The sequence below is a fragment of the Ascaphus truei genome, chromosome 13 (assembly GCF_040206685.1).
Source record: "Ascaphus truei isolate aAscTru1 chromosome 13, aAscTru1.hap1, whole genome shotgun sequence".
Lineage (NCBI taxonomy): Eukaryota > Metazoa > Chordata > Amphibia > Anura > Ascaphidae > Ascaphus > Ascaphus truei.
Genome location: NC_134495.1, coordinates 19,578,438 through 19,650,526, shown reverse-complemented (window position 1 = coordinate 19,650,526; position 72,089 = coordinate 19,578,438). Strand labels below are relative to the sequence as shown.

At 47.9% G+C, this 72,089-nt stretch overlaps 2 protein-coding genes across 4 annotated transcripts in view; one reads left to right on the top strand and one right to left on the bottom strand.

Annotated features, from left to right (window-relative positions):
- ACACB (acetyl-CoA carboxylase beta) overlaps positions 1-23,629 on the top strand; it is an 83,853-nt gene extending 60,224 nt beyond the window's left edge. For all 3 annotated transcript variants that reach the window (XM_075568783.1, XM_075568781.1, XM_075568784.1), the window contains 20 exons: positions 385-426; positions 1,392-1,607; positions 2,529-2,684; positions 3,149-3,352; positions 4,223-4,378; positions 5,832-5,954; positions 6,158-6,427; positions 7,388-7,485; positions 8,238-8,358; positions 11,018-11,128; positions 11,792-11,935; positions 14,667-14,787; positions 15,243-15,339; positions 15,614-15,710; positions 16,852-16,987; positions 17,746-18,036; positions 18,316-18,470; positions 18,754-18,924; positions 19,998-20,134; positions 22,338-23,629. In XM_075568783.1, the coding sequence (XP_075424898.1) occupies positions 385-426; positions 1,392-1,607; positions 2,529-2,684; positions 3,149-3,352; positions 4,223-4,378; positions 5,832-5,954; positions 6,158-6,427; positions 7,388-7,485; positions 8,238-8,358; positions 11,018-11,128; positions 11,792-11,935; positions 14,667-14,787; positions 15,243-15,339; positions 15,614-15,710; positions 16,852-16,987; positions 17,746-18,036; positions 18,316-18,470; positions 18,754-18,924; positions 19,998-20,134; positions 22,338-22,464 (2,973 nt within the window). In that variant the 3' untranslated portion in view covers positions 22,465-23,629. The remainder of the gene's footprint in view (positions 1-384; positions 427-1,391; positions 1,608-2,528; positions 2,685-3,148; positions 3,353-4,222; positions 4,379-5,831; positions 5,955-6,157; positions 6,428-7,387; positions 7,486-8,237; positions 8,359-11,017; positions 11,129-11,791; positions 11,936-14,666; positions 14,788-15,242; positions 15,340-15,613; positions 15,711-16,851; positions 16,988-17,745; positions 18,037-18,315; positions 18,471-18,753; positions 18,925-19,997; positions 20,135-22,337) is intronic.
- A 21,242-nt stretch (positions 23,630-44,871) lies between these two features.
- On the bottom strand, positions 44,872-70,532 carry FOXN4 (forkhead box N4). Its single transcript, XM_075568780.1, has 10 exons — positions 70,267-70,532; positions 68,469-68,557; positions 57,945-58,108; positions 57,168-57,274; positions 56,898-57,008; positions 56,028-56,155; positions 55,792-55,888; positions 54,642-54,849; positions 50,543-50,926; positions 44,872-46,869 (listed from the first exon to the last, which is right to left on the bottom strand). Exons 2-10 carry the CDS (start codon positions 68,552-68,554, stop codon positions 46,619-46,621), a joined length of 1,536 nt encoding a protein of 511 aa, XP_075424895.1. The 5' UTR covers positions 68,555-68,557; positions 70,267-70,532; the 3' UTR covers positions 44,872-46,618.
- Positions 70,533-72,089: the final 1,557 nt, after the last annotated feature.

Sequence of the window (72,089 nt, the reverse complement as noted above, 5' to 3'; positions counted from 1 at the left end):
CTGCCTTGCTCTGTCTCGCACGCTTCTTTAGACAACAGCCCCTCCCACCCCCCAAAATGGCATCTTTTAAGTGAGCTCCATGTGATGTCCTTAAATCAAATCCCTTTTATTTTAATTCCTTAGCCGTTTCTGATTTTTAAAGGCCCGAAGCCTGTGCTAGAGTGTCTACATGGCAACTCTGGCGGTTTATTCTCACGTGCTCCACCTCACCTCTGAAAGCAGACCCCCCTATTGTACAGCACAGAGAAGGCTTCTTTTAAAAGATAAACATTGAGCGGGAATCACGCCTCTAAATCCGCTTCAGCCTGGCCTGCGACGATGCTGTCGGCGTTCCTAGAGATGTATTTGTCTTCATATCCTGCCCTGTCTTTGCCCCTTTTCCAGAGAGAATTTCCGAAGTTCTTCACGTTCAGAGCGAGAGACGAGGTTTGTCCACCGTGTTCGCTTCCCCCCCACATAACACACACCTGCTGCATGTACATGTTAGATTTAGCTTACATATATCCTACATATATGTTAATAGCAGAGTTATTAACCTTCTCTGGGCTCTCGTGATGTACCTGGCACACCAGAGACACTGTTGATGTACTAGGTACGTCACGGCAAAACGTTCCTGTTCCAGGAGCGGTCGGCCGGATCGAAGCTGGGAGTGCTTATAAAAGTTTGCTTTACCCTTAGCCAACCCTGTCCTTCTCAGAGAGCCAATAAAGATAAGAGGAAGGGGGAGGGGCGTTGCCTGTGCAAACTCTTGTTGAACACAGGTGACGTCAGACTAAACGGATCAGCCAGAGGAGATCACACCCCTCCCAAGTTCCGGCTCACGGGGTTTACATAGTGGCTGATGTTAAAATAATTATAGGTGTCAGATTTAGGTAAAAAAAGGCATCAATCGCCCAGATGTCACCCTTGGGTGCCCCACACGACATATCCATCACGTCGTAGGGTCTGGCCTCCCAGGGCTCCGTGACGTCGTGTCTACATCATGGGCTTTCTGCTCGTTTTGTAGGGGCCTTTGCGAAGGAGCGCTGAAAGCGAACTGTTCGGCTGATCCGTGACACTGCGATCACATGATCGCCCCAAGGAGAGGTCACAGGGTGGCGATGTGCGGGCGGCACCGTGTCCTTCCTGGCACTCATGGGGTTAAACGTGTCGCTCACCATAAATGCACTTGGGCCCTTGGAGGGATTGCCCCTTTAAAGAATACAACAGGGAGGCGATTATCTGAACATCATAGTTTAGTAACACACACACACAGCACATTGGCCTGGAGGTTGCACTAGAAGGCAGTAAGTATGGGGTTGGGCAACCTCTGCCTGGCCTGTAACCAGAGTTGCTCTAAGCTGCGCGTTACAGGAGAGCCGCAGTGGGCAAAGGTTTCTTTATTTGCTCAGTTCGCAGAGGATCGGATCTACAGGCACCTGGAGCCCGCCCTGGCCTTCCAGCTGGAGCTGAACAGGATGCGGAACTTCGACCTGAACGCAGTGCCGTGCGCCAACCAGAAGATGCACCTCTACCGGGGGGCGGCCAAAGTGGCAGCGGGCACAGAAGTGACGGACTACAGGTTTTTCGTCCGGGCCATTATCCGACACTCTGACCTCGTTACAAAGGTAAACTTGCCACATGGTAACAGAGTGACACATCTAGTGTCGGGTGACCTCCCGACTGCAGATTATCAGGGACAGGCTCAGACCGTCCTGTGTTTATATGTAATGTTGGGTGACCTCCCGACTGCAAATTATCAGGGACAGGGACAGGCTCAGACCGTCCTGTGTTTATATGTAATGTTGGGTGACCTCCTGACTGCAGATTATCAGGGACAGGCTCAGACCGTCCTGTGTTTATATGTAATGTTGGGTGACCTCCTGACTGCAGATTATCAGGGACAGGCTCAGACCGTCCTGTGTTTATATGTAATGTTGGGTGACCTCCTGACTGCAGATTATCAGGGACAGGCTCAGACAGTCCTGGGTTTATATGTAATGTTGGGGGACCTCCTGACTTCAGATTATCAGGGACAGGATCAGACAGTCCTGGGTTTATATGTAATGTAGGATGATTTCTTGACGGCAGATTATCAGGGACAGGCTCAGACAGTCCTGTGTTTTATATGTAATGTCAGATGAGCTGCATTACCAGTAACAGGTTCCATCCTACAGCACAATTACCACCTGACTGACGTTAGACTACCACATTGTTTGGTGGTTATATGTGTTATAGCCTCCTCTTTTAGTTTTCTAAGTTTCTTAGAAACCACTTCATTGTGCTAACAATATCACACTATGTAGATTTTGTTTTTATTTTAAGGTGCAACCGCTCCCCTGGTTTTCCTGTGTTAGACTACCAGAGTCAGATTCTTTTCTGTAGGAGTAGTTGAGATGTAGTTGCAATGAGCGCTTCGGAACTGGGACATGTTGATGCCGAGAGCCCTGCAGGTTCCCACCCGCTATGTACCCTCCCGTGTTACCCGTGCCCTGGGCCTTGTTGTACTGATTACTGATACCCACCGACTCCTATCCTTTGCTGTGCAGGAAGCTTCATTCGAATACCTGCAGAATGAAGGCGAGCGGCTTTTGCTGGAGGCCATGGACGAGCTGGAGGTGGCTTTTAACAACACTACTGTCCGCACTGACTGCAACCACATCTTCCTAAACTTCGTCCCCACTGTCATCATGGACCCCTCCAAGGTAACGCCTCTAACTCACGGGCTACCCAATCCACGGGCAGCTACCTTCCTCCGACTCCTCTGTGACCATCCAGGAGCATCTGCTGTCTTCTCCCGGTGTCTGTACCGAGGGCACATTTCTGATATAGCATCCCATTATAATGCATTTCCTATTGCTGTATACTATGAATCTCAAGCTAACATGCTCATGGACCACATGCTTCACTGAGGAAATCCTCCAGTCGTTCCGTCAGTGGAGATATAGTGACATAGAATGGTTATTTTCTGATGCCGTCGTCCGTGTATTGTCTACAGGTAAAATACGACGTGTCCTGGATCCTTGGAACGTGTGCTGTACATTGCATAATGTTTGTTGTGCTGTGCAGTCTTAAGCTGAATGTGACCTTCACCATGTCCTTGAGCATTCCCCAGCGCCATAGACCTCCAGAACCGGCTTAATCCTTCGCCCCTGTCTCTCTCCTGCAGATAGAGGAGTCGGTCCGCTCCATGGTAATGAGATACGGCAGTCGGCTGTGGAAGCTGCGAGTCCTTCAAGCCGAAGTGAAGATCAACATCCGCATAACCCCCACGGGCAAAGCCATCCCCATCCGCCTGTTCCTGACCAACGAGTCGGGCTACTACCTTGATATGAGCCTCTACAAGGAGGTGACGGACCCTATCACCGGATCTGTGAGTAATGGCACCAACCGTAGAGTTACCAGCAAGTTGGGAATGCTGAACACCTTTCTCCCCAGGGAAAAGGCTGGCCCTAAATTTAGGGGACCAAAATGTGAGTTCTTTATAGATAAACTATAGTTTACCGAACTTTCCAAACCTCCTAGGTCTGTCCTCCGAATGTACCACGAAACCTAAGGTTTGTAAAGCCTGGTATACTATAATTTCATCCATGAAGAACTCCTAACCATCTAACCTACAATGGATCCACATTTCTCCAGAATCAATATGGCTATTAGAACTTTGAACTGTATCCCTAGGGACAGCTTTTATGATGCGTATCTGTCACTGTGTGTAGCAAGAACAGATTACGAAGCTATGCTTAATTAAGGTTCTAGGTGAGTTTATATGGCTTTGTGGGTTAGAATATATGCAGCATTTTATGTCCATATGTTTTCCTTTTATTCTGATCTATTGAGAATACATTGATAGTGAAGTGTTTTTTTTTTTTTACTTTTACAGTATATTGTTCTTGCACGTGTGTGTGTATATATAAATATATATATGTCTTTAATATATATACATATATGTATATACATGTGTGTGTGTATGTATATGTGTGTGTGTATATATATATGTGTATATATATATATATATATATATATATATACACACACACACACACACACACACACACACGCCATAACACTCTCTAACATAAAGTAGAACACTGATCGGAGAGATCAGTCCATGCACGGTTAGTGTGCCAATTTTTTCAAATACATATCATATACCTTAATAACATTGTCCCACTGAAACCCAGGTTGGAAACCGCTGCCCTATATGAAGTAAACAAACCCATTCTCTGTCTGTCTTTTCCCCCAGATCATGTTCAACACATACGGCGATAAACATGGCTGCATGCACGGGATGCTCATCAACACCCCCTACGTAACCAAGGACCTGCTGCAGTCCAAGAGGTTCCAGGCCCAGTCTCTGGGGACCACCTATGTGTACGACTTCCCGGAGATGTTCAGGCAGGTGAGGCAGAGTGCTGTGCCTACACGTGGTGAAGGAAGCCGTGGACCTTTCTTCCCTGTATTGTACGATACTGGTTACACCTCCCACGTTTTTCTTCCTGGTTTTTATTTATTCTTCTTAAAACCCGTATATCTTATTCGTAAAAAATGAGCCTAAAACTCGTAATTAAAATGCCCGCTAAGCCCCTCACCGTTAGGGACCTTATTGCAAGCAATTGGTGACGTTGTGGGATTTCCAAAGTATCCCAGCAGAGAAGCTCAGGATAAGCCGGCTTCACTGATAATACAGTTTGTAGTCAACATGGAAAACAGCTCTGTGCTCCCGAGTGGAGCCACAAAGAGTAAACAGTAGGAGTAGCCATGTGGAGACTCTACTGCAGGCTTCAGGCCTTTATAAATACAAATGAAAAATAAATCTAAAGCCGCTAGGAAAATACAATCAAAATAAGGTAGGTAATTTGCTTTAAAGAGGCAGCTCCGGGGACCCCCTGTTTCTGAAGATACAGACCTTCATAGGGGGTGCCAGTAGCCGCTCCGCTAGCAGGGATCACGTAATGGCGCCAATTCATAGCTCCCGCGCCCTGTGGGCCAATAGGAAGCCGTGATGTCATCTGGGTCGGCTTCTTATTGCCCCGCGTGACGCGGGAGCTTTTAATCTTTGCCTCGATACGGCGCCCCCTTCCGAGCTTTGTATCTCAGGGAGCAGGGGGTCCCCGGAGCTGAAATTAACGGGGTTCAGGTCCAGAGACCCCATGCAAAAAAAACAATAATAAAAAAAACCCGCTCCCATAATAGGCATCACATTGAGGTCCCTTCTTTAGTTATTTTTAAGTGAAAGGAGTTCCTGGAAGGTAGTTGTGACAGGGTGAATAGACGTCACCAGCCCTATGCCTGGAAGACCTATGTTTAGGTCTGCAGTGCAGCAGTGACCAGGTTAACATTCAGCTGGGAAGCTCTTGTCAATTAGTCTGGTCCCAGCTGCCTCATCAAAGAGCTTTAAAACCCCCAGGCTGCACACACATGCAGCCTGTCTGATCCAGTGAGAGGTACTGAATTGCTGAGGGAGAACTACTGCTAAGGTCTGTCTTCAATATACTATTTTGATGAACTGTTTGCTGTACTGTTACGCTGGAATCTAAACAGCCCTTGTTGGGAAAATGGCCAAGCCCCGCTCAGGACTTATTTTCTGTTTTATATGCTGAAAAGAAGCTGTTTTGCTTTTGTGTGCCATATTTTTAAGGCTCAATAAATAAGCCTTTGCAAGAAACCCACGTGTGGTTGCACGTACCCTGCAACAGTAGTGCATAGAGGTACTCCGGATTATTGTATAATGCACTTTTGTTCATGGTGTGCACTAGTCCGTTCAACCTAGAGTCTTCCATCAACAACCGCTACGACCTTGACCGACCTATGAAGCTGGACGTTTCTGAGTTTCCCGTATTGTCCTTTCGCAGGCGCTGTTTAAACAGTGGGGCTCGGAAGCCGTTTACCCCACAGATATCCTCACCTACACAGAGCTGGTTCTGGACACCCAGGGTCAGCTCCTCCAGTTGAACCGGCTACCTGGAGGAAATGAGGTAGGGAATTAATTAAACCGTTTCAAACTCCGCGAGCGCTTTTTTCGCGTTCCCAAAACGCCAAGAAAATCAATGCGCTCATTAAAAACATTCGGCAAAAAATGATTTATTCCTATGGCAAAAAGTAGCGGACATTTTTTTTTTTAACCCTTGGATCGGCTTGCGTTTCCCCCTCCTTCAGCTGTGTGTTTGTTTTTGGTCAGGTTGGTATGGTGGCTTTCAAGATGAGGCTGAAAACGCCCGAGTATACTGAAGGCCGTGACCTAATCGTCATCAGCAATGACATCACGTACAAGATCGGCTCCTTTGGGCCGCAGGAAGATCTGCTCTTCCTACGAGCTTCTGAGCTGGCGAGGAAGGAGGGGATCCCCCGAATTTACATCGCAGCGAACAGCGGGGCCCGGATTGGGCTAGCGGAGGAGCTCCGGCACATGTTTCAAGTGGCTTGGAATGACCCTTCAGACCCTTACAAGGTAAGCTCTTCCTGTAATTGGGTGATGGAAGGAGGACCAGGCCGGCCAAACAAGCATACAGTAGCTCTGTATCTCCCTATATGTTAGACTAGAACCCATGGTTCCCAACCCCAGTCCTCACGAATCCCCCAACTGGTCAGGTTTTAAGGATATCCCTATCGGCACAGGTGATCCAGTTAAAATGACCGAGCCACCTGTGCTGAAGCCGGGATATCCTTAAGACCTCTCCCGTCTGGATTACTGTAAACTACGGCTAACCGGCCTCACAACTTTGTCCTTTGCAATCTATCCAAAATTCTGCTACTAGAATAATTCCACTTTCTCCCAAAACAGCCTCTGCTCATCTCCTCCTTAAATGCCTCCCCTGGCTTCCCGTCAAGATTCCGATCACCTCCAAAGTTCTCCTCCAAAGTTCTCCTCCTTCAATGCTCTCCACTCGTCTGCTCCTCCTTACATATCAGCGTTGACCTCTCGCTATGCCCCTGCTCGTCTCCTGCGCTCTACCCATAACTGTCTCCTGTCCCCCCCTTTCACCTCTACTGCTCTCTCACCTTAAACCCTTTCCCCTCACTGCCCCTTACCTGTGCACCTCCCTCACACTCGGTGTACGCCAAGCACCTTTAAGACAAACCTTGCAAATGAATCATCCCAATAGCCCGGACGCATGGCTACTGTCCCACACCCACAGTCACTGCTACCATCCACTGTGGCCAAGCCCTGCCATCTACTGCACTTATTCCTTCACCTGCTGTCTCTGTAACTCTCCCAACATGCCACTTAGGCCACGTCCACGCTGAGTGAACGCGCTCGAGCGCCGTGACGTCAGGCGCTGAATAAGCAGGGCCGATTACTGTCCAGTTGAAAATGTGTCGTTGCGCACGTGGGGGGGCGGCGTGACCCTGAGATAGGAACCATGTTCACTGAGATATAACAATACTGTGTCTTCTTTCTCTCTCTTAGGGTTTCAAGTACCTGTACCTGACCCCACAAGACTACACCAGGATTAGCTCCATGAACTCTGTGCACTGTGAGCATGTGGAGGACGGAGGAGAGTCCAGGTAACGCACACCTTGGGGTTACTGGTTGATCCTCGATACAGGCGGTGAAAGAAAATGACACAGCTCCTTAAACCTCACCTCCCCCTGTAACATGTAACATTTATTTTGTGTTGGTTAGTTTTGCCCACTCTACGTGTGTGTCACACACATACATACATACATACATACATACATGCACACACATAGATATATAGATAGCGGTCCAGAATACCAGGTGTGCAGATAAGGTGGTAGTAGGGTGCAGACCGACCAGGTGTCAGCAAGGCAGCACATCTGATACAAGAAAACAGGACAGGCACTCCAAGATCCAAAGGTAACATTTATTCCTCAGAATAAATGTCACCTTTGGATCTTGGAGTGCCTGTCCTGTTTGCATGTATGTATGTATATAGCTATGTATAGATATAAATATGTATGTGTATATACACACACACACACACACACACACACACACACACACACACACACATACATACATACATACATACATACATACACACACACACACTCATATATAATAATAATAATAAATAACACACACAAAGACAGAGAGAGAGAGGGACTCGCTGGAAATGGTTGTAAGTGCAGGGCACAGACTCCTGGTAGAGAAGGTGGGGCAGATAAAAGCGGGGTTATTTGAACTTTAGGAAAGGAGGAGAGGGTTAAAGCAGCAGTTCCCCGCGGTACAGGCACGACAGGAATATACTTGCCCGGTGAACACACAATGCCTGAGCTAGTTCTGCTTTTACTAGGTATGTCCTGACTGATATTATCGGGAAGGAGGAAGGAATTGGCGTCGAGAATCTGAGAGGGTCGGGCACAATCGCTGGAGAGTCATCACTGGCATATGACGAAATAATTACCATTAGCATGGTATGTCTTATACCCAGTATGTGGGGTAATGATCTGTACCTGTAACTAGCATGGTATGTCTTATACACAGCATGTGGGGTAATGATCTGTACCTGTAACTAGCATGGTATGTCTTATACACAGCATGTGGGGTAATGATCTGTACCTGTAACTAGCATGGTATGTCTTATACCCAGTATGTGGGGTAATGATCTGTACCTGTAACTAGCATGGTATGTCGTATACCCAGTGTGACGATAGCTTATGACAGGTTGTAATTTACACCAAATACTGGGTCTGAACTGAACGAGGCTTAGATATAATAAAGTATATTTATTCCTTTGGATAGGTGAACACACAAAATAATACAGTAACAGACAAGAAGTACACTTACTTTGGGGATGGGGGAGGAGAAGTATGTTGCATAGCAATTCTCTCGCAATCAGGTTACAATTCAGATGATATCAGAAAACAAAGGATAAAGGGTGGACAACAGTTTATAAATCTTTTGTACCCTATCCTTAACATTGAGTACAGGTGATTGGTCTTCAATTACCTCTAGCCACTCTTTAACGTGGGAACACATTTTGATACATGACCCCCTGCTAGCTGGTACATGCGCATTAGAACTCTGGGGTCTCATTTCTGTAGCCCCTCATCTGCATCAGGAATGCCAGCTAGTCTACCACACGGAATTCCTGGCAGGATATTCTTTGTTGTGAGGTGTGAAATGGGACACTTAAAGACTGCTCTGGTTTGAGCCGTCTCCGCCCTCAGGTAAACAGTAAGGGTGACAAAATCCTTTGAACAATACTTAAGTCCTAGACATTGGGTCGCCTCTCTGGCCATATGTTACCCTGGTATGCAAAGGAATTTCCTCTGGGTTTTATCCCTGCTTTGGGACACAGTATGAAAGATAAAACACAAACATATTAAAATATCCGGTTCCGTTGGGTCCAGCCAGTCCAAACTTCCCAGTTCTTAATGCCGGAACTGGGACACCCTATGTTCCAATTTGAAACTTGCTACGACCCTCGGAACCGGAGTTACACAAATACACATTAAACCGTTTCCTATTTTAATACAAAAAACTTAGCTGTAAATTAAATCACGGTTTTTCACTAAATCCCCATTGAAAACAACGGGCTCCGCCGCCATAGACTTTCAATGGCAAACCGCCGCCGTTGGCGGCTATGGGAATCCGCCGCCATAGACTTTCAACGGGGCTGCGCCGCCGTTGAAGTCAATGGGGGTTTTCCGCCATAGCCGGTCAATGGAGATTGGCCGCCATTGGAGTCTATGGGAAAAGTCCCGAACTTTCAAGGGGGTCCATACTCCGTCGGGTTGGTCCAAGAGGGTCAAGGATGGTTCTGCAGCGATGCCGGAGCAGTGACTACAGGTACCCCAAACCCTGATCCTCTGGACCCTCCGGAACCGGAGCTATGGATTCCTAAATTCCAGCTTTTCACACTTAGCCGTTTTCTTGAGCTGTTTCTGCCGCCGCCATTGGAACCTATGGCGCGACCCGCTCTAATCGGTTCGACCCTTATCGGGGGTCCAGGATTCGGGGACCCGGTGGTGGTCGAGTGGGGGGAGGCCTAGGAACTAGGGGCAAAAATAATTTTATTTCTATGTGCTCTAGAACTGTTTATTCCCACGCCACTTGTCGTTGAACTTGACTGCTAAGTGATCAAAGCTCTCTTATTGAAAATGTATCCGCTTTGCGGTTTTGCGATTTGGACGGCAGCCAACTCGTTCCTGGAAAGCTCCTTCGAGGATTCTCCATTGAAGTCAATGGGCCCATTGACTTACAATGGGAAACCGGCGCTCCTCCTCTCGGACGCCATCTGCTGGTCTTCACAGGAAACAGGACCCAAACAGCAAGATTCGCCATTGAAACACATGGAGCCCCAATGGCGGCCTATGGGACGCTGCAAAATGGTGCCTGAAAAGGCGGGAAAATTACACAAAGGGCTATAATCATTAAAGAACTATTAACCCTTGTACTCCCGGATGGATTCTAGTGTGTGTGTGATGCAGACACTGATTAAACCAGATATTACAATGAAACATGGGAACAGGGGAATACACATTTTCATGTCATAACAAGGGTTAAATCACATTTCTGGACCTCAGCCCAGTTAACCCCTTGTCTCCCTGGTGAGGTCAGGGGGTGGCCAAATGGGGTGCAACCCCTTTAATCCCGGGACACCCCCTTTCTCCCTCTACACCCAGTATGTGGGGTAATGATCTGGTCCCTCTCCCACATGTACAAAGCTTCCAACCCTCATAGGTCTCTTCTTCATGCGTATCGAGCTTTCCAAACCTCACAGGTCTCTTTCTAACATGCACAGAGCTTTCCAAACCTCACAGGTCTCTTACATCTACAGAGCTTTCCAAACCTCACAGGTCTCTTCTGTGAGGTTTGGAAAGCTCTGTACTGGTGAAGAAGAGACCTGTGAGGTTTGGAAAGCTCTGTATATGTGAAGAGGAGTCCTGCAGGGCTTGGCAACTCTGTACACGTGAAGAGGAGACCTGTGGGGCGTGGAAGGTTTCCTCTTCACGTGTGCCGAGCTTTCCAAACCTCACAGGTCTCTTTCTCACATGCACAGAGGTTTCCAAACCATGTATCTGTCGTCTCCAGCAAGTATATTTATAGATTCCCATCCTTGCTTTGCAGGTAACGTGCCGCTCCATTGGGATCGGAGCCTACTTGGTAAGGCTGGGACAGCGTGTTATACAAGTGGAGAATTCCCACATCATCCTCACTGGAGCCAGCGCTCTGAACAAGGTGAGAACGTGTCTTCTGCATACTGTACCCTGCCAGAGATGTATGGGGCTCACCACAAAACAAGAAGCTGGAACAAGGTGCAAAACTGTGACTAATGCACATTGACCCCATAACAAGGAACATGGCAAAGATCTTCCCATTTCCAATACTTGCTGAAGAACCTTTGTGAGGAGGGGTGTTCAACTCCAGTTTTCAGGATATATCTGCTTCAGCACAGCTGGCTAAATCAGTCCCTGCTTCAGCACAGGTGGCTCAATCAGAGGCTCAGTCTTCGACTGAGCCTCTGATTGAGCCACCTGTGTTGAAGCTGGGATATCCTGAAAACCTGACCTGTTGGGGCGCCTTGAGGACTGGCGTTGAGCCCCCCCTGGCTGAGGTTTCTTCTGTGTCAGCTGAAGCGGGCGATTGGGCCACTTCCCTTCAATGGGAAATTTCGGCTGAAAATGGTCCGCTTTGGCCGATACAGAATAAGCGCCTTCATCTTTAACGTTTATTAAAACCCCCCACTCATTACGGGACTAGAACGGGTATTTTTATAGCTGTTTCAATAGAGATGTCAACATGAAAACCAACCCACAGAAGAAGACTTCTTGGATAACCTTGGGGGGACTTTCCACCCAACAGTGTAACACAAACGGGATATATTTGACGCTGTTGTTTCAGGTTCTGGGCCGTGAAGTGTACGCATCGAATAACCAGCTGGGGGGCGTACAGATCATGTGCAATAACGGGGTTTCACACACGACCGTGCCCGACGATTTTGAAGGGGTGTACACCATTCTGGAGTGGCTCTCCTACATGCCCAAGGTATGGTCCAACCGCAGGCTCCTCGTCTTACATTACACCGTCTCTGAGTAGGGTTACTGGCTCTGCGCTTCCTGAACCCAGGCAGCGCTGAAAAGCTGTGTCGTGCGGCAGGCATATCCTTATTGGGTTCCACAGTGGCGTACGCCTTAAGGAGCCCCCTGGGTGACGTTGCTGCGTCACGGCAGCGTGTGGCCATGACGACACTGCGTCACGTGACATCGCAACGTCATGGAGGAGGGCTGATGTGTTGCAGAGGCCCTGCTCTCTCCCCGGCAATCAGTTTCATTGCGGGGGTCATCGATAGTCCAGAGGGAGGTTCCCGACTTCCCTGGGTCCCCTCCCCCCACGAGCTGGGACCCCCGGGACGTGCCCAGGTATTCCTGGCAATCAGTTACGCCACTGGGGTTCCATGTTAAAATGAACAAGAAGCAAAAGGTGACACTGAGTGCTCATTTGTATGTCATTACCCAGAATCCCTGGCTGCAGTGGAAACACTGTACGATGAATGACTATGGGAAAAGGCAGGGTTTGGGGACCAGTCAGACATGTGAATAAGAGTGTCTGCATTCTTACATTAGTTGTACCAAAGAGATACCCAGGGAGAGAGATCCTACACGTGGGGCATTTACACACGTATAATCACACGTGGGGCATTTACACACGTATAATCACACGTGGGGCACACCACTGATTAGTACATGTTTGACTTTAGATAGATCAGTAGAAAGTAAAAATTGGGCTCTCTTGTATCAGAATAGCAAGGCAAGCGTGTACCATAAAATAGAGGAGGTTTTCAAACAACCCGTTACGTTTGCAACAAAAAATAAATTGTACATTTAAAAACACATGAGGTATAATTTTAGCTCATGGACATGCGTGGGCCAACATTTTCTGGGCCCCATTAATATTAATAATGACTGCAATTTTTTTTCTCCCTCCCCCATCCTCTCCGTGATCTTCTCTCCCCCTCCTCCTCATCTCTACCCCTCCTCATCCTCGTGTCTCCCCCTGCTCCTCATATCTACCCCTCCTCCCACACATCTTTGTCTCCTCCCCCCCCCCCAGCATGTCTCTCTTCCCCACCTTCCCCCCCCCCCCCCGGCATCTCTCTCCCTTCCCCCCCCCCCCCTAGTATGTCTCTCTCCTCTACCCCCAGCATGTCTCTCCTCTCCACCCAGCATCTTTCTCTCCTCCCCCCACATAATGTTTCTCTATCTCTCATCTCCCTCTCCCCCCACCCCCCACCAGCATGTCCCTCCCCCCCCCGGCATCTCTCCCCCCCTCCCCCCCCCGGCATATCTCTCCCTTCCCCCCCCCCCCCTAGTATGTCTCTCTCCTCTACCCCCAGCATGTCTCTCCTCTCCACCCAGCATCTTTCTCTCCTCCCCCCACATACGGTTTCTCTATCTCTCATCTCCCTCTCCTCCCCCCCCCCACCAGCATCTCTCTCTCCCGCCCTCCGAGCATGTCTCTCCACCCCCAAGGATTGCTTTCTCTCACCTGCCCGCCACCAACTCTCTTTTTACACTGCTCATCTCATTCTCTCTGTTCTCCCCTCCTGTATTTATCTGATTTCCCCCTCATGTCTTTCTCCCCCCCCCCCTCTTCTCTCACACATGCCATTCTCTTTATTTAATCCCCCATATATTTTCCCCAGTCATCCTCTCTCTAACAATCTGAGGTTTCTTTTCCCAGCATCTTTTTCTCTTTTCCTTCCCCTTTCCCCCCTCATGTCTCTCTCTCTGTCTCTCTCTCTTCTCCCCTCATGTCTCTCTCTCTTCTCCCCTCATGTCTCTGTCTCTCTCTCTTCTCCCCTCATGTCTCTCTCTCTGTCTCTCTCTCTTCTCCCCTCATGTCTCTCTCTCTGTCTCTCTCTCTTCTCCTCTCATGTCTCTCTCTCTGTCTCTTTCTTTTCTCCCACTCATGACTCTCTTTTCTCCCTATATCTGTCTCTCTTTTCTCCCCCTCATGTCTCACGCTCTCTTCTTCCCCTCATGCGTCTCTTTCTTTGCTCCCCCTCATGTCTTTGTTTCCCTCTTATATATTTCTCTCTTGAACGTCATTTTCTCTTTGTCTCTTCCTACCTGTATCCTTTCCTTTTCATGTCTGTTTCTACCCCTGTGATTTAACCCTTCCCCTCCCTCTCACCTTTCCCAGCCTGTCTCTCAGGCTGCAGTCCCAGCCCCGCCCACTGACCAACGCCCCGCCCCTTCCCCTCCCCTTCCCCTCCCTCTCACCTTTCCCAGCCTGTCTCTCAGGCTGCAGTCCCAGCCCCACCCACTGATCGAGGCCCCGCTCCTCCCCTACCTTTCACAGCTCCAGCCTCGCCCACTTAGGCCCCTGCCCCTTTCTCTCACCTTTCCCAGCCTGACTCTCAGCTGCAGCCCCGCCCCCTGCCCCAGGCCCTGCCCCCTGCAGAGGCATGGATATCCCTCTGTGCTTCCTTCCTGCATCTCAGGCTGCAGGGGCCAGGCCCCCTAAACACACTGGGTGGGCCCGGGACAGCAGACCTGGCTGTCCCACCCCCCTAGTCAGGCTTCCACCGCATACCATCTCCCTCGCCCCCCCCCCCCCCCCCCCCCCACACCGCCTGTCTCTATCTAAAGAGAGAGATGGGCCGCCGACAGGGGGGTTGGGTCTTGAGAACAGGTGTTTCCCTGCCCTAAGTTAATTGTGTTCAACGATCTGCTGGTTAATGCTTTAACCCTCTCCCCCCCCCCCGCCCCCATAGGATAAGAAAAGCCCAGTGCCAGTCATTTCACCAAAGGACCCCATTGACCGGCAGATTGAGTTTATGCCGTCGAAGGCTCCCTATGACCCCCGTTGGATGCTGGCTGGAAGACCCCATCCCAGTAAGTCATCCAACAGCCCTGTCAAGGGGGGGTGGGCGGGGGAGGGGGAGAGGGGTCTTCCAGAGATGAACCACACTATTTTCAGCTCCCAGGGACCCACCAGTTTCAGAGATTCTAACTGGTGAAGTTACTCGTATTACTTCCCTGTTTTTAAAGGGGATTTAAATGGCCATCCAATAGGAAGCCACAACTAATGGTGCTTCCTATTGGTCTAAAATTTGGTAGCCATTTTGTTTCCCCTGAGGGAGATTTAAACTCGGAGTTTCAGGGCCCGGGGCTGTAAATAGTGGCGTTCGGCTCAGGTAGCCCTCCGGTTCCCCCACCCTGTAATAACAATGAGGGATGCAAATTGTTAAGTTGGAGGAGCTGCTTCCTTAACCACCAGAAGCTCCAGCGAAAACTGCCAAGCTACTACAGTTTGGAACAAACCCCTGTCCTGTTTCTTCCCTCCACAGCCATCAAAGGGTCATGGCAAAGCGGATTCTTCGACCACGGCAGCTTCATGGAGATCATGTCCCGTTGGGCACAGACCGTCATCGTGGGCAGAGCCCGGTAATGCCACAGAGAACCAGAAAGGGTGCTCCTTTTAAATTATTTTCTCTCAGAGGGACAATGCTTAGCTGGCTCCCCTGGCAGCGAGCGGGTTAATAATGAGTATATAAGGAGGCACTGCAGTATATGTAGCTCTGTATATAGAATATTTCCGTATTTTGCCCACATTTTCCTGGCGCTGGGATTGGAACCAGCTTCTGCTAACGCAATCCTCACGCAGTGACTCCTAGGCACGGCTGTGCGATAGTAACAGGCGATGTGTGCCCTGTTGCAGGCTGGGAGGAATACCAGTGGGTGTAATCGCCGTGGAAACCCGGACTGTGGAAATGGCTGTTCCCGCCGACCCGGCCAACCTGGATTCTGAAGCCAAGGTGCGTTTTCCCCCCGAGGTGTGTGTGTGTCATCCATTATGACATTAAGCAACGGTTCAACGATTTAATCTCTGTGTTAAGATGGTGTCTGCAAATGGGAATTTACCATGAAAGTCGTGTGTGTGTGTGTATATACAGTATATCTATCTATCATCTTAAGCCCCGGTCTCCCCTCTTTATGGCCTTTACCCCACTGCTGGATAACGCCTCCCCAAGGATCTCCCAGGTACTGCGGTTGCAGTCTCTTCTCCACGTCGCTCCATCACATTTTCTGATTTCATCCTCCCATCTAACTTTTGCTCGTCATCTTGGTCTTTTTATCTCTCTTGGAATCAAGTCGAGTGCCATCTTTGTCCAACGATTGTCAGTTCTTCTTGTGATATGTCTGGCCCAACCGCCATTTTCCTTTCTTAACCCTTGGGATGATGTCACAGACTTTTTTGTTTGGTTTCAAACCCATTCATTCTTTTTCCATTCTTTTACTCAGCATGCATCTCTCTGAACTTGTTTGTGTTTTCTGAAGCTTCTGAATTATCTTCACATTTAGGGTCCAAGTGTCACATCCATACGTGAGCGCAGCTAGGATACACAGAAAACTTTCTTCTTGAGGCACCGTGGACGGTGCCCTTGAAATATTGTCTTGTTTCTTCCAAATGCGCTCCATCCCATCCTTATTCACCATTCAAACGGTTCCCACCCGTTGTTACTGGTCAGCCAAGGTAGACCTAGTCTTCCACTACTAGTTCTATCCCATTTATACCACTGTTTGCAGAGTTGACGCATTTGTCGAACATCACTTTGTTCTTGTTGATATTCATACGAAGGCCACATCCTTACTTGCTTGGGCGAGTTCTCCAATTTGATGTGTGTGTGTGTGTGTGTGTGTGTGTGTGTTCCTGTTTGTGACTAGAGTATACTTTCCTTTTTGCAACATCTCTGGTGTGCTGCATCCATTCTTCTGAACCGTTGCTTTGGGTGATGTATGGTGTTTTGATGATTTGGTTATATGTGCGCACGCCAGTATACCTGCTGCTTCTGTGGCAGTACCTGTTGTTTCTGATATCATCGTGTTTTATATAAATATGTATATGTACGGCCCTTTTACTTAACAGATCCTAATATCAGGTAATGTCTCTCTCAGATCATTCAGCAGGCCGGGCAGGTCTGGTTCCCAGACTCCGCTTTTAAAACGTCCCAAGTGATGAAGGACTTTAACCGGGAACGGCTGCCCCTGATTATCTTTGCAAACTGGAGAGGATTCTCCGGCGGTATGAAAGGTGAGACTCAGAATCCGGGGGGGGGCAACCTTATCACTGCACCCGGGCTGACGGCAGCTGGGGTACTGACCAATTTATAGTACAAGAGGCCGAACCAGTGGGACAGATGAGATTCGGTCACCCTGTGGCAGAAGGGACAGTCAAAGGGGACGTAGGTTTCTTCCCTCGGTGTCACTTTGTCACCCTGCAGTGGGATGGGCTATGAGTACATTCTGTGAATGTACTCCCCATGCTGCATGAGTGATGGACTCTTAAGGGCTGATGGTGCTTTGTAACGTTCACCCTCCATGCAGTCTGAGGGACAGGCTCAAATAACCCTAAATTCATGTTTCTGTGTTATCCTGGGATGGGAGGGACAGACTGGGTATTCCTTCGTCATGGTGGCACTGGGTGACCTAGAGGTAGGAGAGACAGACTGGATATTCCTTCGTCATGGTGGCACTGGGTGACCTAGAGGTAGGAGAGACAGACTGGATATTCCTTCGTCATGGTGGCACTGGGTGACCTAGAGGTAGGAGAGACAGACTGGGTATTCCTTCGTCATGGTGGCACTGGGTGACCTAGAGGTAGGATGAAAAGACTTGATGGGTAGTAAGTCCGATCTCTTCCACCCACCATTATGTGACAGTCACAATAAGTGGACCATAGTACGAGGAACAATGCATTGTTGGCCCTTCTGGCAGTTGAGAGGACTTGAACCCTGCACCCTTGAGACACAGTACGGTCCAGGCATGATGGGTCTCCCTGCTCTGTTGCAGACATGTACGACCAGGTGCTGAAGTTCGGGGCCTACATTGTGGACAGCATGAGAGTGTTCAAGCAGCCGGTCCTGGTGTACATCCCACCCCATGCCGAGCTGAGAGGAGGATCGTGGGTCGTAATTGATGCCTCAATTAACCCCCTCTACATGGAGCTCTACGCAGACAAGGATAGCAGGGGAGGAGTCCTGGAAGCCGAGGGCACGGTGGAGATCCGCTTCCGCAGGAAAGACCTGATCAAGACGATGCGGCGAATCGACGCCGTGTACGCTCAGCTCGCGGAACAGCTGGGTGAGTGTGGAGACCACCAGACTCCAGAGCTGTGAGGGGGAGGGAGCAATTTGCGTGCATCAGAGAGGCTGCAGCGTGGTGAGATTCCTCACTGAAGCTTCAAATTGGGCTCTCCCACGTCAAAGACCAGCATGTTGACACACACTGTACGAACACAGGCACTGAAAGAGCTTTACCACCTGCTAGCAGGACCCAGCTTCTAGGCCTCAAGCCAGGGACTCCCACTTCAAAGGTTTACCGCAAAGACTCCGACAGATTAGCTTCTTCTCGCCCTCCCAGGTACACCGGAGCTGCCAGAGTCGGAACGTAAGGTGCTGGAGAAGAAGCTGAAAGCCAGAGAGGAGCTGCTGTTTCCAATCTATCACCAAGTGGCTGTGTGCTTCGCTGACCTGCACGATACCCCGGGGAGGATGCAGGAGAAAGGCGTCATTACAGTTACGTGACCCCGATACCCTTCACTTTATCTCTTTCTTTCCTTTGAAAAGTCTTAAAAAAAAATAAAGTCAATACAAAGAAATGTTATGTTGCTAATAAACTATTTTACTTAAAATATTAGGTAAGACATCCATAAAATAATCAATAAAATTAGTATAATTTGACGTGGGAACTGGTTGATTTAATTAAAATAATTTTGCATTGGAAATAATTCAAACGTAGTTGATGGATCGTTAGTTTCTGTGTATATATTTGAAATATGTATTCCCACTGTAACCTCAGGATATCCTGGAGTGGAAGGACTCACGGACCATCCTGTACTGGAGACTCCGACGCCTCCTCCTGGAAGAAGGTGTGAAAAGAGAGATCCTTCACGCCAACCGGGAACTCAGCGACATCCACATCCAGTCCATGCTTCGCCGCTGGTTTATGGAGACAGAGGGGGCAGTCAAGGTGCGAAAATACTATATTGCTACACCCTGTTCTGTTTATTTCACGTCTGTAAACCCTTTGCCGCGTCGCCTCTGGCGCCGGAGCTGCTTGTTTCAGATTAACCTGCCGTCTCGAGTCCTTTTTAGGACGGGTAATCCCTCCCTCTCTGTGTTCTCGTTTTGACTCTGCTCGTTTTATCCTGGTTCTAAATCGCTGGATGCTAACGCAGCGTGTATGATTTCATGCTATAGTAAATAAATATAGTTGGCGAGATCTCCAGGCACGCCAAATTGAATTCATAATCCGCAAAGAACGTATTGGATTGCATAACAAGGGCAGCGTTTCGACCTTGAAGGGCCTTCATCAGGGTTACCCAACAACTGCTATTAAGTGACCGGTGGCTTCTTGTCTTCTCTGGAACACCTGAGAACCTCTCTATTTTTATTCGTCTTTATAACAACCTTGGTGTGCAGTACCTGATACTACTTTTATAGTATTAATAAATATATACATAGATTTGAATACGGTTGATCCGGCAACTTGTCCTCCAGCCAGAGGGCTCGCTATTTTAGCATAGAACTGCTACAAGTTCCACCCGTGGCGAGCGATCTTCAGGGAAATCCCACTGGGATGGAAGCAGAAATTCACACTGCTTGGTGAATATTTTATTTATTTTGGCCTGAACCGGGGAGACCCCGGAGGTCGGGGGGACCACGGATGAGTTTAGAGGGACCCCCCCGGATCAGGTAAAATAATAATAATTTTCAATGGTTCCGTTGAATAATTGCTATGAAAATGTGGAATGTAGTCCTTTTTGGACAGATGCAGTGTAATTAGTCGTTGGAAGGTTTTTACATTTCGGATAACTAACTTGAACGTTGCTAATGACGTCAGATTGCAAGAACAGGATATAATTATAGGTATCGGAGTCATACAGTGGTGACGGTCACATGGCGCTGGCATTGATTCTCCATTTTTAGGAGCCTGTGTTATCCACAAAAGGCTGCTCCTGCTCCCCGTTCCATCACCCATCTGGGGCCGAGCCAGATGGTACCACAAGGGCTGGATCCACCTCTTGTCTTCTCCTCTTGCAGGCCTACCTGTGGGACAATAACCAGGTGGTGGTGGAGTGGCTGGAGAAGCACTTGCAGGAGGAGGACGGAGCTCGATCTGCCATCCGGGAGAACATCAAATATCTGAAGAAAGACTATGCCCTGAAACACATCCGGGGGTGAGTGATCAGTCGGCAACACTGGGCCCTCTCGGCGACTATTCAGGAGTACAAGAGCAGGACCAAAGATGCGAGAGAGACCGTTTGCAAAATGCAATAGAGGAAGTGACTTAAAAAAAAGTACTGCTACTGTGTCGGACTTCAAGAGATTCTGTGTATTTAACATTGAGAGGAAACTATTGTGACCATATTTTAGGCTGTATTTATATATGCCTAGAAAAGCAGAGAAGCTCCCTAAAATATACGTGGCACCGTTAATCTCTCATTAAAATAAATGGTAAGGGTACTCCGTAAATGAAAAAGTAGTGGTTATCTGCACCCATCGCCATTATACGTCCAACTCTGGTAATTTGGGTTCGAAGGATATGTTGTAAAGACTGTCCACACCATGATTATTCTATTTTGGAAGAGGTTGGGGGATGATAACGAATTACAAATATATCTTGGGTTAACACAGAGCTATATATTACTAGGGAAATTTAACATTGTAGAGATGATCGGGGACCAGGTTTCACTAGCGACAAACTGAAGACAGATGACCAGAAATAAATTGTAGCTATAGAAACTCTGTGTGTGTGTTTAGAATTACATTGGCTGTCTTCTTAGTAGGGTATGAGAGGAGATAATGAACAGATTCAAATCTATTCCTGGTACAGGGAGAAACCCGATTTTACTGGAGTCCAGAAGGAATGTGTTTGGAAAATCTGACACTGTTCTCCTTTTCAAACTTAAAATAGCTACTCACTCCACCTATCAACACAAACGGGGACACCTAAGGGAATGCACCACAAGTGGGGCTTTTTTGAGACCCTTTCCTGGGTTGCGCCTGGTTCTCGCACTGTTACACTTCTATTTATATGTTATTGATTCAGAGTGAGTAACTCATTAAAATATATATTTTAGATCTTTTCCCTGGAACATGAAATGAAAAGCCCAGTGCCATTATAAACTTTGAAGCCACTCAACGTACACACTACATTGAGGGTCTTACTTACGGCCCCTATTCTATATGCTGTGAAGATGTCTTTCCCGTGCTGGAGGAGAGTTCAGCGCCGTTCCTTTAAATTGGACTCCAATCTCAGACACATGGTGGACGGCACATATAATAGTAAAAGAAGAGATATTTCACCCAGAACTTAGAGCAGGGGTTGCGCAAACTTTTCCACCTGCCTGCTCGCGCCGCCCTCCTTACCTCGTCTCCAGCGTCAAATGACGCTGTGGGGTCATGGCAACATGACATCACGTGACCCAGCAGCGTCAGTTGCCGCTGCAGACCAGGGAAGTTGCAGAGGCCTCTCGCGATCCCTCAGCATTTCATTTAAATGCCATGGGGAAGTGCGCAAGTCCTCTGTAACCACCGCGCCCCCCTTCCGGGAAAATCTTGTGCCTTCCCACCCCCCTGAGGGGCGTGTCCCCCAGTTTGCGTACCCCTGAGTAGGGTATCAAGACCAAAATGAATGGTCTACCATCAGCAGTGCTGATAAATGAAACTATTACTTGTGTCTTTGGGATCCCTTTGTACTTTTTGGCTGTGGTTCCAATATATCCAGCGCATGGAGTTTCTACTAAACTTTTGTTATAAGCATCAGAACTAAATGAATGTTTGATTTGGACACTTGTAGCATTCTGTAGCTGCAATTTGTGGAGCTTCTTTTTGATGCCAAAAAAAAACATTATTTGTGTAGCATAAACCCGCATACTTTATACCAGTGTTTCTCAACCAGTCTCTGCTAAGTATGCTGCGGCCCCAGATAGAAACACTCCGCTGCCTGCTCAGCGGGCGTGTCTCGCGCTGCCTGGAGACGTAGAGGCTGTGGCTCGCCTCTCCCCTCTCAGCCCGGCACAGAGGAGAGAGAGAGGCGCCTCTCCATCTCTAGACAGCGCAAGACTCCCCCACTGAGCAGCTGACATGTTTTAGGTGTATCGGAAGGTGGGTGAGAGGTGAGGGCTGGGGAAGTTGTGTTGGGGGGGTGGGTTACAATGTGGTGTGAATGACACGGGGATAAATGTGCAGTGTGTGTTGAGTAAAAGGGTGTGAATGTACGAGTGTGTAAGAAGTGGATAAGCTATAGTGCCCTTCAGGGGTGCTCAAAAAAGGTTGAGAATTACTGCTTAGTACGTTGGAACTTTTGTCGCATTCTTATGACCTGGGAAGTTTGTGAACGCCTCATTAACAATCCCTCCCTCCTGACTCCTTCCACAGATTGGTTCAAGCCAACCCTGAAGTGGCCATGGACTGCATTGTCCACATGACCCAGCAGATCACCCCAGTACAGAGAGCCCAACTCGCCAAGATGTTAACAACCATGGACAACCCCCCTTCCAGCTGACGACAAGAGGGACAGAACCAGGGACAGAACCAAGCACTCCCCCCCCCCGGGGCTTCTAGTGACAGACTTTGATTAGCACAAACCACTCTGTTCCTGCCACCCACCCAGGTGCCTCCACAACCACTGTCCAGCTAGGAAACCAAGCCAATACGTGCCTTGCAATAAAGAAACCAACCAAAAACAATACTCGTGTCTCATTCTCAGGCCGCATCCTACGTTGGTGGCAACATACCGGTGTTTGTTTCCGTAGTTATAGAGCCTCGCTTTTTTTACGGAATAAACAGATCTTTTTCACAGGATTTCCTCCCGTTTTGTTTGCCGTCATCACCCGCTTTTTACCTATTGGCAACGAGTAGCCTACTAGGAGCATGCTGTCCTGCATTCAATCACAGTACCACTACTTTTTTTTTATGTGCTTTGATCTAATGGTTGTCTTTGGGGTGCCGACATGTCATCCGCACTTGATTTTCTTTTACTGTTTGCCCGTTGTCGACGAGTTAAGAGGACCTTCTACACACGCACGTGTTGGTCTTTACCTTCTGATCCTAGGGCTTTTTAACTCGTTAACCCTTTTTGGCAGCATAAGGGTTAAGGGCGCGTTGTGTGTTTAGCAGATGAAGCTATTGGCAGAAAATGTGAGAGAAAAGCTGCCCCAGTTACAGCTCTGTGCTCTATCCTACAATCCAGCCTGCAGTGCGCCATATTATACATGGACTGTGGACACGTCTGAATTCGGTGTAGCTGTCGGGAAACACGCTTCAGGTTAGCCGTGTGCACTGCTACAGCCCTTTATTCTGGGAATCTATAAAGAGCCTTCAATTGCTTGCTGATAATAACTGTCTTTGTGTTTCAATGGATATAGCAGTATTCACCGTTCATGTGTTATGTTCACGAGCCGTACCAATTCGGCATCAGAGCTAACACTTTGTATGCACCAGAATCTCAGGGTCCTTAGAGCCAAAACAGAGTTTCTACCTGTGTGCGTAGATTTAACGAAATTCTTACCTGCTTTCCCGCGAGTACTTTTCATCGAAAAAGGAATTGCAGTTGAAAAAAAAAATAAACACACTTTTTAACACAGCCTATTTTTACAGAAATGTGCCTAAATGCATAATTTTGTCTTGATCTGCTGCATAACTGCTGATAAATTCATTACTGACAAACACCAGAGTTTGTGGAGTGTCTGATTTCTTAAGATTAAAAGAAAACCGCCGAAGGGTTGATGTGAACTTTTGCATTTTTACTTCCATTTTTTTATTTTAAATAGAAAACGGCTGTATACAGGTCAGCATATATCTTCTTGTAAAAGGAAAGTTGCAGTAACTTTCTTAGATTAGTAATCTATATACAAGTTACATTTGAGGACATTTGTAAAGGACAGAATGTAGCGCTATGTGGCAATAATGTATTCTGTGTGATACAATAGATTTGTTCAAAAAAAGGTTGGACATCTTTTTAGATGGGAAAGGTATACAGGGATATACCAAATAAGTATACACGGAAAGGATGTTGATCCAGGAATTCATCCGATTGCCAATTCTTGGAGTCAGGAAGGAATTAATTTTTCCCCTTAATGGATCAATAAGTAAGTATAGATATAGGATAAAGTATCTGTTGTCTAAATTTAGCATAGGTTGAACTTGATGGACGGAAGTCTTTTTTCAACCTCATTTACTATGTAACTATATTCCAACCCCTACACTTGCCAAAGCGCCAGCAAAAATCATTTGCTTAATCAATGCAATTTAGCTCCCTTACCCGTCGCGAAAGTTGTAATTTATATTTTGGATATAGCAATGGGGAAGGCAGAGGGGCGGAGAAGCTCCCTGGTTGTCTCCACATGTGACTGGCTACAAGCCAGTCTCTCCAAAAATTCCACTGACTACCAGAATTTTGGTAGCGGTGTCGCTCCGTCCATTATAAGCGACGACGATGCATTTGTTTTGACGCAACGTCGCTGTCGCCGGCATTATAAGCGCAGCCGTACAGTCAAATCACCTTTAAAGTCAAATGTAAACTCATTTGAATGTAGCAGTCGATGCATGTCATCCTTTCCCTCCTACGACCTTCCTGCGCCCCTCTCCTGTTACACATCCATGGAAAGCGCTTTGGCTGAGATTTCAGAAGCCGGATGTGGGGTATTCTCGCCTCTCCCCGATCTGCCGTTGGCTGCAGTTGAATGGCAGTCCACGGCCGGGTCGTGGTGTAGACACTGCATTGCGGCTTAGTGAATCCTGGCCTCGGTGGGGACTTTCTAGGAATGTTGTTGGATTTTGGGATTTTAGAAACTTTCGCCCCTAAAATGTCACCCAACCCTTTTTTTAGTCTCCAGTCTCAAATTACCAGGATGTTTTCCATTGCCGCCTCCAGAAGTCTTCTAAGTGAGTTAAGTGTACAATTTAACAGGTACTTAATCCCAATCATTTCTACAATCATTGTAACGCAGAATGTGACGGCAGATAAGAAGCGCTTGGCCCCTGTGTCTGCCCATTCTCCTATCCGCTGTGAAACCTCAGAACCAATCTGATCTTTGGCTTCCTTTCATATTTATGATTCAGCCTTATGTCTGTCCCAAGCATATTTCAATTATCTTGCTGTATTAGCCCCGACCACCTCTGCTGGGAGCTATCCACGATCCACCCCCCTTCTAGTGGTGGGATTCAACATTTTTAGCAACAGGTTCTCTCTCATGGGGGGGGGGGGGAGAAATCCAGGGGGGAGGGGGAGAGACCACACCGCCCTTTTATAGTGAAAAATGAAAAACAATATTAATTAAAATTCTTTATTTGCCTTTCGTGAAATATTTACATATTGCTACTTGAATGTCATTATACTGTTTCTTTTGTCCATGGCAGAGACCGACCAGGGAGGGCAGAGACAGACCAGGGAGGGCAGAGAGAATCCCTCTCACACCACCCCCAGTCCCTCTCACACCACCCCCTGTCCCTCTCACACCTCCCTCAGATCTCTCCCTACCCACCTCCTGGCTAGGGTAACCATATTTGTCCCGGCAAAAACTGGGACAAAATGTCACGCCTGCAAAGTCGTTTACTGGTTACTCATGTGCGATCGAAGCTTGCCGGTCACGTATGCGCACGAGCAGCCGTCAATTGCTGATCACGCATGCGCAGTTGGCGTTCGCCAGGGATCCAGAAAACCAGGACAGCAGCCGAAAAAGTCAGGACAGAGTCCTAAAAATTGTGACTGTCCAGGCTAAACTGGGACATCAGGTCATCCCACCTGTCTTCTTCTATCTCCCGGTTTTGCCGGATGCAGAGAGAAACGCAGGGTCTGACAATTTCTCCTCCAGCCATTAGGTGGTGCTCCGCTGCGCTGATAAATGGCGGTGTACCTGCGGCGAGGTCGTGGTAAATCACCAGCGGAGTCGAATGTCCCAGACTACCATCAGATTGCTATTTTCCAACTGCAGAGTCTGATCAGAGAAGATCAGAGAAAAGGTCCCCAAATGCTGCACTCAAACTATTAAAAGACTTAAACAAACCTGGTATTGGTGTCTTATTCAGAAGGTAAATATCTACCATGGGCTATATTAGGACCAATAAGAGACCGGTCATGATAACTACCTCTATGGGGGGGGGTAATAAAAAAAGAATCAAATTTGATTAACATATATACGTGACTCATAATGTGTACATTATTTACAGTGTGAGAATATTAAACCGCGGTGGTGAGGACCGGACAAACTCGTATAGAAAAATAATAAAACAGCTAGCTGGGTGCGCTGTTGTACCACACAGGTAGTATGTATATGGTAACCTCAATCTTAGAGTGCTGGTTCAATGTTACCTTTTAGAAAAGTGTATGTATACTCATACCTAGCAGCAGTATATTGATTAAATTGTAGATATCGCTATAGAGTGAATAGCAAACAGTCAGAAAACGAAGCCTTGGTATTGGCTTAAAATATCTCACAGCTACAGATACTATAAGGGAGACTTCTCCAGAAATGTAGCAGCGATATAAATTGAAACAAAATGACCTGCAAATGTGTTACAGATGCACACCACTCAATGAGTGTGCATCAACATGGTCTGATCACTTTAGCTTAAATGTAGCCATATACTTCTCCATAATTCATGAATATATATATATATATATATGTGTGAAGAAATGATTCTGTATGTTTGTGCCCCCTGTGATTGGCCTGTGGGTTTGTGTGCGCTCATTGGCTGCCGGCCGGCCACACCTCTCGCTGTCATTGGCCAGTTAATGTAAAAAAAAATGCTGCCCAGTGTGAAAGGGAGGCACGGGAGCAGCATGGTGAGAAAGGTGCCTGCAGCGGGGCCGGTGGCAACTGCTGAGCATCGGAGCACGGCCCCTCCCCCCCCGCAGCCACCGGCCCAGCACCGCCACCCCCCCCCCCGCATCAGACCACCGCCACCCAACCCCCCCCCCCCACGCATCAGACCACCGCCACCCAACCCCCCCCCCAGCCACCGGCCTGTCCCACCCCTCCCATCGGAGCACACACCCCCACCCCCCTGTAGCAACTTGCCCAGCACCGCCACCCCCCTTACAGCATCAGGGCACCGCCACCCCCCCACCGCAGCCTCAGGGGTGTATTTTATATGTGTTGGGGCATTTTATATATGTATTGGGGGGATTTGGGGTATTTTATATATGTATTGGGGGGGTGGTTGGGGTATTTTATATATGTATTGGGGGGGACGGGATGGGGTATTTGATATATGTACTGAGGGACCTCAGTGGGACCGGAGCCGTCAACTGGGGGGAATCTGAGCTGGTAACGGGGGAGGGGGGAGGAGAAAGGGAGGAGGGGGAGGGGGGGAAATCGGAGCTGTGGAGGGGAGGGGGGGAAATCGGAGCTGGGGAGGGGGGGGAAATCGGAGCTGTGGAGGGGGGGAAATCGGAGCTGTGGAGGGGGGGAAATCGGAGCTGTGGAGGGGAGGGGGGGAAATCGGAGCTGGGGAGGGGGGGGAAATCGGAGCTGTGGAGGGGAGGGGGGGAAATCAGAGCTGTGGAGGGGAGGGGGGAAATCGGAGCTGTGGAGGGGAGGGGGGGAAATCTGAGCTGTGGAGGGGAGGGGGGGGAATCGGAGCTGCGGGGGGAAATCGGAGCTGGGGGGGGGAAATCGGAGCTGGGGGGGGGAAATCGGAGCTGGGGGGTGGAAATCGGAGCTGGGGGGGGGAAATCGGAGCTGGGGTGGGGAAATCGGAGCTGGGGGGGGAATCGGAGCTGGGGAGGGGGGGAATCAGAGCTGGGGAGGGGGGGAAATCGGAGCTGGGGAGGGGGGGGAAATCGGAGCTGGGGAGAGGGGGGGGAAATCGGAGCTGGGGAGAGGGGGGGGAAATCGGAGCTGGGGAGAGGGGGGGGAAATCGGAGCTGGGGAGAGGGGGGGAAATCGGAGCTTGGGAGAGGGGGGGGAAATCGGAGCTGGAGAGAGGGGGGGGAAATCAGAGCTGGGGAAAGGGGGGGGAAATCGGAGCTGGGGAGAGGGGGGGGAAATCGGAGCTGGGGAGGGGGGGGGAAATCGGAGCTGGGGAGGGGGGGGGAAATCGGAGCTGGGGAGGGGGGGGGGAAATCGGAGCTGGGGAGGGGGGGGGGAAATCGGAGCTGGGGAGGGGGGGGGAAATCGGAGCTGGGGAGGGGGGGGGGAAATCAGAGCTGGGGAGGGGGGGGGGAAATCGGAGCTGGGGAGGGGGGGGGGGAAATCGGAGCTGGGGAGGGGGGGGGGAAATCGGAGCTGGGGAGGGGGGGGGAAATCGGAGCTGGGGAGGGGGGGGGGAAATCGGAGCTGGGGAGGGGGGGGGAAATCGGAGCTGGGGAGGGGGGGGAAATCGGAGCTGGGGAGGGGGGGGGAAATCGGATCTGGGGAGGGGGGGGGGGAAATCGGATCTGGGGAGGGGGGGGGGGAAATCGGATCTGGGGAGGGGGGGGGGGAAATCGGATCTGGGGAGGGGGGGGGGGAAATCGGATCTGGGGAGGGGGGGGGGGAAATCGGAGCTGGGGAGGGGGGGGGAAATCGGAGCTGGGGAGGGGGGGGGAAATCGGAGCTGGGGAGGGGGGGGGAAATCGGAGCTGGGGAGGGGGGGGGAAATCGGAGCTGGGGAGGGGGGGGAAATCAGAGCTGGGGAGGGGGGGGGAAATCGGAGCTGGGGGGGGGGAAATTGGAGCTGGGGGGGGGAAATTGGAGCTGGGGAGGGGGGCGGGGAAATCGGAGCTGGGGAGGGGGGGGGAAATCGGAGCTGGGGAGGGGGGGGGAAATCGGAGCTGGGGAGGGGGGGGGAAATCGGAGCTGGGGAGGGGGGGGGAAATCGGAGCTGGGGAGGGGGGGGGAAATCGGAGCTGGGGAGGGGGGGGGAAATCGGAGCTGGGGAGGGGGGGGGAAATCGGAGCTGGGGAGGGGGGGGGGAAATCGGAGCTGGGGAGGGGGGGGGAAATCGGAGCTGGGGAGGGGGGGGGGAAATCGGAGCTGGGGAGGGGGGGGGGGGAATCGGAGCTGGGGAGGGGGGGGGAAATCGGAGCTGGGGAGGGGGGGGGAAATCGGAGCTGGGGAGGGGGGGGGAAATCGGAGCTGGGGAGGGGGGGGAAATCAGAGCTGGGGAGGGGGGGAAATCGGAGCTGGGGAGGGGGGGGGGAAATCGGAGCTGGGGAGGGGGGGGGGAAATCGGAGCTGGGGAGGAGGGGGGGAAATCGGAGCTGGGGAGGGGGGGGAAATCGGAGCTGGGGAGGGGGGGGAAATCGGAGCTGGGGAGGGGGGGGAAATCGGAGCTGGGGAGGAGGGGGGGAAATCGGAGCTGGGGAGGAGGGGGGGAAATCGGAGCTGGGGAGGAGGGGGGGAAATCGGAGCTGGGGAGGAGGGGGGGAAATCGGAGCTGGGGAGGAGGGGGGGAAATCGGAGCTGGGGAGGGGGGGGAAATCGGAGCTGGGGAGGGGGGGGGAAATCGGAGCTGGGAAGGGGGGGGGGGAAATCGGAGCTGGGGAGGGGGGGGGGGGAATCGGAGCTGGGGAGGGGGGGGGGAATCGGAGCTGGGGAGGGGGGGGGGAATCGGAGCTGGGGAGGGGGGGGGGAAATCGGAGCTGGGGAGGGGGGGGGGAAATCGGAGCTGGGGAGGGGGGGGGAAATCGGAGCTGGGGAGGGGGGGGGAAATCGGAGCTGGGGAGGGGGGGGGAAATCGGAGCTGGGGAGGGGGGGGAAATCGGAGCTGGGGAGGGGGGGGGAAATCGGAGCTGGGGGGGGGAAATTGGAGCTGGGGGGGGGAAATTGGAGCTGGGGAGGGGGGCGGGGAAATCGGAGCTGGGGAGGGGGGGGGAAATCGGAGCTGGGGAGGGGGGGGGAAATCGGAGCTGGGGAGGGGGGGGGGAAATCGGAGCTGGGGAGGGGGGGGGGAAATCGGAGCTGGGGAGGGGGGGGGAAATCGGAGCTGGGGAGGGGGGGGGGAAATCGGAGCTGGGGAGGGGGGGGGAAATCGGAGCTGGGGAGGAGGGGGGGAAATCGGAGCTGGGGAGGGGGGGGGGAAATCGGAGCTGGGGAGGGGGGGGGGAAATCGGAGCTGGGGAGGGGGGGGGAAATCGGAGATTGGGAGGGGGGGGGGAAATCGGAGCTGGGGAGGGGGGGGGAAATCGGAGCTGGGGAGGGGGGGGGGAAATCGGAGCTGGGGAGGGGGGGGGAAATCGGAGCTGGGGAGGAGGGGGGGAAATCGGAGCTGGGGAGGAGGGGGGGAAATCGGAGCTGGGGAGGGGGGGGGAAATCGGAGCTGGGGAGGGGGGGGGAAATCAGAGCTGGGGAGGGGGGGGGAAATCGGAGCTGGGGAGGGGGGGAAATCGGAGCTGGGGAGGGGGGGGGAAATTGGAGCTGGGGAGGAGGGGGGGAAATCGGAGCTGGGGAGGGGGGGGGAAATCGGAGCTGGGGAGGGGGGGGGAAATCGGAGCTGGGGAGGGGGGGGAAATCGGAGCTGGGGAGGGGGGGGGAAATCGGAGCTGGGGAGGGGGGGGAAATCAGAGCTGGGGAGGGGGGGGAAATCAGAGCTGGGGAGGGGGGGGGGAAATCGGAGCTGGGGGGGGGAAATCGGAGCTGGGGGGGGGAAATCGGAGCTGGGGAGGGGGGCGGGGAAATCGGAGCTGGGGAGGGGGGGGGGAAATCGGAGCTGGGGAGGGGGGGGGGAAATCGGAAATCGGAGCTGGGGAGGGGGGGGGAAATCGGAGCTGGGGAGGGGGGGGGAAATCGGAGCTGGGGAGGGGGGGGAAATCGGAGCTGGGGAGGGGGGGGGAAATCGGAGCTGGGGGGGGGAAATCGGAGCTGGGGAGGGGGGCGGGGAAATCGGAGCTGGGGAGGGGGGCGGGGAAATCGGAGCTGGGGAGGGGGGGGGGAAATCGGAGCTGGGGAGGGGGGGGGGAAATCGGAGCTGGGGAGGGGGGGGAAATCGGAGCTGGGGAGGGGGGGGGAAATCGGAGCTGGGGAGGGGGGGGAAATCGGAGCTGGGGAGGGGGGGGAAATCGGAGCTGGGGAGGGGGGGGAAATCGGAGCTGGGGAGGGGAAATCGGAGCTGGGGAGGGGAGGGGAAATCGGAGCTGGGGGGTGGGAAATCGGAGCTGGGGGGGAAATCGGAGCTGGGGGGGAAAATCGGAGCTGGGGGGGGGAATCGGAGCTGGGGAGGGTGGGGGGGATCGGAGCTGGGGAGGGGGGGGAAATCGGAGCTGGGGAGGGGGGGGGAAATCGGAGCTGTGAAGGGGGGAAATCGGAGCTGTGAAGGGGGGGAAATCGGAGCTGTGAAGGGGGGGAATCGGAGCTGTGAAGGGGGGGAATCGGAGCTGTGAAGGGGGGGGATCAGAGCTGTGAAGGGGGGGAAATCGTAGCTGTGAAGGGGGGGAATCGTAGCTGTGAAGGGGGGGCAGATCAGAGCACCGCCACCCCCCCGCATCAGAGCACCGCCACCCCCCCTTGCATCAGAGCACCGCCACCCCCCCCCGCATCAGAGCACCGCCACCCCCCCCTCCCCATCGGAGCACCCCCCTGCAGCCACCGGCCCAGCACCGCCACCCCTCACAGCATCGGGGGCACCGCCAACACCCCACCGCAGCATCGCCCCTCCCCCTGCGGCCACCGGCACCCTCCCCCTGTGGCCACCGGCCCAGCACCGCCACCCCTCACAGCATCGGGGCACCGTCACCCACCCCCCCCCCACCGCAGCATCGCCCCTCCCCCCGCGGCTACCGGCATCCCCCCCCCTGCAGCCACCGGCCTGACCTGTGATCATCCCCAAGGTAAGTCGGATTTCTCTATGTATTGGGGTGGTATTTTATATGTGTTGGGGGGGGGTTTGGGGTATTTTATATATGTACTGAGGGACCTCAGTGGGACCGGAGCGGTCACCTGGGGGGGAATCTGAGCTGGTAACAGGGGGGGGAAGGAGGGAGGGGGGAGGAGGGAAATCTGAGCTGTGAAGGGGGGGGGAAATCTGAGCTGTGAAGGGGGGGGAAATCGGAGCTGTGAAGGGGGGGAATCGGAGCTGTGAAGGGGGGGGAAATCGGAGCTGTAAAGGGGGGGGGAAATCGGAGCTGTGAAGGGGGGGGAAATCGGAGCTGTAAAGGGGCAGGAAATCGGAGCTGTGAAGGGGGGGGAAATCGGTGCTGTAAAGGGGGGGGAAATCGGAGCTGTAAAGGGGGGGGGAAATCAGAGCAGTAAAAGGGGGGGAAATCGGAGCTGGAAAGGGGGGGAATCGGAGTTGTAAAGGGGGGGGAAATCGGAGCTGTGAAGGGGGGGGAAATCGGAGATGTGAAGGGGGGGAAATCGGAGATGTGAAGGGGGGGAAATCGGAGCTGTGAAGGGGGGGTGGGAAATCAGAGCTGTGAAGGGGGGGGGAAATCGGAGCTGTGAAGGGGGGGGGAAATCGGAGCGGTGAAGGGGGGAGGAAATCGGAGCGGTGAAGGGGAGGAGAAATCGGAGCGCTGAAGGGGGGGGAAATCGGAGCGGTGAAGGGGGGGGGAAATCGGAGCTGTGAAGGGGACGCATTTATGTGAAGGGGGGACCGGATTGACATGAACGGGGGACAAAGAGAGAGGGGGGGTGAGAGGGGAATGGGGACAGAGAGGGAGGGGGATGGGGAGAGAGAGGGAGGGGAATGGGGAGAGAGAGGGAGGGGAGAAATCAGAGCTGTGAAGGGGGGAACCGGATTGACATGAACAGGGGACAAAGAGAGAGGGGGGTGAGAGGGGAATGGGGGTGACAGGGGGATGTTTGGAGAGAGAGGGAGGGGGATAGGGGGAGAGAAAGGGAGGGGAATGGGGGGAGAGAGGGGGAGGGGGATGGGGAGAGAGAGGGGGGGAGCGGGAAAATTAAATCCCGGGCAACGCCAGTTATATCAGCTAGTAGTGTATAAAACTGTCATGCAGGGGAGTCTTAATATTTGGGCAGTGCTTAAAGGCATCACCGCTTCACATACACTAAGGACAGTGTCCCCAATAATGACAGCGTGATTAAATACCACAAAGTTATTTCAAACATATAAGGCAGTTCAATGCAAATGCAGCGCATATATCCGCGTAATCAGCGCATAGCATTACTATTTCTGTTCACCAAAGGCCATATTCCCACTTGCCCTGAATGGTAGCAAATCTGTTTAAGATTATAATCAGCAGCCAAGTATTTAGATCGCATCCAATGCAGTGTGTGTGCAGTGCACAGCAAAAAGGTGAGAGAGAGCAGGTCTGGCAGAAAAATTATTTAATGACAAGCCATAAAAAAGAGGGTTGTGAGCCTCCTACGCGTTTCGTGCAGGTTATGCACTTTATCAAGAAGAGCCTCACACGATATACACAACATTTAAATACAGCTGACTGCCGTTTTTGGCGGCAAACAAATGACGTCATCTATCCATATTAACCAATGAAAATCGCTTGTATCGCGCATGCGCCGAAAACGCTAGGCTCAGGAGGAACCCCCACTCCATGGCAGCACCAATCGAGACTCCCAGGGGGAAAAAACTCCTCCCCGCGAGCCACGACGAGAAAAAGCGCAAGACAACCCCTTGCCCCGTCGGCCCGCGCATGCGCCAACGAGCGAGGCTAGAGCTGAAACTTAGCTCCCCTCCGTCCACATAATACACGTGTGCATAAATCAAGGTAAATACTACCACAAGCTCACATAGCAATAGCATTAAGGTACAGATCCAAGTATTTTAGAGCACAACTCTTTCACTATAAGTATTTAGATCGCCACAGATTGAAATCAATAAAACAACCGTTCACTATCCGGTGCATATACCAGTGTACTCACAGCATCGCATGCATCAGTCTTTTAACTGAAGTGGCGGAGTTATTTATGGCTGTAATCAGCAGATCGCCACAGACTGAAATCAGCAAACCTGTCAGTGTACTCAGCGCATCGCATCAATTGATCTTGTAACTGGAGCCGGAATCACACTGCACTAAATGATTGCCGTGTGTTGTTGTACTTTAAGCAGCAACCACGTTTTCCGATAACCATGAATTTGAATAGATCATCGCGATATAACCACTTTCCGATATGCCAGGTATGTAGTCCGTCTGCGCCCGAATCACACGGATCCGTCTTCTAGTGCGCAAGCGCTACATGTATTCCTGCACATGCATCTACTGCGCACGCTCAAATTTTAATCTCGTGAATGCGCAGAACGGACCTATACTACTGCGCAGGCGCGACTTTCGATTCCTGCGCATGCGCAGAACGGGACCTGTTACTGCGCATGCGCAAACATTGAAAGTCGTGCATGCGCAGTAGCATAGGTCCTGTTCTGCGCATGCGCAGGAATCGAAAGTCACGTATGCGCAGCAGCATAGGCACCGTTCTGCGCATGCGCGGAAATCGAAAGTCGCGCATGCGCAGTACAGTAAGCCCGTTCTGCGCATGCGCAGGAACCGAAAATCGCGCATGCGCAGTACAGTTAGCCCGTTCTGCGCATGCGCAGGAATCGAAAGTCGCGCATGCGCAGTACTGTAAGCCGTTCTGCGCATGCGCAGGAATTGAAAGTCGCGCTTGCGCAGCAGCATAGGCCCGTTCTGCGCATGCGCAGGAATCGAAAGTCGCGCATGCGCAATAACATAGGCCCCGTTCTGCGCATACGCAGGAACAGAAAGTCACGCCTGAGTCACGCCTGCGCAGTAGTATAGGTCCCGTTCTGCGTATTCACGAGATTAAAATTCGGGCGTGCGCAGTAGATGCATGTGCAGGAATAAATGTAGCGCTTGCGCACTAGAAGATGGACCCGTGTGATTCAGGCGCAGACGGACTACATACCTGGCATATCGGAAAGTGGCCGGCTACTGCGCCTGTGCAGTAAAGGATGGAACCTAGTGCCCACGCGCAGGAATTAAAGCAGCGCGTGTGCAGTAGGGGACGGACCCTTGTGATTCGGGGGCAGACGGACTACATACCTGGCATATCGCAAAGTGGTTATATCGCGATGATCTATTCAAATTCATGGTTATCGGAAAACGGAAAACGTGGTTGCTGCTTAAAGTACAACACACGGCAATCATTTAGTGCAGTGTGATTCCGGCTCCAGTTACAAGATCAATTGATGCGATGCGCTGAGTACACTGACAGGTTTGCTGATTTCAGTCTGTGGTGATCTGCTGATTACAGCCATAAATAACTCCGCCACTTCAGTTAAAAGACTGATGGATGCGATGCTGTGAGTACACTGGTATATGCACCGGATAGTGAACGGTTGTTTTATTGATTTCAATCTGTCATGGAACAAGAATCACATCCCTGTTTCACCCCCCTCTTCCCTTTGCAGCTTCTGCCTGTCAGTTCTTATTTCAGCTGCATGGAGTTTGCACACACACACTGTGCCTGTGTGATATGTAACAATGTTGCATTTCTTGCCTCTGGGCATGTAATCAGTGAGTTGCTACTGCAGCCTCTGAGATCCTTACCAGTATGGGCTAGTCTGCCCTCCCCCCTGTTTTGTTCAGAGATAGTCTGTCCCAAGACTATTCCTTTTACCCACATTGCTCCTCACTTCCTTTTCCACCCTGCAGACAATGAGTACAGCACGCATCTCTGTTACTCTCCTATGGCAAGGCCATCTTTTTCTACCTGTTTCTAACTACAAATCACTACTACACACCATTCACAAGTACCTGTATTCTGCTGCTTTTTCCAATAAAGTGAAGGAAATATTATAGGACTTGGAGAGATTTGGAAAGGGAGCTGAGTTAATGCTATCTGGGGCAATTCACACATCACACGTGACCCTGGCTTCAGAATAGTAGAACAAGGACTGTGTGCTTTGGGGACACACACAGAGGAGCTGCTACCCACAGCCTTTATGCTAAAGAAACAAGCAAGCAGCTTACACAGCAAATAAACAGCAGTCTCTCACCACCACTGTACAAGCATACTGCTACACAGAGCCACCAGCCTCTATACAGCAAACAACTACTACTTTATGCAAAGACAAGCGAGCAGCTTTACATTGCTAATAAAAGCACAGACCTTCTACAGCAAAAGCCTGCACACAGCCAGCAAACAACCTTGCACACAAGGCAGCAGCTTTGTAAACAGACAGTGCAGCTTACACAAAACTTGATTGCCTTCCTCTGTCTGAGTTCACCCTCTGCACAGCTCCATAGTGAGGGATTACCATCTCACCTACCCCTGCGCACGTCCCCACGGCTAGCGCCATCAAGGGCCACTCTACCAGACACCCGCCAGGACACGGGTCAGAGCCGGACACCTGTGAGTACAGCTACCCCAACACTGAACGCTGCAGGACACCGCTCGGCATCATCTGAGACAGTCGCCCATCGCTGACACAGGTAAAAGACCGCACGCCACACGCACTGGGTAAAGGCCTACACACACCTACAGCACGGCAGAACTCAGAGCCTCACCAGATATCACACAGGAGAGTGATCACTCAGACACATAGACCGCTGCGCAACTGCAACAGGCGCAGGCAGACCCAAACGGACAGTCACACTGACACAAAAGGCCCGCGAAAAATACGAGACTGACATTGAGGCGCACCGCTCTAAATTAGAGTTGGCCTGGAACACAACCACACTTGGGATACGCAATGTCGCCGCTGGCCGCTGGCAATTCTGTACAACAGCTCGAGCAGGCAATAATCCAATTAAAGATAGACCACTTATGCTACCAAGGGCTGTCAGAGGCATACGTCACTTACTTGGCCAGGGCTAATACCGGCGAAAGCCTACAAGAAAGGGACTTACAGCACAATATTGACTTGACACGTGACATCCGCGTGCGAAACGCCATCGCAGACACCCAAAGCGAGATAAAAGAGCTCTTGGAGACTGCATCGCAGCGCTCAAGCACATCCAGGCACTCATCAAGGTCAGCAAGATCAGCGCAATCTAAGGCGTCCAGCGCAAGCACAAACGCTACCAAGGCGCGAGCCGCCGCAGAGGCCGCACGTGCCAGGGCCGAATATGGTCGGAGAGAGGCAGCCATAAAGGCAGAAAGAGCGCGCATAAAAGAAGAGGAGCAGAACGCCGCCGCTGCCAATGACGCCGCGGCCAATGACGCCGCTGCTGCCGCCGCCAAAGCCACCGCTGCCGCCGCCAATGCCGCCGCCGCTGCACGTAGAAAGGCCGAATTAGATGCGGATCTAGAAGCTTTAAGCAAAGAAGAGGACGCCGTTGCCGCCATAGCCCAAGCCGAAGTCTTAGAAGCAGCTACGAGACAGGACGGCGGGGAGCAACCGTACAGACGGATAGCCTCAGAGGATCCAATCCAACGCACTGAAGACTACGTAAGGAGCCTCTTCAGTGTAAACACCAGCGCGCCATCTCAACATGGAGGGAGTGACTCCACAAACACCGAAGACTTGCTAGGTCCACGAGGAGAAGACGCTGCTCCGTCAATGGTACATGCTGCCTGGGATAGCCACAGCCGCAACAGTGATCCACACGCCAGCGCGCACACGGATGCACCAAAACGGGCTCGCAATCCAGCTACACCCACATGGGAGAACACAGCCCCTCACACTGACCAGCAGTCACCACACGTTCACGCCAAGGAAGAGGCGACCGCACGGGCCCTCCCAGCAACTACCTCAGAACGGGACCAACACGCCGATGCCTCAGGCCTGACAGACATAGCCAAGTACATGATCCGGCGTGACCTGGTGCAAATAGGACTCATCAGCTTTGACGAACGCCCTGAGAACTACCGGACGAGGAAATTCACGTTCAAAGACGCAATCAACAGCTTGGGCTTCTCAGCAAGGGAAGAGCTCAACCTGCTATCCAAATGGCTGGGGAAACGAATCCAGGGAGCACGCGAGGAGGCTTCGGACGGCAAACGCGAACCACCCCCAAGTAGGCCTTGACCTAGTGTGGGAAAGGCTAGAAGAGTGCTACGGTAGCCCCGAAGCAGTCGAGGATTCGCTCTTCAAAAGAATCGACAGCTTTCCAAAGATCACAACTAGAGACTACTCGAAGCTACGAGAGCTCGGAGACCTGCTGCAAGAGCTGGAGGTTGCAAGAAAAGACCATTCCTTAACAGGTCTCAACGTCCTAGACTCAGCTCGTGGAGTGAGACCCATCCTGGAGAAGCTACCCTTCAACCTCCAAGAAAGGTGGATTTCACAAGGCTTCAAATACAAAAGGGAGAAGCAAGTCGCCTTCCCTCCATTCTCATTCTTCTTGAGCTTCATCCGCGAAGCGGCAAGGACAAGGAACGATCCCAGTTTCATCTTGGGTACGCAAACCACACACAGTGCAAGCAGCCTGAGGAATGAGACCAGTGGCGAGATACGGTAACACCCAAACACCCATCTCGGTCCACAGGACGGACGTGCCTCCCACGACCCAAACTACTCCCGATCAGTCAGTCGCCGGAGACGAGGAACTAAGGGACCCAAACAGGGAATGTCCCATACACAAGAAGCCACACCCACTTAACAAGTGCTTTGGGTTCAGGATGAAGTCCCTAGAGGAACGCAAGAGGTTACTTGGAGAATTCAGAGTTTGCTTCAGGTGCTGCGGTTCCACGACTCACCTAGCCAGAGACTGTAAAGAAGATATCAAATGTACAGTGTGCAAAATGACATCCAGAGGCGCTGACACTCCACCAACTAAACAACCCATCCTCCATAGCGGAGCATGGCGGGGAGGAAGGAGAAGGAGAGCCAACATCCATCACATCTCAGCGCACCGAGGTTTGCGGAAAAGAAAGCGACAAAATGTCCTGCTCGAAAATATGCCTTGTCGCAGTGCACCCCCAGGGACAACCTGAGAAGGTTTTTCGGATGTATGCAATCCTTGACGTCCAAAGCAACAGATCATTGGCGAAGACAGAGTTCTTCAACGTGTTCAACTTACAAGATAATGCCTCACCCTACACCCTCAGAACCTGTGCAGGGTCAACTGAGTCAACAGGGAGAAGAGCAAGCGGTTACGTCATACGTTCAGTGGATAACAGAGTGAAGATAGCTCTCCCCACACTCATCGAGTGCAACCACATGGCCACAAACAGGGACGAGATTCCCACACCAGACGTGGCACGCCATTACCCGCACCTCAGAGGAATAGCCAACTACATCCCGCCAAGATCTTGCTGCTGCTGAGTAGGGACATCTTGAGGGTACATAAAGTCCGTAAACAGCATAACGGACCCCACAACGCACCATACGCCCAAAGACTTGACCTAGGATGGGTGATAGTGGGCAGCGCGTGCACTGACAAAGGGCACGGACAAGACTATGTTGACGCCCGCAGAACTGTGATAACAGAATGTGGACACACATCCCTCTCTGAACCATGGCTTGGCCATCTCCAAGTGATAGGAGGGCCAAGCGAAGAGAAGAGACAAGGTCATACCCCTGAGATCAACAAAAACATCCTCACATCAGGGGGATGTGACAATGGCCTAGGATGCTTAGTGGTTCAGACAACCAAGGATGATGAGTCGACTCCACTGAAGGAAGAAAGTAACCTCCCAAAGGTGATCGACAAAGGGATCGTCCAAAAGATAATAAACAATCGGACGCTCCTCCCGCGAGCAATGGCACGGGTAAGACGTACAGTTGTTCCTCTCCACAAAGTATCAAGCAACAAAGCAGCCAGCTGTCACGGCTGGCATAGCCACAAAGGATTGCGCCCTACAGGTGAAGCCACAGTGTCAAAAAGACTGCCCTCTCACACGTCTAAAATGAGACAGTCACAGAGACATTTCATAAAGGGATTTACTAGGGCAAAAGAGACTGTTCTTCGTCACGTCCAGGGAGAAAATAACCTCCCGATGGCAGTTAACAAAGAGACACAAAAGCGTTTAACCGAACTACGTGGAGATGTTCTCGTGCAAGAGGAATGCACCGATGACCTACGGTGCACAGCGTTCCAGACAACAAGGGACGACGACAAGCAAACACCATCGAGGGAAGATAGAGGATTCCCGAGGTTAACAGTCAAGGAGCTCTCCAAAGATGGACTAGGCAGTTGGGTGACTCCGCTACCATTCCATTCACCAAAAGGACGCCTCCCGAACAATAGAGAACCTGCCATCTCTAGGCTCACTTCGCTCCGCCGCAACCCTCAAAGGGAGCCGGAGACCAAGAATCACATTGTGGTCTTCACGCAGAAGAGATTCCTTAGCGGACACGCAGAGCCAGCGCCTTCACTGAAGGAAGGTAAAAAATGCCGACACCTCCCATCATCTGGTGTTCACCACCGTCAGAAACCCAGCCAGATCTGGGTAACGTTCAGCTCCAATGCTCAGCACCAGAAAGCCTCTCCAAACGGGGCACTACTCACTGGACCAGACTTGACAACCGGTCTTCCAGGGGCGTTGATCCGCTTCTGCAAGGAGCCAAAGGCCAGGTGATAGGGTGACAAACTACCACGACTGGCACATCCACGAGGTGATGCACTCTGTAGAGAAAACTACAGAGTCAAAGGGACTGTTCTCTCACAAAGTTGAAAGAAAACAGTGCAAGAGACCTTTACACAAAGACATTGTGGTGCATCAAGCTAACCTAGAGCTGTGCATCCGCCTACTTCCCTTACCGAGATGGCGAAGGACTTCTAGCTGGGGGTACCGGTCGGTATCCCATTGTTATGTGGACATCATCTTTGCATTGTTGTGATGTTATATTGCACATATGTTCCACATACACCTAGAATATATTGGTATCTCCAGATACCAGACGGGGAGTGTCATGGAACAAGAATCACATCCCTGTTTCACCCCCCTCTTTCCTTTGCATCTTCTGCCTGTCAGTTCTTATTTCAGCTGCATGGAGTTTGCACACACACACACTGTGCCTATGTGATATGTAACAATGTTGCATTTCTTGCCTCTGGGCATGTAATCAGTGAGTTGCTATTGCAGCCTCTGAGATCCTTACCAGTATGGGCTAGTCTGCCCTCCCCCCTGTTTTGTTCACAGATAGTCTGTCCCAAGACTATTCCTTTTACCCACATTGTCCTCACTTCCTTTTCCACCCTGCAGACAGTGAGTACAGCACGCATCTCTATTACTCTCCTATGGCAAGGCCATCTTTTTCTATCTGTTTCTAGCTACAAATCACTACTACACACCATTCACAAGTACCTGTATTCTGCTGCTTTTTCCAATAAAGTGAAGGAAATATTATAGGACTTGGAGTGATTTGGAAAGGGAGCTGAGTTAATGCTATCTGGGGCAATTCACACATCACACTTGACCCTGGCTTCAGAATACAATCTATGGCGATCTAAATACTTGGCTGCTGATTATAATCTTAAACAGATTTGCTACCATTCATGGCAAGGGGGAATACGGCCTTTGGTCAACAGAAATAGTAATGCTATGCGCTGATTACGCGGATATATGCGCTGCATTTGCATTGAATTGCCTTATATGTTTGAAATAACTTTGTGGTATTTAATCACGCTGTCATTATTGGGGACACTGTCCTTAGTGTATGTGAAGCGGTGATGCCTTTAAGCACTGCCCAAATATTAAGACTCCACTGCATGACAGTTTTATTCACTACTAGCTGATATAACTGGCGTTGCCCGGGATTTAATTTTCCCGCTCCCCCCCCTCTCTCCCCATCCCCCACCCTCTCTCTCCCCATTCCCCTCTCACCCCCCCTCTCTCTTTGTCCCCCGTTCATGTCAATCCGGTCCCCCTCTTCACATAAATGCGTCCCCTTCACAGCTCCGATTTCTTCCCTCCCTCTCTCCCCATCCCCCTCTCACCCCCCTCTCTCTTTGTCCCCCGTTCATGTCAATCCGTTCCCCCCCGCTTCACATAAATGCGTCCTCTTCACAGCTCCGATTCCCCCCCCTTCACAGCTCCGATTTCTCCCCCCTTCACAGCTCCGATTTCTCCCCCCCTTCACAGCTCCGATTTCTTCCCCCCTTCACAGCGCCGATTTCCCCCCCCTTCACAGCTCCGATTTCCCCCCGCTTCACAGCTCCGATTTCCCCCCCCTTCACAGCTCCGATTTCCCCCCCCCTTCACAGCTCCGATTTCCCCCCCCTTCACAGCTCCGATTTCCCCCCCCTTCACAGCTCCGATTTCCCCCCCTCCCCTCCACAGCTCTGATTTCCCCCCCTCCCCTCCACATTGCTCTGATGCGGGGGGGGGGGGGTGGCGGTGCTCTGATGCGGGGGGGGGGTGGCGGCGGTGCTCTGATGTGGGGGGGGGTGCTCCAATGCTGCAGGGGGGGTGGCGGGACGGGCCGGTGGCTGGGGGGGGAGGGGCCGTGCTCCGATGCTCAGCAGTTGCCGCCGGCCCCGCTGCAGGCACCTTTCTCACCATGCTGCTCTCGTGCCTCCCTCTCACACCGGGCAGCGTTTTTTTTTACATTAACTGGCCAATGACAGCGAGAGGTGTGGCCGGCCGGCAGCCAATGAGCGCACACAAACCCACAGGCCAATCACAGGGGGCACAAACATACAGAAACATTTTTTACATATATAATATATATAGATTCATGAATTACGGAGAAGTATATGGCTACATTTAAGCTAAAGTGATCAGACCATGTTGATGCACACTCATTGAGTGGTGTGCATCTGTAACACATTTGCTGGTCATTTTGTTTCAATTTATATCGCTGCTACATTTCTGGAGAAGTCTCCCTTATAGTATCTGTAGCTGTGAGATATTTTAAGCCAATACCAAGGCTTCGTTTTCTGACTGTTTGCTGTTCACTCTGTAGCGATATCTACAATTTAATCAATATACTGCTGCTAGGTATGAGTATACATACACTTTTCTAAAAGGTAACATTGAACCAGCACTCTAAGATTGAGGTTACCATATACATACTACCTGTGTGGTACAACAGCGCACCCAGCTAGCTGTTTTATTATTTTTCTATACGAGTTTGTCCGGTCCTCACCACCGCGGTTTTAATATTCTCACACTGTAAATAATGTACACATTATGAGTCACGTATATATGTTAATCAAATTTGATTCTTTTTTTATTACCCCCCCCCCCCCATAGAGGTAGTTATCATGACCGGTCTCTTATTGGTCCTAATATAGCCCATGGTAGATATTTACCTTCTGAATAAGACACCAATACCAGGTTTGTTTTAGACTTTAATAGGTGGAGTGCAGCACTTGGGGACCTTTTCTCTGATCAGACTCTGCAGTTGGAAAATAGCAATCTGATGGTAGTCTGGGACATTCGACTCCGCTGGTGTTTTACCACGACCGCGCCGCAGGTACACCGCCATTTATCAGCGCAGCGCAGCACCACCTAATGGCTGGAGGAGAAATTGGCAGACCCTGCGTTTCTCTCTGCATCCGGCAAAACCGGGATATAGAAGAAGACAGGTGGGGTGACCTGATGTCCCAGTTTAGCCTGGACAGTCACAGTTTTTAGGGCTCTGTCCTGGTTTTCTGGATCCCTGGCGAGCGCCAACTGCGCATGCGTGATCAGCAATTGACGGCTGCTCGTGCGCATACGCGACCGGCAAGCTCCGATCGCACATGAGTAACCAGTAAACGACTTTGCATGCTTGACATTTTGTCCCAGTTTTTGCCGAGACAAATATGGTTACCTTAGCCAGGAGGTGGGTAGGGAGAGATCTGAGGGAGTGGGAGAGGTGTGAGAGGGACTGGGGGAGGTGTGAGAGGAATTCTCTCTGCCCTCTCTGGTCTGTCTCTGCCCTGGACAAAAGAAGCAGTATAATGACAATCAAGTAGCAATATGTAAATATTTAACGAAAGGCAAATAAATAATTTATTTCAATCAAATGTTGTTTTTATTTTTCACTATAAAAGGGCGGTGCGGTCTCTCTCCCCCCCCCCCATGAGAGTACCTGTTGCTAAAAATGTTGAATCCCACCACTGGGACGTGGGATTTTTGAGTGGGGGGGGGGGGGGGGTGCAGCGGTTGCAGAGGCCCCGCGCTCGTACCCACGGCATAAACATTAAATGGTGGGGGATCGCGTGAGGCCTCTGCAACTCTACGTACTGTTATTCAGATGGCTGGTGTGATGCGTCGCTATTGTAACGTGGCGTCAAATGATGCCACAGGGTCATCATGTCACATGCCGTCGCCATGGCAACGCTGTGTCACATGACCCCGTGACCAAAGAGCTAAGGGGGGCGTGAGCAGGCAGGGGGGAGCAGCTTCAAAAGTTTGCGCACACTTGCTGTAGATCATGCACCATCTTAGTGTCCCGTTTTTGAACAATCTCTAATTTAATAGAACGTATTAAACATGCCGCTGCCGTTAGTTCATGTTGTTCCCAGGTAGAACATATGATGATTAAGCTTCTCTGATTAAACTCCCTTTATACCGATTTTTCCATAACTGTTCTTTACTGAAAAAATGTGTTTACTAAATTACATAGTTACATAGTAGATGAGGTTGAAAAAAGACTTCCGTCCATCAAGTTCAACCTATGCTAAATTTAGACAACAGATACTTTATCCTATATCTATACTTCCTTATTGATCCAGAGGAAGGCAAACAAAAAACCCCATTAAGGGGAAAAATTAATTCCTTCCTGACTCCAAGAATTGGCAATCGGATTAATCCCTGGATCAGCATCCTTCCCATGTATACTTATTTGGTATATCCCTGTATACCTTTCCCATCTAAAAAGATGTCCAACCTTTTTTGAACAAATCTATTGTATCTGCCATCACAGTCTCCATGGGTAATGAATTCCACATTTTAACTGCCCTAAAAGTCATACAAAATAAATGAGCGGAGACTTTAATAACAAAAAAAAATAATAATTAACTGCTTCATTTACATAAGTTTGTTCACATTAATAAATATAAATAAATTTACATAGGATAATACTGCCTAGTACAATATTAAATTATATATTAAAAAAAATACACATAGCCTATTCTATTAACCTACGAAAGTTTGAGAAAAAATTGGTCATTGTACAATTTGTACACAGTGATTTTAAAATAGATACAAAAGTGTCAGGCCACAGTGGTAATATATTTATGCAAATGTAGGAGGCCCTGGATTATATTCTCCTTCTTTTTTTTTTGCACAAATAAATTAAAAGGTAGAAGCATAATGGAATATTAACCCTTTGTGGGTTGATCTACTTGTTGCCAGCGATTTGTAACAAAGGGATTACAATGACATTTTAGAAAGATGAATGCAGGTTCTTCAATGGCTCAGAGACAGCTCAGAATACGCAGTACTTTCTATCATTTGCTGCCAGAGATGGGTCAGACTAAACAGGTCAAGTACTTTGAAGGATAATGTTCTTTGCTGGTTAAAGGTGCAGCCCCTGTTAGTTTGCCACAAACGTTTGGCTGTTTTAGTATCTCTGGAAATTGAGAACAATTTTCTTTTGGGCGTCTGAATGGGGGTGGGGGTCTCTCATTATCAATCCCTCCTTGTTACAGGGACAATTAAGATAAGGACGGGAGAGGGAATGGGGGGCTTTTCCTGTGCAAACTCCTGTTCAACATGTAGGGGGTTATTCATTAAACTGCGATAGTGCCGATCGGGGCCCTATTGCACGGGAACACCCTTTAAAGTCAATGGAAGCTTTCGTGGGATAGTGCCCCGATTGGCACTATCGTAGTTTAATGAATAACCCCTGTAGTGATACTGCCCAAAATGAACAGAAAATGACCCCCCCCATATCTTCCTGTGTTTACAAAGTGTCTTAAAAAATATTTGAATATACTTTTGTATGATTTTTAAAAAATACAATAAAATCTAGGTATCAATCGCTCCATCACTGATAGGGATTCCTTTGGCCATAAGAGGGACTGCGCCTTTTCTTTGCTTTATGAGCTGGTTGAGTCTTTTGACACTTGGAATCGGGAGAATTACTGCTTTGAATGCAGAATCTAATACGTCCCAGAATAATTGGTGCATTTCAACTCTCCTCTTGCTCTACGTGGCCAAATCGCAAGAACATAATATTAGATTTGCTGCCAGAAAGGCCTGCACACATACAAATATATTATATAATGTGTTCAGGCCATCAGACAGCGAAGAAATACAATTACTGACGGCATAACGTTGAATAAAATGTGATCATTTCTAGTGCTATCAAACTCCTGGTTTCCTTTAAGCGACATGGTTTAGCTGCTTTGTATATAGGGCAGAGCTAATCTTCGCATCTGAAGTCTGTAGTTTGCCCACTTATGTAACGTCTCTGCTTTTATCAGAAGGCGTTAGAACTGAGTTCTGTCGCAATGCTTTAAACTCCTGCAGCAGCAGAAGACGAAAACAGCTCTCGAACTAAAAGAAAAAGTCTTCAGAAGAACATCCAGGACGCTACGCTCCCTCTACGTCACCTTGACTCCAAAATTGTGTATCTCTGGTTTAAAGCAGTGCTGGTTTCGTCAAAATGGAGTTAACGCCTTTGCTCTCAGAGTTGTGAAACGAGATATAGTGGCAGCTCTGGCAAAGGGGTTAAAATGCTGATCTGCTTGAAAGAAAACAGTTTGCCTGTTCTTGAGAATGTTCTTTGCCTGTTTATAGTAAAACTCAAGTCTTCATGTCTCAAGGAGGTTCCAGTGTGTCTGGAAAATCAAAGATAGGAGGTGTAAAAAACAAAAAACAAAATACGTTGTGTCACTTTTGGCTTCCTTCTCAGAGATATCCCTAAAGCTAGCCTGCAGCATTAAGGAGGGTACAGATCCAGCAACCCACTAAAAGCCATTGCATGATACTCCGAGGTATTGGTGTCCGTGATGCCCACAGCCGATAGTCCCTGTCCTAAAGCAGAGCTATGGGTTTGTTGCCTGGTGCCGTCACACACTGGGAAGACGACACATTGTCCAGGGTGGCGTACGTGGTGTACAGGCTGGTGACCTGGAAGTCTGCGAAGGAATGGTCACTGCCGCTGGACACTGGCGTCAGGCCGATAGTCCCCAGGTCGCAGTCTGACAGCTGCAGGGGGGAGTTGCTGAAGGCTCCCAGCGTGTCCAGGTTAAAGCTCTCATCCTTCATATCTTCCCAGATATTTCCTGGAAAAGGACACAGACCGTGCTTAAAGGTGCAACCTCTCCATGCAACATGTGTATATATGTACATATACATATACACACACACACACACACACACACACACACACACAAACACACTAACACACTTTTTTATATACCAGTATATAATATTTATTGGGTGTATGTCTATATGCGTGTTTGTTTAAATGTGCGTTTTTATCTTATACTATATTAGTGAAAGCACTGGATGCCAGCCTGCCTGCATGCATGCATGCCAGCCTGCCTGCTGGATGTCCGGTGTCCCTAGGGGAAATCTCATTGGTCCCTTGGGCCGCCCCCGCACACCTCTCATTGGCCTGAGGCGGAGTGACGGCCCAAAGGACACACAGGGACACAAACATACACACAGGGACACACACACACACACACACACACACACACACACACACAGGGACACACACACAGGGACACACACACACACAGTAGGGGGGGGGGTGTACATTAGCAGCATGTATAACCCGGGGGGGGGGGGGGGGGGGGGGGGGGCCCTCACATACCCGCCGGAGCCTCCGCCTCTTCCTCCCCGAAATCAGCCTCCACACCCGCGCGCACCTCCTCCTCTCCCCGTGTCTCCCGCGCTTTCAACCCCCCCCCCCCCCGGCGCCGTTACAGTCAGCGGAGGAGCGAGTGCCCGGGACACAGCGGGGGAGCGGCCACAACAAGCTGCCTCCCGCCTCAGTTCCACGTGGGAGCGGCCGGACGGGTGAGTGAGCGGCCTTCACCCACCCCTCACCCCCCTTCAAATCCCCCCCACCCCCCCCCCCGGCGCTGCTACAGTCAGCGGAGCGAGCGAGCGCCCGGGACACAGCGGGGGAGCGGCCACAACAAGCTGCCTCCCGCCTCAGATCCACGTGGGAGCTGCCGGACGGGTGAGTGAGCGGCCGGACGGGTGAGGGAGCGGCCTTCACCTCCCCTCACCCCCCTTCACCTCCCCTCACCCCCCTTCACCTCCCCTCACCCCCCTTCACCTCACCTCCCCTCACCCACCCCTCACCTCCCCTCACTCCACTTCCCTTCCCTTCCACCTCCCTCCACCCCCCCTTCACCTCCCCTCCACCCCCCCCCCACCTCCCCTTCACCCCCCCACCTCCCCTTCACCCCCCCCACCTCCCCTTCACCCCCCCCACCTCCCCTTCACCCCCCCCACCTCCCCTTCACACACTTATACACACACACACATACAATGTATACACACAAACATGTATACACACACACAAACATGTATACACGTGTATACACACATGTGTATACACACACACGTATACACACACACAATATATACACACACACATGTGTATACACACACGTGTATACACACACACGTGTATACACACACACACGTGTATACACACACACGTGTATACACACACACACGTGTATACACACACACGTGTATACACACACATACGTGTATACACACACACGTGTATACACACACACGTGTATACACATACACACACACGTGTATACACACACACGTACACATACACACACACACACATGTATACACACACACACATACAATGTATACACACAAACATGTATACACACACACACCCCAGCACCACCACATCAGCACACCGGTATCCCATGCCCCCCCAGCACACTGGCATTCTCGGCTCCCCACCATTCCCAGCCCCCATCAACACCATCAGCACCCACACATCGCCACCTTTGCACCTCCCCCATCGGCACACCCACATCCGCACCCCCACATCAGCACCAAACCCTCCCAAATCAGCACACCAATACAATCACCATCAGTACAGCCACAGCAGCACTACCACCGCACATGGGCCGCGTGGACCACTCCCCACCCAAATGCCACACCCACACCACAAACATCCCGGGCAACGCCGGGGCTCTCAGCTAGTATATAAATAAAGCTTGAGAAAGGGCCGTTTTTTGTCTCGAAACGTCGCTCACATTTTATTGTCTGTATCTTGTGTTAAATGAATGTCTTTATATTTTTCTAATTTTGGAGTGCCGTAGACATTATATATATATATATATATATATATATATATTCAAATAAATACCAGGTGCACAAAAACATATGGATAAAGAGAATTTCTATAAGATGCAGCCCCAGTGCTGGTTTTAACACAAAAAACACAATATAAATGGTATATAATGCACCCGGCGCAAAATAGAAATATATGAATATAACAAGATCTCTTAAATGACTCCATAACATCTAACGGATATTTAAAAAAAATGTAATATATGATTGTATATTTTCATTGGTTGGTACATTTTAGTCATTGTGTGTTTTTTATGTTACATTTTAGATCTGTAAGTATTGTGGTATTTTAATTCATGTGTGTTAAAGTATTCTATGTTATTGGGATAATGATTATGTATGTCCATGTCATCTTTGATTTGAACGGCACCTTAAACACTTAGCGCCTGAGCACTTTAATTACCTAGATCGGAGGGTAACCAATAGTGTGAGACTGGGGTACAGGCATACCCCGCTTTAAGTACACTCACTTTAAGTACACTCGCGAGTAAGTACATATTGCCCAATAGGCAAACGGCAGCTCACGCATGCGCCTGTCAGCACGTCCTGAACAGCAATACCGGCTCCCTGCCTGTACCGAAGCTGTGCGCAAGCGGGGAGACTATAGAGCCTGTTACAAATGTGTTATTTACATCAGTTATGCACGTATAGGACGATTGCAGTACAGTACATGCATCGATACGTGGGAAAAAGGTAGTGCTTCACTTTAAGTACATTTTCGCTTTACATGCATGCTCCGGTCCCATTGCGTACGTTAATGCGGGGTATGCCTGTATATCTGACAGACCTTTCTAACCAGTGATTACACCCCCTGACGAAGCATAGTGAACGCGAAACGCGTAGAGGTGATACTGGTTGCTTTGGTACCACGCGTGACACTGTGACGTCATACGCCAGTGACTTTTCCCTGCATGTACTAGGAGGTTGTTTTGAGCTCGGCAGCCCCCGTAATTAGATCTAATACGGCGGTTCCATCTGTGATCTCGGCGTGGGTCGGGTACTTACATCTTCCAGAGGGACCGTTTGTTTTTCCATCAGACTGTTTGGTGGGCAGGGATATCGTGGCACCAACCCACTATTTTGTGAGTTATTGTATTGTTTTTAACTTACATAAAGTGTTATTTTACAATTACAGTTCTTTTTTTGCGCTCTCTTTTTTGTATGTTTTTTGTTTTAGTTGATCGCGGGAAAAAGATTGGAGCTGCAGGAGGGACTTTTTGGATTACTGGACTGCCTGGGATTTGAGCACACCCTATTTCTTTTTACCCTATAAACTTATGCCTGGCGTATTACACAGCTTTTTAGCACTGCCTGGGTTTAAAAAGTGCATAGCCAGTAAATGCAATAACTGTTTGCTAGTCTCCTGCAACGCTTGGTGCCTGCAGTGCAGATCAGTGTGTGTGTTACAGGCGGCGACTTGCCAACATCTATCTTGTGCGTGGGAACTGATGGGCCAATTCCCCCACTTCTCATGTCCCTGTAATAGCATTAGTGGGTAAATGACTTGCGCTCTTATTTGGTGAATGTATAGCACCAGGGAGTTGGGTTATTCGCAGCCTGTGCGGGATATATACCTATCACACACTGCCTCCCCTCCCCCTGCCCTCTTACCTTGCAGCGCAAAGTCCATGATGCTGGGATCCAAGGCATCCACCTCCGTGCTCATATCCGAGGTGAGGCTCAGGAAGTCGGAGGCCGCCCTACTCATGATGTGCTGATGCACGGGGCTGTGGCTCATGTGTGGGAGTACATGGAGAGGGGGGCTCTGTGCTGGGGCCGGCGAGCCTGACCCTGCCCTGGCCTGGGTCTGAATGTGATGGTGTAAGGGGATGGACTGTAAGGACAAGGTCATGACGGGGTGCGGCTGCAGCTGAGAAATAGGGATCCTCCCTGGGACGTTGCCCATGTGCGCCATTGCCGGGAGCTCTGACTCTGCAAGTTTGCTGGACGCCTTGCAGTTGTCGGGTCTGTCCATGATCAGCTTGTCCAGTTCATCTGCACAGGGAAACGAGCGATTGTGTCAGGAGGGGAATTTTCTGTCTGTTCATGCTACCTACAGTGATTCCTCCCTTCTGTTTTCCCCCAGAGCTGAAATGAATAGGGTTCAGCTCTGAAGACCTGCTGCATCCTACCTAGGCTTAGGAAATGCTCCTTTTTAACGGGGCCTCTGAATGGGAGAAGGGAGCAATTGTCAATCAAGTGTTTTCTCAACCTCTGGCCCACCCTGTTAGTATTATAGCCAATAAAGATACGAAGGGTGGGGGGCTTTCCTGTGCAAACTCCTGTACAACACGTAGCGATATCGTGCAAAAGGGAGCAGCCAGAGGAAATCACACCTCTCCCATGTCCCAACTTATTGTGTGTACAAACTAACTGAATAAAATGACTTGTAAGTGGTAATCGCCAGTTAATTCTGTAACTCGCTTTACAGAGTCCTCCAACAGGTGACTGAAAGAGAAAAAGAGTGGTGCGCTGATAAAAAGGACCCTGAAAATAGTTAACCCGAAATATGGGAAGAATAAATGGCCCTATGTAAAAATGAAAACAATTTGAACAATTGTGGAAGGCTAAAAAGAATATACACAAATAGTAAAAAAAAAAATATATATATATATAAAAAAAAAATATATATATATATATATATATATATAAATAAATAATATATAAGAATAAATACAACAACAAAATGAATATTTAACACATGAATGTGTGTGACATGAACCAAAGGGAGTTACTAAGTGGGTGAAAAGCAGACTGATAATGGTAAAAAAAAAAAAAAAAAAAGGGGTATATAGATCAATTCGAAAAAGATTTGTTGAGGTAAGTGTCCTTATGGTTTGCCAAACGTCAAATGCTGCCTTAAAAAATACTATGGATAACCAATCCTGAGTGTAGAAGTAGCATCAAAAGAAAAAGGGGAGAAAAGGTGCAAAAGTTTGCCAAAAACTAGTTGTTTATAGTTAGGGTGAAAGATATAAAAGCACACAATGCAAAAGTAACAAAAATAAATAGACTGCAATGCAAAATGACAATAGATAGACTGCAATAAAAAACTAAAACTTTTGCCTGCTGGGTATAAGAATGGTGCCGATACGCCTGATGCAGAGATGTAGTCTGTAAATAAAACTCCAAAATGAGCCTGTGGTGTTTTTAAGGATGAAAGTTGAAACTCAGCTTGCCAAATAGATGCCAGATGATTGCTGCTGCTGCGCAGCGTCTCCTGGGGTGTTTGCGTCAGTCGGCTTGCTCCCTTGCTTCAGAGCTGCTAACTCCTATGGCTGGCGCTGGTCACCTCCTCACAGGGCTCACAGGAAATGACGTCAGGCTGAAGGGCTCCAGCGTCGCAACCGGTATGACGCTGGTGCTTGCCACTCCACGAAGACTTGCGGCTGTTGTCTTATTCATGCAGTGTCCACCCAACTAGAACGTGATCCACTGTAACTCCTCCTCCTACGCGTTTCACCAATAGAATGGCTTCGTCAGGGATACTGGGGGTGGATACTAATGGTGTTTTATACCCTAAATTAATTAAATTTGGTTGATAAAAAGGTAATTAGCTTGATGGTTAGCTAAAGGTAATTGTTAAATTAAAGGGATAAGTTATCTTGATTTTAAAAGCAATCACTCTAAAGCCTGGAAAAATAATATCCCCTATGGGCAGTTTTTACGGATCCGAAGAAACTGTACCAAAGAGACTGACTTTGAAGACCAAGCGTTACTGCTTCGAAATAAATTTCTACAAAAAGGCTATAGGAGTGAAAGACTTGATGAAGCCCTCAAAAAAGTAAGAGAACAAGAGAGACATGTTCTTGTAGAAACAAAACCCAGAGAGAAAAAGAAAGAATGTGATGATGCTAATTGTCTTTTTGTTACAAAATACAATGGGGAAGCAAATAAAATAAAGAAAATATTTGAAAAATATTGGTCGATCATTTTGAATGATCAAGTCCTAGGAAATAAAATAAATGAATACCCTAAGGTTATATTCAAACGTGCTAAGAACGTGAAAAACATATTGGCCCCTAGTAAGTTATGCAAGGAGAAACCAACACTCATAGATAATCTCCCCTTAAAAAACACCTGGCTTCCTGTGAGACCATTGGGTTGCTATAAATGTGGCCGAACAAATTGTTTGACTTGCAAACACCTTAAAATATTTAATTCACATGTAACCAGTAAGGAATTTTCTATTAAAGAGTTTATCAATTGTAATACAATATATGTTATTTACCTTTTGTGTTGCTCATGTGGTTTACAATACATTGGTCGCACTAAAAGGAGTTTGAAGGAACGTTTTGTTGAACACAGGAGGAACATCATAAAAGGCTTTTTAGGCCATGGTGTACCTAGACATTTTTTAATGCCCACAATAAAAATATCAATGATCTTTCTATAATAGGGATTGAACATATCAAAGTAGATGATCAAAGAGGGGATAGATTATTGAGGCTACGTAAGCAAGAAACATATTGGATTTTTAAATTACAGACAATGCAACCAGGGGGTCTAAATGAAGACCAAGATCTTTTAGCTTTTCAATAATATGTTTTAAATTGTTTATATTATATTATTTAATTATATATTGGTCCTTTATTGTGTTTATATGGTCTTTCCTCCGATATTATTTATCTTGAATTAAATATTTGTGTTTTTAATGTATGCATACAACTGTCTATTTATATTATATATATTTATATCCTTTTTTACAACAAATATTTTAATTACCTGTTTACTAGTGTTTCTCACATGTTGAACTATACATATATACATATATATTTATACATATCGTACTTGTTCTTGTATAAATCCTCTTTGTAGCTTTTGAGACATGAACCAAATACTGGGTGTTGATCGTTAGGTGTTTATCCCTTTAATTTAACAATTACCTTTAGCTAACCATCAAGCTAATTACCTTTTTATCAACCAAATTTAATTTATTTAAGGTATAAAACACCATTAGTATCCAGCCCCAGTATCCCTGACGAAGCCATTCTATTGGTGAAACGCGTAGGAGGAGGAGTTACAGTGGCTCACGTTCTAGTTGGGTGGACACACACTTGCTCGTGTGTCCCCAGATACGTAGAAGCCCTAAAAAAAAATTGGAGCCTGCATGAATAAGACAACAGCCGCAAGTCTTCGTGGAGTGGCAAGCACCAGCGTCATACCGGTTGCGACGCTGGAGCCCTTCAGCCTGACGTCATTTCCTGTGAGCCCTGTGAGGAGGTGACCAGCACCAGCCAGCCATAGGAGTTAGCAGCTTTGAAGCAAGGGAGCAAGCCGACTGAGGCAAACACCCCAGGAGACGCTGCGCAGCAGCAGCAATCATCTGGCATCTATTTGGCAAGCTGAGTTTCAACTTTCATCCTTAAAAACACCACAGGCGCATTTTGGAGTTTTATTTACAGACTACATCTCTACATCAGGCGTATCGGCACCATTCTTATACTCAGCAGGCAAAAGTTTTCGTTTTTTATTGCAGTCTATCTATTGTCATTTTGCATTGCAGTCTATTTATTTTTGTTTTGTATTTTTGCATTGTGTGCTTTTATATCTTTCACCCTAACTATAAACAACTACTTTTTGCCAAACTTTTGCGGATTTTCTCCCCTTTTTCTTTTGATCAAACAGGTGACTGCTATTGGTTCACTGAGGTCCGCCTGACTCGGTTCCTCTAAAAGCCAGCGGCATGTCGGCCTCCATATGGCCTTACCTGGGTTGGCCATGCTCCTGCGTATGGCCGGAAGATCCTTCCTTTTCCACTTCTGCATCTCCTCTTCCATCTTGTCAATCTTGGCTGGGTTCAGGGCCCACAGGCAGCCTTTGCGCGTGGATCCACTCAGCTTGTTCTCCACCTTTTCGAAGCACTTGTTCAGGGATAGGTTGTGCCGGACCGAGTTCTTCCAACCGTCAGGCGCGGTCTGGAAAATGCAAAAGGGTTGGAAGCTGTTAGGACTCTGAAACTGACCAATAAGAACGCTCCATTTAGCAAAGCACCCATTCATTCACACTCAAAGCTTTAAAGCATGGAGCACTCTGATTGGTCCAGGCTGTTGTCATGGAGACACTGAATCCATAGGTGCCAAACCCATTTCTTAGAATGATCCATTGACCCACAATTAGGGGGTTCCCTAAGTCATGGCAAATACAGTAACAAATATATTTGCCCGCGGGACACAAAATGTCAAGGCTCGCTCCATCAGCTAGTAGAAAGTCGCATAGGGAGACATTACAACTTTCTACTGGTGATCATGTTTGTAGTTTTTATTGAGAGCCATTGGGGGGGTGGGGGGGGATCAGCTCTTTGAGACCCACGAGTTCAGGTAAGGTTAAAAAAAAATATATATATATATATATTATAATATATATATCCATTAAGGGACGGATTGTAGCTTTAAAATCATTGAAAGAGCAAGACAAGATGAAAAATGTTTCTTACAGAAAATCACTAAAAAAACTAATTTTATTTGAAAAAGCCCTGGAATGAGCAGGCAGAACACGCATAGGAAGTGGGGCCCCATCCTTGTACGTCAAAATCCAGACGGTTATCTGATAGAAAGCAGTGATCTGATGTGAACCGCATATAATATATACCATCTACGGATCCTAATCATTATACTGTGAAAGCACTTCTGGAGAAGAGATCGGCTGCGGAAGCTGCTTCACGACCTTACTTGGGCCAATTCTAAATACTCCAAAGTGTCCGTTTTTGGATAAAAAGCCCCGGTGACGCCAATGTGAATTTTCTGCCAAAAATGGCCTACACGGGCGCTTCAAACTATGAAGAACTGACAGCTATCTTTGAGTCACAGAGCTCTCTCTGTCGCGGGGTTTGCATTCTGTCTTTGAATGGAGGAGATTACCTTAAAGTATGGGAAGTGCTCCTTCATGAAGCTGTAGATCTCGCTCACAGGCAGGCTCCCTGTCTTGCTGTTCTTTAAGGCCATTGCGATCAGGCAGCTGTTTCAGAGATAGAAAGCGTCAGGGCAACATGTCACAGCTTTGGCATTGTGTAAGTCGCAAGTGCAGCCCCCAAACACTCAATTTCTGCAGTGTGTGCTCTTATATATGTGGCTAAGTGGAATGGTTACAGACTCACCTGTAGGAATAGATGGGTTTGGGGTAGTTCTTAGGATGTACGTCTGGTGTATGGTGAGCTGCCAGGCGGGGCTGTGAATACTGAGGCTGTGTCCTGTAGGAATTGCTGTATAACTCTACAGGCGAACACTGCAGCGAAGACATGAAAATGTGGTTAGAGCACAAACCAGTTTCATATTAATAATGCAGGATTCTTAGGCTGCGTTTATAGTACTGGCTACAGCAACGCTACCCGTGAGTCAAACGTCGCCGTAGCAAAAGTTGCACACTGGTGTGCGATGTTGCTGGCGGCAAGGGGCTGTGTGATTGGCTGCTGCCAGTCACGTAGTGCGTCTGTCTCTGTAAACCTCAAATTCTTTTGACTACAGAGATTTTGGTCGCTGTGACGTCACACGTCGCGTCCCTCCCACTATGGCTGGTCACTACTGACTACATTGAGTTGCTTTGCGGCTGCAAGATGTCGCTGTTGCTGTAGCCAGTACTATAAACGCAACCCTACCCACCCCCTTTGCATTGTGTTGCAGGTCCCCTCTGGCAGCGAATGGGTTAATGCCATGTATTGTCCGCAGGAAGCGGACAAAACCGCCAATGTGGTGGTTCCTTTAACCCAGGGGTGGCCAACTCCAGTCCTCAAGGGCCACCAACAGGTCAGATTGTCAGGATATCCCTGCTTCAGCACAGGTGGCTGTCAAAATGACTGAGCCACTGTTTGAGCCACCTGTGCTGAAGCAGGGATATGCCTAATATCTGGCCTGTTGGTGGCCCTTGAGGACGGGAGTTGGCCGCCCCTGCTGTAACTCCTTTGCTGCCAGAATGGCCAGTATGATGACCCAGTATAACACAGACTCCCCCAGGTGAAGAGCTGACATACCTGTTGAGTACTCTGGGACAGTGAGTAGACTTGCTGGGAATGGGGCTGGTACACAGGCTGCTGAGACTGCAGACTAGCAGACGGGTGTCCGACCATATTGTACTGGCTCATCTGATGGGAAGGTAGATGAAAACGGATGTTAATAACGTCTTTCCTTCCAGAAAGACACGCAGCCCATTGCTTTGCATGTTATTTTGCTTGCAATGCATCACGCATCCCTCCGGCAGCGATGAGATTTAAAGTCGATGTTCAGGTCTTTTGCGCGCTTACATTGCATCCGTGTGATGTCATGGTGTTCAGACCCATAATCCCCTGCTGCATGCTTGCTGGCACGTGAATCATAGCCCCCGGTGAATGCATATTACTTGTTATATGACCTAGAAGGGAATTCACAAGTTAATGCATTAGGCTGCAAATACACACACATATTATATACAGTGTTCAGAAAAAAAATCACAACATTTTCCTGACAATTTCAGTAATTCTAGGTCTTACACCTTACATTATTACATTGAAGAACTATTTGATAATTAATAAATATTCTTTGGAATTGGTAAACGGCGTGATGAATTTATCAAGCGTATAGTTGCAGTTTAACACATTTACGAGCTACGAAGGAAAAACTCCTGTTTTTAATGAACATGAACCTCCCTTAGTATATCTGATATTTGTTGAAATAATACAGTGACATCATTTTAGTTATCATCAGTTGATTGCCTACATTGTGCTTCTTATATAGTTTTAATCTACATAACAGACCTACAATTATGCACATTTTCATGGGGATTGAGATGTGATGACAAATGAAAGGATCCCTTTTTTTTATTTTTGCTGATAACGGTATATACACACACACACACACACACACACACACACACACACACACACACACACACACACACACCATAGAGATATAGCATTATATAAATAATTTATTTTCATGATATTATAGAGGGCTTATTGGTACTGATCAGGCCTTTCTGGCGCTGAAGGGATTCAAATGTGGAAACGTATCCATACCCCCCATCATAGGATAGTGCAGCTCACCTGTCTGCTGCAGCATTGAACTCTGGGAGTTGAGGCTATAGTCCATCCTTCCGCTGGTCATCTGCTGTAACCTAGGCACATCCACAGAGGTCAGCCACGACAGGGACTGCAAGTCGTTGGGGAGGTCATCCTCTCGTATTTGGGAGGGGTCGGAGGTCATCAGCCTATGGACAGTGACATCACAGGTTAGCAAAGAGCAAGGATAAGTAGCTGTCCCAGTTTGGGACTTTCACATTGTGCGCTGGGCCCTTCGTCTCTGCTCAGAAGAACCAGAGTATGTCAGTATGGTAACAAAGCACCACAAAACCTTGCTTAACCCTTTCACTGTCAGTGGGGCCTGCAACACATTGCAGAGCGGGGCATTTAATGGGTTACATGATCAAGCAACATCGAACGTGCACGAAAATGCAAACCCTCATCTCTGAAATGCCTTCTGTTCTATAAACCGATTCATAATTAAAACCCCTTCACGAAAGAGCTAGACACTTCCAAGTCAGGTGCAAAAGGAACCACACTTTTGCTTTTTGTGCACGTGTGTTTATACGCAAGGACAGATCCACTGATGCTGCTGTTAGCGCAACGTGAATGGAAACTGCATATACATGTTTAATAAGCCCAGCCAAAAATATTAATATTTCCCCCTCTATTTTGATTTTCTTTCCCCCTTTTTTGGATTCCTATTGGTCTAATTTTACCATCAAACATTTAATCAGGATATTCGGTATTTGCAAATAAAATACAAAAATTAAAAAATTCATTTAGGACCGATGCCGATACAAAATAAATACAAAAAAAAACACGCTTCGTTAAAAGACAAATATTTAGTTGAGCGCTAACTCCCTTAGTGAAGGTAACATCAAAAGATCAGTTGCCTTTGTTTATGTTCCATATTCAGAAAGTCAGATTTAATGCAACCCAAAAAGTTCACCTAAATAACATATTTAAGCAAAATAGATGCACAATCTTTATAATATACAAACAGACTAATAGCAACCAGGCGTATGGACTAAATGCTATTTATCTGCTGTCGCTCTTTATTTTAAGATTATTTACATTTATTATGCGGCGGACTCTAAATTGTGTACGTTTCTTTTTGATCGAGAGGCTCGTAGAGGCCAAGATAAAGCAGCCTGCTCTTGTAACGGAGAAATAATAAGGTTTTCCATGGCTACCCACAATGCTCCTTCGTTTTTTGTAGGGTGAAGGACTGAAAAGGGGGCAGGGGGTGGGGAAAGGGCACAGCTGACCCTTGTCCTAGCCCTGCTATTGGCTGAATCATAAGCAAACAAGATCATTAAATCATTTGAAAACTGGGCAGGCCTGTGTTGTTTGCAACAGTTGGCTCGTTATTGAAAGCTGATCACCCCATTGTGTTTTTAAACGGCTGTAGCCTGCAGGCACGTGCCTCTATTGTTTTTTTGGGACCCTGCTTTAATTGTTTCCCTTTCCCCAACCCCCCCTTCCCCTCCTGCCCCTGTTTTTCATCTCCCCCTTTTGCATTAATCCGGCTGAATGACAGCAGACACGCAAGACACAAAAAGGTGCCATCTGCTACCTCACTGGTGCCTACCGGTGCGGGAGGACGAGTTAGAGATTTTAAACAAACGAAGAGGTCGGATGGGCGTTAAGAGTCAAAACCCTATGCACACGCCTCCTGTCACACGATGAGTCTCCATCCAGCCTTCCTCGCACCCTGCACATGTGCGGACACTTCAACACTCAGGGTCTATCTGTCGGGAAAGTCTTCTTATAGCTGTAAGGGCTGCAGTTTCCCTAAATCAGTGTTTTCAACCAGGGTTCCCTGAGCATCACTAAAGGGTTCCCTGTAATTTTAAGGTCATTTTAAAATTGTACCAAATACAGAAGAATTTACAATGCATCTGATCTCAGAGGCCCTATTAGAGAGGGTTGGGGTTCCTCACAATGCATCTGATCTCAGAGGCGCTATTAGAGAGGGTTGGGGTTCCTTACAATGCATCTCATCTCAGACACGCTATTAGAGAGGGTTGGGGTTCCTTACAATGCACCTGATCTCAGACACGCTATTAGAGTGGGTTGGGGTTCTTTACAATGCATCTGATCTCAGACACGCTATTAGAGAGAGTTGGGGTTCCTTACAATGCATCTGATCTCAGACGGGCTATTAGAGAGGGTTGGGGTTCCTTATCCAAAAAAAGGTTGGAAACCACTGCTCTAAATAAATACCTCAACCCCAAAATGCAAGTATCAAATGATAAAAAAACTGCCGTGGCTTCATATGTATGTATAGCTTTATTTATATAGCGCCATCCAGGTACATAGCGCGTCACAGCAGGAATACACGGGACATAATATAATAATAACACATAAAGGGAAGACGCGCTTCAGACATAAAGCAGTAGGAAAAGGAGTCTCTGCCCTGAAGAGCTTACAATCTAAGTAATACAACTGAGAAATGCCATGATATCTCTTTTAACCCCGAATGCATGTGTCACATTATAGTAATGTACAGTACTGTGCCTTAATATTGTTGAACAAAAGGGAGTACAAGGTCCCTAACACCTATTAGAAACCCCAAAACACCCCCAATAACCCCTACACTTCCTGAGCAATCTGCGCTGCATTGTAACATGTTGCTGACATGCCTATGTGTGTATAAATCAAGCTTATACATACAGTGGCATAGATAAATATTTAGGTTGGCAGAAATGTGCCCTATTGCAAATATATATATATCTATATATATCTATATATATATCTATATATATATCAAATGGAAATATTACTGTATGCTCATTTGCATGATATATATATATAAATATATATATATATATATATACACATATACACACGTGTATGCATCCTGAATAAACCCATTCCAGTTTCCCACACATACCTTATGTTAGAGTTCATGCTATTGAGTGTTTTTATTGCATGTATGCATTGTTAGAAACCTGCTTAAGAATAAGATTTGTGCTATAGGGCAACTGTTTGCAGGACGGTACTTGGCAAAATTCTAAGTGGGGAATCAATTACCAGGAATCATAATTAATATCTGTTAAACACCATCGCTGCCAGAGAGGCCTGCTGTGTTTATTGTATGGAACGACAGAAAAATGGCATTCTGGCTGCCTGTTCAGTATAACAATATCGACCGTTTTCACTACCCCAGGTTACTTTGCATTTAATATGTCGCATTAACGTTCAGGCCTATGAATACGGAGTCTGTCAACGGCCATGAGACATGGCTAGCTGCTAATTCATGTCTCCAATGCTCGCTTCAATGACCTGGAGCCCTGACAGCCAGCTATTCACAAGTTAAATTAAATCAGCTGGTAGCTCTACACATCCTACACTGAACTGTTAGCCCAAACGGTTGAGCAGAAGCCCCTTATACGGGTGAGTAGTCAAATAGGACCTCCACTGCTCTGTTGCAATGACCCTGCTGAAGCTTTAGTTTTAATTCTCAGACTTCGCCCGTGGACATGGATTTATGTTATTTTGTTACATACGCACAAAGAGCCTGAAACAAAATGACAAGAAATATTCTTTAGCCGGAGTCTGCTTCAAGTGTAAGAAACTCGCCGATTAGCTATATGACATTCGACAAGACTTTTGATACTGAATTTGTCGCAGGCATAGACACACAATGTGTGTATATAAGATTTACATCCCGTATAATATATGTGCAGCGTGTAACTTCTCCACACGTTTCTTATTAATACTCCTTAAACTGTGACATGAGGGCCACATACTTACAAAGTCACTTGTTTGTTCATCAACAGGGAAAGGAACTAAAAAAAGTGTCAATATTTGCCGTATTACTACAATTCAGCTAACTTTAAATAAAATGTAAAAGTTTGGATAAAAGTGTTCTTTAAGCTGCTATCCTCTCTGACAATGGAAATAAAGCAATTTACTGATTGGATGATCCATTGTTCTGTATGTGGACAGACTTCTCTTTCATGTTTCCATGAGCAATAGAATTCCTATACTTATTAGGGTCTGTTCCCCCTAAGTTGACAGTCACATGTTTAAATGGAGCTGAGTGACACTCAAATCACACAAGCACAAGTACTTTTAAATTAGTATTTAAACGCTTACCATTTGCCATGGTAACAAGATGATAGGACTGTTTGTCAGTCTTCCAAGTTGCAGGTAAACTGCTCTTTTGTCTTTGGTCTTAGCTTTTAAAGTAATTCTAATGGCATCATTAGTTAAACAGATGCACATAAGTAGCCGATATGCTTACATTTAATGTTCCCGGAGAAAAGCAAAACCTATTAATTTTTTACCAGATACAAATAAGTGAAACAGCTGCTTTATAGGGTGATTCAATCTTTGCAAAGCAGCTGATTTCCCTGATAAGCTGTTCATTTTGTTTGTCCCACTACGTTAAACGACCTCTTTAACCTTTAGTGTGATGGGGGTCCGGCGGCACCAGATTGCCACCGGACCGCGGTACTTCCGGGTCATGTGATCATTCCAGAAGCGATCACATGACTCGACCAGGCCCCGGATGGCAGAAGTGAGTGGTGGCTCCACTACCGTTTCCATCTGTGTGGCTTCTCCGTCAGGTCATATCTGCCCCATGGAAACCAGCAAGCGCCTGTGATGACACACTGTAATGCCACTATATGGTGCTAAGGGGGAATGAACCTACGATATGGAGGCGAGGAACACTATTTGGTCTTGCTTGAGTGCACAAGTTTTTTGGGGTTCGACTCCAGGCTGGTCCACTTGCACTCCATATTACCTTGGCAAACGGTTTTCTGTGTGAAGAGCAGACACGTCACCTCTCACTAATTCTCCATGAATCCCACTGATTCGCAGTGAGTGTCACCAATTCGGAGTATCGCCGACTTGGAGCGAGCCTCATCGATTTGAAGTGGGTCTCAGTGATTTGGAGTGAGTGTCACCGATTCGGAGTCTCACCAACTCAGAGTCAGTCTCACCCATTTGCAGTGAGACTCACCGACTCGGGGTGAGTCTCACCGACTTGGAGTGAGTCACACCGATTTGCAGTGAGTCTCATAGATTTGCAGTGAGTCTCACAGACTCGGGGTGAGTCTCACCGATTTGTAGTGAGTCTCACCGATTTGGAGTGAGTCACACCGATTTGTAGTGAGTCTCACCGATTTGGAGTGAGTGTCACCGACTTGGAGTGAGTGTCACCGATTTGGAGTGAGTCTCACCGACTTCGAGTGTCACCGATTCGGAGTGAGTCTCACCAACTTAGAGTTAGTCTCCCCCATTTGGAGTGAGTCTCAAAGATTTGGCATGAGCGTCACTGACTCGGGGTGAGCATCACCGACTTGTAGCATCAGCATCTCATAGACTTCATTAGAGTTTCAATGATAAAAAAAAATACTTTGGTGCAGAAACCCAAATCTCATTGATTTCAGCCGTTCTCTCTGAAATAACCATATCGGTCTGATTTAACCCAACAGCTGACCCTACACCGGCTCACTTCCACTCCCTGACATCTCACTGCTTTGCTAGATAAAGATTCATTCCCCATATCTACGCCAGAGCAAAATATTCATGCACTGGCTCATGGTGATTAGCACTAACCTCTCCTACAAGGGAACGCCACAGAGGCACATGTGTGCAGCCCTTTCCTCTCTAATTGGGAACTATCCCCCTACCCCTGTTATGTTGGAGCACAGGGCTCCCCCGCAGAGATCCTTGGGACTGTGGGGTCCTGTCTTGTGGTGACAGGACAAGGGTAAACAGCGCTCATACAACCTGACAGTTCTATTCTTGTGTCTGACAGACGGAAAAGACACACACAAAAAAACATTATCTACACTGTTTTCTCAGAAACCATGACCAGCAATGGGGCAGAGTGCAAACTTCCTACATTTCACATGAAGAAATTAAAATATTGTACATTTTAGCACACACACACACGACAGTCTGTCTGTTATGAGAATAGACTTGGTATGTGGTGAAACTTGATTATAAAAAGTAGTAGCACTGTGGCAGATAAAATAAAAAAAATTATCTACTTTTATTATATTTTGTGAAAAAGATCTTTAGACTGTTATAGAAAGATTTAGATGTATGCTGTAAAAAAAGGAAGGAAGAGGCTGTATACAGTAAATACATGCTTTATTTAAAAATCAATGGCTTTGTAAATGTGTGAAGACAAAATTAGAGGTACTGGTTGCAGTTAAACGTTAAATATTTAATATAATCAAAAAACGCCAGATATCACTCCTAGGTTTATGAAGTTTCCAGGTTTCCTATAAATTTAGTTTAATCCCAATACTTTATGTAACTGCTGATTTTTACTATTTAAAGAGAGCAGCCAGAGGAAATCAAACACCTCCCATGGCTACAAACTTTACCAATGGATTTAAAATACCTATAGGTGTTTGATTTCTTTTTCACAACACCTATGTTTGTGACTCCTTCAACATATATTTGACTCCAACATACATTTGACTCCTTCAACATGGCATTAGTTCTTTTTTGACCTATGAGGGACGGTCCCTCTGAGTTGTACTAAGCCTTAGCACTGCTTAGGGAATATGGGCTGTTTCCTCCCAGCATTTGGTTCTATACATTTTTATAAGTATTTTGCTTTACATTAACACAAAACTTTTTTTATCTATGAAAAGTAAAACATGTCTATTCATATTTACACCGAATTTCCTCTTTAAATGTGTAATTACTGCAGCAGTCAGTCACACGTTATCTGTGGCAAAACGCCTTTTTTTTTTACATCATTTTTAAAAGGTTTCTACATTATTTAGTACGTTATAGGCAGATATTTGTTGATCACTTAGGGTTAAAAAGAACGGTGAGTTTGACTGTACACATCACACACAAAGTTTATTGAAAGGTGATTGTCAAAGGCATTGGTTTCTTTGCTAGCTGGGTGAAAAGGTCATTTCCATGACCCTGAGGAATGCTACGTGGGCCTTCCTTCTACTGTTACCATCCCGCCGCTCCGCCACTGCAGGGTTTTGTTTTGTGACACAAGCAGAGGCTGGAGAAGTGGTATGGTGGCGGCCATCTTATATGTGACCCGAAGGATTTTTTTATTTTTATTTTCAGTATTAAATAAAAAACAATAATAGTTTTGTTAGAAACTGTGAATTTGCCCTGGACTACGTGTAAATGTGATCCTTATATGAGATATATATATATATATATATATATATATATGTGTAACATTTAATAACAAGGGTATTATTATTATTAGCCCATATCTGTATGGCGCCAGCATATTACATAGCGCAGTACAATGTTCGACAGAGGACAATAACATTCTCCATACTCTTGGTATTCGGAATAAAGCTCTATCCTGGATCTCCTCTTACCTCTCCCATCATACTTTCAGTGTCTCTTTTGCTAACACCTCCTCCTCCTCTATTGATCTCTCTGTGGGGGTACCCCAGGGCTCTGTCCTGGGACCCTTTCTCTTTTCCCTTTACACACTCTCTCTAGGTGACCTAATCACATCTTTTGGGTTTAAATATCACCTCTATGCTGACGACACACAAATTTACCTTTCAACCCCTGACCTTACACCTGCTATACAGACCAAAGTTTCTAAATGCCTCTCTGGAATATCATCCTGGATGGCCATCCGCCGACTGAAACTTAACATGGCAAAAACAGAGCTCCTTACACTTCCTCCCAAACCTGGCCCTACTACCTCCTTCCACATTGCTATTGGAAATACGATCATTCACCCAGTAGCCCACGCACGCTGCCTAGGGGTTACACTTGATTCCTCTCTCTCATTCTCCTCTCATATTCAAAACGTTTCTAAAACTTGTCGCTTTTTCCTCCGCAATATCACAAAGATACGCCCGTTCCTCTGTTACTCGACTGCTAAAACTCTGACTCAGGCCCTCATTCTCTCCCGTCTTGATTACTGCAACCTCCTGCTGTCCGGCCTTCCTGCCTCTCACCTGTCTCCCCTACAATCTATCCTAAATGCTGCTGCCAGAATCACTCTACTCTTTCCTAAATCTGTCTCCACATCTCCCCTCCTAAAATCCCTCTCCTGGCTTCCGATCAAATCCCGTATCTCACACTCAATTCTCCTCCTCACTTTTAAAGCTTTACATTCTTCTGCCCCTCCTTACATCTCAGCCCTAATTTCTCGCTATGCACCATCCCGACTCTTGCGTTCTTCTCAAGGATGTCTTCTTTCTACCCCCTTTGTATCTAAAGCCCTCTCCCACCTTAAACCTTTCTCACTGACTGCCCCACACCTCTGGAATGTCCTTCCCCTCAATACCTGACTAGCACCCTCTCTAGCCACCTTTAAGACCCACCTTAAGACACATCTGCTTAAAGATGCATATGAATAGCACTGGATAATCCTGGACACATGATACATAAAGCTTGGCCCCCTGCAGACGCACTTACTAGAATTCCCTCCTACTGTCTCTGCACGTTCTACCTACCTACCAATTAGATTGTAAGCTCCTCGGAGCAGGGACTCCTCTTCCTTAATGTTACTTTTATGTCTGAAGCACTTATTCCCATGACCTGATTTATATTATTTGTTATTTATATGATATGTATTACTACTGTGAAGCGCTATGTACATTTATGGCGCTATATAAATAAAGACATACAATACAATACAATAACAAAAAGAGTGTGTATAAATTAAGACAAACAGAGAGAAAAGGAAGACGGTCCCTACCCCAAGGAGCTTACAATCTAATTCAATCATATTATAACTATTTACATCAACTGGGACCTTATTCAAGATGATATATTATTGTAATCGGATGTACTATACTTAGTTTCAGTTCCACTTTTGGGGTTCTTTGTATTTTTGTCTTTATTGTTACACAGGGTATCTAATGGGGTGTAAATAATCCCAGGACTGAGCAGCAGGGGGTGCTAGCGCCTCTACCTGCACATGATTGATATTCCGGTTACAGATAAATATGTCGGTAAACCTGATAGAATCGACAGCATCTATTTAACCAAAGTCTATAACACTGCAAAAATGGACCAATACCACAGCAAAATAAAAATTAATTCATAAACATGGGCCAAGATTTGCAGGCGAAGAAAAAAAAACCTAATGAATATCTATCTTTCTATCTATCTATCTATCTATCTATCTATCTATCTATCTATCTATCTATCTATCTATCTAGATGGATACATATATAAAATATATATATATGTATATGATATATCTATATACAGTATATCTATAAATAACAAAGGTATATGCACACCATAAATATGCAAAAAAAAAAATATATATATATAATATATATATATATATATAGACACACATACGCACGCACGTACGCACGCACAGTTGAATGTGTGTGTTAAAGTGAACATTTGTTCCCGGACCTGTGAGATTAATTCTTAGTAATCCCTAATGAATTCAGGATTTGGCTGTAGACTCACTAAAGTGGGTTAGTGCTAATAGGGACCAATGACGTGAAAGGGAATTTCTTTGCGTTGTTGTCGGATCGGCACTAATGCACGTTATTAAATAACCCCCAAAGTGTTATCATGAAAGACAACAAATAAAGATTATAAAAACCCTCCGTCTCAAGTATTTGGATAAAAACAAAAGAAGGTAAAAATGATTTCAGATTACTTTTGTCTGATTTTCTTTTCATCTTTTGAAATAAGCCAGTTTGTTAACCCATGAAATGCTGTATGTTCCCTTTTGCCCTAGAAAGGGCTGCCTCTATAACTGCCATGAGCTAAGAAGGTAGGTTGTACTTAGAGAGGGGGAAACTTGCCCAACATCCCAGAACCTTCTGGCGTTGTGAAGGTCACTGTATCTCCCTGTGCCACAGAAACCCAAATTATATTTTAAGATATTGTTCTTAAGTCCTACCAAACTCTGTATAAATGATAAACTATATGAAACTATGTAAAAAAAAATCATTTACCTGCGGTGACACACACTATTAAAGACATTTTACACATAAAAGGTTATATGTTTTACATGCAGAAACATATATGTTTGCATTTCGTTTCCTTGCAAGCACATGCCGTCACATGCAATATAAACTAACTATCAGTATATGCAAAAAAATGACCAAAAAATAAAGGTTTAACTTAAATGCAATGTGCTGACGCATTATTAAAAAAATGACTGTAATAATAATGTTTCAACCTCTACATCCCAGTTTACATTTTTTATATATATTTGCTTGTGGATTTTTGCATGTGGGATATGAACAAAACGTTAGGACCTGTGAAGATAAAAGGATGAATTTGTAATGTTTTAACCCCTTGGCTAACTGTCCGTATGAGCGGGCAGTTGATGTAAATCAGACCGAAGTTTCGGGACGCGCTCTGACCTTTACTTTGATAAAGGTCCGAGTGCGGACGGAAACGTCGATCCTGTCCACTTAAATAAACCAGGACAGCTTCTGCCAGACCCATGAGTGCCTGGGATGTTACCCATTCTCTGCCTGGCTTAACCCCTCGACTCCCAGAAGGTGGTGGGAGGGGGGTCAACCGTATCAGTCAATGAGAATCGGGATTCAGTGTGACGTGCATTTCAGGGAGAAGAAATTAAACAAGTACCTGTACTCCTGGTTGGGAGGGTGATGGGTTTGTCCCGAAGTCCTGATAATTTCAGACATTATGGCTGAGATTTCGCTGTCTATCATTTCCTTTAAGGGAGACGGGAAAATATGTTTTATTCGTGAATGGCGATGTTAACCTTTTCGCTACCGGAAGGGCCTGCAAGGCAATGCACCGCAATACGGCGCAGGCCCCTCTGGAAGCTAAATGGTTAAACCGTAAAGCACATACATCTACACAATAAATCAGAACATCGATAATGGAGAGGGGGGGGGGATCTTTCTATTAAAATAATTTTACTTTATAACAGCTATTTTGAACAATTTGCAGTGAATTTGACTATGTGACTCTAGTAGCAAAGAGGGAAAATTAGCTGTAACACGGGGATCATATTGGTGCAAAGCAAAGCGCGCAAGATTTGGCAACACATATATATATATATATATACAGTGGTTGACAAATCACCAAAAAATCTACTCGCCACACAAAAAAATCTACTCGCCACCTAGTACCAAACGTGTGCTGCTTGGGCCAATATTTACTCGCCCGGGGGTTATATCCACTCGCCCAGGGCGAGCAAATGTATAGGTTTGTCGAACACTGTATATATATAATCAAAAGAGAGGGCACTCACGATATTCAAAAAGTACATTGGCATGGGTGCTCCACGTTGAAGGCTGGACTTGGTATACAGGAAACACATCTGGGCACCGGCTTTCCTCCCACAAAATAAAGTTTTTGAATGTACAGTAGAGTAAAGAGCCATGTTTTGGTCCTCTGTGTGGGGACCTTGTTCAACTTGATAAACAGAGGACCAAAACGTTGATCTTTAATCTACATTAAAGCACTTTAATTTTGGATGAAACTCTGTGTGTGCCCAGATATGATTCCTGTATATATACATGTATTTCTTTTGGGGGGTGGGTGCTTATACTTGGGTAAATGACATTAGATTTAACATAATTAGTGGGGGGAGGGGGGGTTACAGATCTCCTGGAAGAAATGAGGAGGTGACACTGAGCAGAGGTGATATTACACATGACATTGAACATGTGGAGAGGTGATAAGAGGCTCTGCGCGTATGGCACGGCTCTTATTAACCTGTCACTCCTCGCGACTCCAGAAACATGCACACGCTGTTCAACTTCCACCCGTCAACACTGAAAACACCCACAACAAATCAGCTGTAACAGCTACAGGTTGCGGTGTATATTTGTATTTATTTTTTATGAGTTGTTTCATGTCAGGTATAAACATTTCAATAAAAAAAGATTATGATAGGAAATAATTGCATATATATATATACACACATCATTTATTTATGAACATAAAGTAATATCTCAAATTCAAGTGTACAACCTATCATACATATTGACATATACAATAGATAGAAAAATGTTAGGTTTCTAATGACGATGGTATATATATAAATTACACACACCATCAGTATATACATATATATATATATATATATATATATATATCGTTTTTATAATATTAATGATGATGGTATATATATATATAACCATCAGTATATATATATAATATTTAGTTTTTATAATATTAATGATGATGGTGTGTATATATATATATATCTTTAGATTGTTAATGATTATGGCAACTATATATATACATACACACAGTATATTCCTTGAATTGCAAATCAAATCTAAGCACAATGTATAAGCTGCCTCTCTCGACAACCCCATATCATATAAACAGTTTAAGTTTGACAATACGTTAAAAAAAAGGTCCTTTTTTTTTTTTAAATGCAGAAGAAATAAATGATTCTCCATACCTAGATCCCGCAGGGTGCAGGTGGCTAGTCTTTGCAGTGAGACGGTGAGAGGATGGCAGTGGGGGTGAGCAGCTCTCACAGGGGACGTCTCCTCTCTGGGATGGGATTTCTCTCTGTCCCCAAAAACCTTTTTTTTTTTTCCTTCTTTTTTTTTTAAATTTCCCTCTTCTCAGGAGCTGTCCAGCTCGGCGCATGCGCGGTGCGGACTCCCCGGGTCACTGACAGGGCAGGGCCCGAGACTGTCCCATCTCTCTCCCCCCCCCCTTCCCCCCGGGCTCTTGTCCTCCCCCCCCTCCTCTTCCCAAATCCCCCCACCCCCAGCAGATCCGCCTTTGTCCCCTCACAAAATGGTCTCTAACAGGCCGCTTGTCCACTCATTGCACCAAACACTGCAGCTTCCCAACTTCCACCTGCCCCAGACACGGGAGGGGGGGGGGATGTGCTTCTAAAGTGACTTCAATCGATCACAAATCGAGGGTTCATCTAAGCTGCTTTCTTTCAGCACCTCTTTAAGGGCATTTAGGTTTGCTACAGTCTATGTGGAATTGGATTTCGTGTAGTCTTGTTCTTTCACAGCTGGGCTTTATTTACTTGTCATATGAAATTGGTGGGGTTTTAGAGTACAGTTATTTATATATATCTCTCTCTCTCTCTATATATATATACATATAAAACACATACATTGAGTTTTAGAGAGGCACATACTATCACCAAACAAAGCAAGCCTCTGGCACCTGCCTCGCTATGAGGATAATAGATCCGCTGCAGCCTTTATATACTCTCCGGTCGTTCCCAAGTGGTACCCCGTAGTAGGGGGGGGGGGGGGGTGGATAGCTCCTGACGTGTCTCGCGCGCCCCCTTTTTACCAGTCACTGTATCGTGCCGAAGGGTGACGGTTGCTCCCCGAGATGCGCGAGAGCAACCCCCCCCCTCTCTCAGCGCCGACGATGGTTCATACCCGCTGTGAGCTGACAGAAAGAAAAAAAAAACCGTTGCGTTTTTGAAAAGTTGAGCTCAATCTGTGCAAAGGGCGGGAACGGGCGGCTGCTGCTCAGTCGGTGCCGCCCGGGGTGTCAGGCAACTCGGTGTTTGCCGATACGCTATGTTCCTAGTGTTGTGATAATAAAGTCCTCCTCAGCACAGGTGTCAGGCTCACTCAGGAGAAAGCCGTATCCTCCTCTCTCTCTCCTCCTCCTCTCCTCCCTGTTGTGTGGCAGCCGTTGAAATGAAGCCCGCCCGGCTCGCGCTGCCCATGCCCGCCGCTCAGCCCGCGCCTCAGCCCGGGGAAAGGCGGCAGGGATGGCGGCGCGAAAAAGGAGGGAGGGACAGGGAAGAGGAAAATAAAACAACATAACAAACAAAGCTCTCTATTGTCTCGGACTCACTGATTTAAAAAAAAGATCCTCACACACTGACTGACTAATAAACTACTGTAGTTGTGTTTCCCATGTCAGGTCTCTCACCTTGTCAGCCCTGAGGTGAATAAATAAATGGATATCATTCAGCTAGTATGAGTTCACTCAGCACTCACTTGGAGTGGGCCTCAGTCTTACTTGGAGTGGGCCTTATTATAATAGTTTTATTGTAACTGGGTAGAAGGCTGACTCAATTTGGAGCAAGTCTCACTCAGGTCTTTAATACTCAGATCAAGGCAGTCCTATTTATATTTATAATCACTATTATTTAAATAGTGTTTGTTTCATTTTAAATCACTGTTGGTAAAAAAAAGAAATTAATTGCAATCTTATTCAATGCTATATTATCTCAATGTTAAGCAGTCTCGCTTATCTGACTGAGTTACACTCCATGGAGTCTCACTCATT

What these genes read in the sequence shown, in the direction of transcription:
- FOXN4 (XM_075568780.1), bottom strand. Translation starts at nt 68,554, where the DNA reads ATGATAGACAGCGAAATCTCAGCCATAATGTCTGAAATTATCAGGACT. An exon ending in TTCAATGCTGCAGCAGACAG is followed by an intron (nt 57,275 to 57,944) that starts GTGAGCTGCACT and finishes ATTCCCTTCTAG; the next exon opens with GTCATATAACAAGTAATATG. An exon ending in AAACCCATCTATTCCTACAG is followed by an intron (nt 55,889 to 56,027) that starts GTGAGTCTGTAA and finishes TCTCTGAAACAG; the next exon opens with CTGCCTGATCGCAATGGCCT.